At 31.3% G+C, this 72,089-nt stretch overlaps 7 protein-coding genes across 8 annotated transcripts in view; 4 read left to right on the top strand and 3 right to left on the bottom strand.

Moving 5' to 3' along the window:
• Positions 1 to 2,647, bottom strand: part of LOC110651621 (G-type lectin S-receptor-like serine/threonine-protein kinase LECRK3) — a 3,745-nt gene extending 1,098 nt beyond the window's left edge. The window contains exons 1-4 of one of the 2 annotated variants that reach the window (XM_058131141.1): positions 2,126 to 2,647; positions 1,892 to 1,948; positions 890 to 1,345; positions 1 to 781 (exon numbers count right to left, since the gene is read on the bottom strand). The exon at positions 1 to 781 is cut by the window's left edge and continues 1,098 nt beyond it. In XM_058131141.1, coding sequence (XP_057987124.1) covers positions 1 to 781; positions 890 to 1,345; positions 1,892 to 1,948; positions 2,126 to 2,579 — 1,748 coding nt within the window. In that variant the 5' untranslated portion in view covers positions 2,580 to 2,647. Of the gene's footprint in view, positions 1,346 to 1,891; positions 1,949 to 2,125 lie in introns of both variants that reach the window. The other variant, XM_021806998.2, reaches the window with a different exon arrangement.
• A 19,765-nt stretch (positions 2,648 to 22,412) lies between these two features.
• Positions 22,413 to 30,358, top strand: LOC110643893 (PH, RCC1 and FYVE domains-containing protein 1). Its single transcript, XM_058131140.1, has 10 exons — positions 22,413 to 22,669; positions 22,771 to 22,968; positions 24,077 to 24,163; positions 25,064 to 25,153; positions 25,293 to 25,379; positions 25,463 to 25,582; positions 26,076 to 28,178; positions 28,356 to 28,502; positions 29,048 to 29,550; positions 29,922 to 30,358. The coding sequence occupies exons 2-10, from the start codon at positions 22,921 to 22,923 to the stop codon at positions 30,079 to 30,081; spliced, it is 3,345 nt and encodes a 1,114-aa protein (XP_057987123.1). The 5' UTR covers positions 22,413 to 22,669; positions 22,771 to 22,920; the 3' UTR covers positions 30,082 to 30,358.
• Positions 30,359 to 43,310: 12,952 nt separating this feature from the next.
• Positions 43,311 to 44,731, top strand: LOC110643884 (U-box domain-containing protein 28). Its single transcript, XM_021796409.2, has one exon. It carries the CDS (start codon positions 43,380 to 43,382, stop codon positions 44,610 to 44,612), a length of 1,233 nt encoding a protein of 410 aa, XP_021652101.2. The 5' UTR covers positions 43,311 to 43,379; the 3' UTR covers positions 44,613 to 44,731.
• A 4,160-nt stretch (positions 44,732 to 48,891) lies between these two features.
• Positions 48,892 to 50,372, bottom strand: LOC110643898 (protein MITOFERRINLIKE 1, chloroplastic). Its single transcript, XM_021796429.2, has one exon. It carries the CDS (start codon positions 50,268 to 50,270, stop codon positions 49,068 to 49,070), a length of 1,203 nt encoding a protein of 400 aa, XP_021652121.2. The 5' UTR covers positions 50,271 to 50,372; the 3' UTR covers positions 48,892 to 49,067.
• A 140-nt stretch (positions 50,373 to 50,512) lies between these two features.
• On the top strand, positions 50,513 to 53,032 carry LOC110643897 (L-type lectin-domain containing receptor kinase S.6). The gene has a single exon (XM_021796428.2). It carries the CDS (start codon positions 50,749 to 50,751, stop codon positions 52,837 to 52,839), a length of 2,091 nt encoding a protein of 696 aa, XP_021652120.2. The 5' UTR covers positions 50,513 to 50,748; the 3' UTR covers positions 52,840 to 53,032.
• A 1,750-nt stretch (positions 53,033 to 54,782) lies between these two features.
• Positions 54,783 to 61,336, top strand: LOC110643905 (uncharacterized). The gene is made up of 6 exons (XM_021796437.2): positions 54,783 to 55,171; positions 58,918 to 59,003; positions 59,396 to 60,298; positions 60,391 to 60,612; positions 60,706 to 60,830; positions 60,926 to 61,336. The coding sequence occupies exons 1-6, from the start codon at positions 55,169 to 55,171 to the stop codon at positions 61,123 to 61,125; spliced, it is 1,539 nt and encodes a 512-aa protein (XP_021652129.1). The 5' UTR covers positions 54,783 to 55,168; the 3' UTR covers positions 61,126 to 61,336.
• Positions 61,337 to 66,558: 5,222 nt separating this feature from the next.
• Positions 66,559 to 67,784, bottom strand: LOC110643887 (protein MKS1). Its single transcript, XM_021796412.2, has one exon. It carries the CDS (start codon positions 67,733 to 67,735, stop codon positions 66,920 to 66,922), a length of 816 nt encoding a protein of 271 aa, XP_021652104.2. The 5' UTR covers positions 67,736 to 67,784; the 3' UTR covers positions 66,559 to 66,919.
• Between the last annotated feature and the right edge of the window lie 4,305 nt (positions 67,785 to 72,089).

Here is a 72,089-nt window from a genome sequence, read left to right as displayed (position 1 = left end):
AATTCTGTATCTGGTTCATTATGGGTGGCTTTATATTCTGAAGCACGGTGTCTAAAAATAAGAACACCAGATGTTGCAAGGACTAGGAAGGAAAAAGTTAAACAAGCAACACCACCTATTAAGATGCCAGTTGACGGCTGCTTGCTTTCTGTAGGGATGGTTGTTAAGCCTCCATCCCCTACTTTCATCAAGGCTACAGTACTCACGCCGTCTAGATCTCTCTTCCCAAATCTCAGTGGAAGCTTTTGTTTCTTGCACATCTGGTCTTGAAACAGAGCAGCTTCACAGTTGCAGTCCATTAAACAAGCCCGGTTACAGTCTTCTTTTGCTGCCGACGATAAAACAGAATATGCATTATCTTCCCACACAATGTTTTCCAATTCGTAAATGGTATACTTCGTATTTTCATTATTGAAAAGACAATTCTCTACAAGAAAATTTCTGTTGCATCCCATATTTTTCTGCTTCTGATCGATGTAGACAAAACCTTGAGGACAATTGCAAACAGGTTCTTCATCCAAGAGAATACAATATGCATTAATGCCGCAGACGCCTTTCGGATCGCACCTGTCATTTGGCACTGACCATTCGATTGACCAATTACCATTCTGATCCATGTTATGAGAATACAAGCGGACTATCCCATCAGCATCTATTGTCAGGCGGTATGTCTTCCCATCAGCAGGATTTCCACCATTGGTAATGTTCTTCGCGTTGACCCCACTACGATTGAGCATGTACAGGAGTCCATTTTCACTGAGCGTTAATGTGGCATTATCTCCTAGAAAATTAGTAGTTGCACCCCAATAAGAATATTCCTTTGAATTTAGGGTAGCTACTGGGTACAGGACAAGGTTCCCATCATGCTGCATAACAAGCCGATAATTACCTGTTGAGTGATTGCTTTCCGAGATACTAGAGACCAGCTCATTACCAGACCGCAGGAGCTGTCCTGGCAAAAGGGTGTCTGTTTGGTGATCAAAACTTTGCCATATGATTCTCGAATCAGCATCGTAGAGGACGAAGTTGCCAGAATCTAGAATGGAAGCATAGGATGCCCGCATTGATGCATTCCAAATGGATATGGCTTGACCTCTAATGACTTGCAGGACAAGCCTACCATCACTGGTTAAAGCCAAGGTTGCATTGCGGGAGATTGGAGGGCCATCTCTGTTTGCTGTCCATGTAACAGTCTTTTGTGGAATTCCAGCAAACCACGTACCTATACCAAAGCCATTGCCTTGGGAGAAGAATCCGAAGGCAAAACGACCTGAATGTGAGAGCCAGGATGAGTTGCTGCCAGCGGGAGAAAGAGAAGATCCCAGGCTAATATTGGATTGTTGAGCTGTAGCAGTCAGAGGTGCAGAGAAGATAAGAAAGAATAGTTGATGCCATCATTTTGCTACGTTACCACTTACCATTTGCCAAAGAAAATGTATTAATAACATTTTCAGGCTTCCCTTCTAGAAATCAAAAAATTATTTCAAAGATATGACAGAAATTTAATTTCAACATAAAAGTTAAATTGAAAATATTTCATACCAAGTATAAAAGAACAGTTCAAATCAAAGTATAAAGGAAAAAAAAAACATTTTGAAGAATTTTAGCTTGCATTATATTAAATTTTGGAATCGAAGAGATTCTTTTAATCAGATCATATCACTCAGATTTAAATTTGTATGAAAAAGAATCAAACAAATAAAGAAAATTTCATCAATGCAGTTTGAATTTTCATTTCAAAATTACATCCAATGAGTAATTTAATTTTCATTTCAAAAAAAAAATATCAAATTTAAATTAAAGGACTTCAAATCCATACCTATATCATCATAAGCATTAAGAATTTAAGCAAATTAAATTCTTATTATTGCCGTTAAAAAAATTCAATTACCGGCATTGAAGTTATAATTTGAGCAGTTTCCTATATAGCGGCACCCAATGATGTTTCCTGCGTTGTACACAATAGACAATTAAAAGTCATAAGAAAAGACTACATTGATTGTGTCCAGAAAATCCTCAACGCCTTATTATGATTTATGAGCTATCGCATCTCTAAAATTAGGAATGTAAGTAGGAAATTGTCCCCAAATAAGCGAAAGGAGAGTTGGGTGTCCCATTATTTTACCAGGAGGGTCATAGTTGCACACAATGAAGGTTCCTCCACTTTCGCAGGTCACCTTAGCACACCCTAAGCGAACCGAGTCATGCCAAACCACCTGAGTATAGTGCCCACACTGCTGGTCTGGACCACAAGAATTAATACTATAATTATAATAGGCCTTTTCATCAACCCACATCTTTACAGCATCTGTGCCTGAAAGGTTACCACTGCCCCATGCCATGTTCTCGCCGTAAGGCCCGCCAGAGCGCAGAAGAACACAGTCGCTAATACGTTGGTTTGCATAGTTCTGTGCGTAGGCTGCGACCTTGTCATCCCAAATCAAGGGTCCAACACCAACATCTGCCCGAGCCTGGTTGTGAGCATCCAGATAATCTTGTGCTGTGTCTTGCTCGTAAGAGGGAAAGATTAGGGCTGTACCTAGGAGAAAAAAAAGGGCTAATGGGACCTTGCAAAGCATGATTTTGGTTTTCCTTCCTTTGTTTGCTATTGAAACGTTTATGGTGGAAAGAGTGATAGGTTTGATGGGTATTTGTGGTCTTGGTCGTCTCTATCGTCCAACAAAGTGACGTGTGGGAACCAGCTGTATCATAATATTTCTTCGGAGGATTGATCGTGTAATGGCATTGTACCAAATAAATTACTGAAAAAGTGTTGTGTTTCACTTATTTACCAAAAAGGCGTAAACGTGAGTGATGTGGATAGGGAGGACAGCAAAATGCTAGTATAAGTAGCGTTCAGAGGCAAAAATCCCACCTTGATCAGCGTTGACACAAAAACGCTCCTATTAGTGGCGTCCAAAAACTAGGACGCTACTATAAGTAACGTCCCAGGTACACCGCCACCACATCCCATGCTAAGGTGGGTTCGTGAGATCAAGACGCTTATGATATTAGCGTCCTAGGTTGCAAAATCTCTTTTCACTCCCTCCAGCAAAATGAGCCCTGATGGTTTAAATTTTTTAATTTTATTTTTGTGATATATTGTGTTTATACATTATAAAAAAAAATTATAGATAAAAAAAAAGATTAATGGCTTATTAACGTATTGTAAATATATGTATTTGAATTTAAATTTGTGAAAATATGTATTTGAATTTGTTTTTTAATACTTATTTATTTTTTAAGTAATAATATAACATCTCTGAAGTGTAATTATAATTGTGATTATACTTTGTTAAAAAAAAAAAAAATTCTGAAAAAAAAAAAATTAAAAAAAATATTAATGGCTTACTAACATATAAAAATTTTTTTAATATATAAAAAATATGTTTTTTTTTCTGAAAAAAAAAATATAAATATATAAAATTTAAATCAGTGTGTTTTTTATGACGAATATTTTTTATTTTAAAATTTCAATAGTTTAGTATGATAAATGAAAATTTTAATATTTAAATTTTTTACATACACCAAATCAGGTACACTGCACAATATGTTCTGCACGTGACTTTTAATAGCGTTCCCATAAAACGTTTGTATAAGTTGCAAATATTAAATTATAATATTTTCATCATCATATTGTACGAGTAAGAAGCAAATATTGTAGATATAAAAGAAAAATTAAAGATATAAATTAAGAAAAGTATATAAAATAGCAAAACGTTTAAAAGATGTAATATAATAAAACAAAAATAAAAGTAGCAACATATTTAATATATTAAATAAGACAAGTATAAAAATAGGTCATGTGCCACAGCCAGGTCTCCTTATATGTCGCATCGATCGAAGAACTCGATGTTGTCCCCCTTCTTCCTGATCTAGTGGATCACCTTGTGCATCTTGGAGTTGGTTAGGTTCTCCTTGTTCTCGTCTTGATGATTCCCCCCCTGCAGTAGAATGCAAACCACTTTGTTTATAGTTTCCAAATAATCCCACACCAGAAAAGATATGGCCTAAGGAACCAAACTGATATGGTATAAAGTATTGTTCTGAATCATATGCACCAAATGAAGGGGAAATATAATGTGATGGGCCAATACTAGATGGTCTGTCAAAAGGAGCAAATAAGCCGCTAGATGGTGTTTGCAGCTGTTGACTCTCAATGAAGTCAAATGTGGTTTTGTTGTGCATGTGAGATTGGTATGGCATCCATGTAGCTGTTGGGCCAAGGACTGATTGGCTAGACACCCAACCACTGTATTGTGTTGGGATACTTTTTTAATATGGTTGGAAAATGGTGGACGGACTAGGATCAGATGGTGCAGGTGGCGTGGGAACTGGATCAGAAGATCAGGGCAATAAGGGTGGAATGCGACAAGTGGGGGAAAAACATCAGGAGGTGGAGATTGTAGATGAACTGGCTGTTATCGATGTCGAGCAGGACATGATCGACATTGTCTATGTGAGGGCTCAGGCTGCTCAATTGGTTGCTCCTCTTCTAATTCATCTATGAAAGTTGCTGCTTAAGGTGCAGGCTGAGGAGGAGGCATCTGGCAAAGGTGACTTTCCTGCTCTAGAACATTCATCATATTCCTCAATGTACGCCTAACTTCCTCCACATTTTCAGTTGATAGATTCTGTAATTTTAGCAAACAATCCGCAATTCCATCCTCCTGTTAAAAAAAATTATGTAATAAATAAAATTTTATTGCACAAAATTATTTAATGAATTACAGTAACATGTGTTCAAAATTATTATCACAGAACCAATAGTAGCTCAACTGATTGAGATCCAACATCTAGCAACTCGTTGGTACCACTCCATGTATTCAAAATGATGGTGGAGTGGTTATACCATTTGTTGCCCCTGAACAATAAATTGTTGTCGCCTATTCCAGCGATTAATGTAGGTGGCATGGTGGTGCTCCCAATTACTCTCACTCAATCAGAGAGTAAACCGTGCAACTCTTTTGTTTGCATCGGTGGCCGTGGAATAGGTTGAACCAATCTAAACTGGCGAAGCACCCTATCAGGCTGGTGCTATTCAACAATATGAAAGCAAACTAATGGCACCACTGCCTTCCAGATGGGACGACCTTGAACACAATGTCTAGAAGCTCATCCAATAATTCATCAGTATATGGTTCCCATGTAATCTACAAGTTAATGGTCACAACACATTAAGTGAGGATAAATGTAAAGAAAAATATAACAAATAAATGTTTTAACTATAACTATGGAAGTGTAGGTTACATCTTGGAAGCGCATCTGGTCAAAGTTGTACCGAATTTATGGTAGTACATGGGTTGTTACTTCAGTAATTTATTTAGCCCAACTCCACCTGTTAGTTGAAAAGAAAAATTTAGATGTAATGCAATAAAAATGAAATGACACATTTCTTAATTGTTATTAATATAAAAGTATAAGGACATACCTAGCACCTAGTGGTGCATCATCAGGTGCTGATGGATCTCTTAATGATGGAGATATTATTTTAAATCTCTCCCAGGCCCAGATCTGCAATAGGAATAGTGGCCCTGAAATCTCCTTTGTTTCAGTGACTGCAACACGACATAGTTCCGAATAAAGAAAGGCTAAGCATGCTCCCCCCCAACTGTATGTTGCAGCTTCCCTCAAGTCTTCTAAAAGCGAAAGGAGCATCAAGTTCACAGGTGAGTTTGTTTTATCAAGAAAAATGGAACCGATGAGTCGTAATATATAGGCTCATGCATGGCATAACACAGTTAAGTCATCTGCAAACTGTGGAATATCTCCAAACTCATTAGCTAGCCATGATAATTTTAATTTATGCCCTCTAATCATAGCCTGGGGTGGTCTAATGCCCAAAAGCATCTCACAAACTGCTAGCCAGTCAGCCCTTGACCTCCTAGTAATTGGAGAACCATCAACTGGCAAACCAGAAATAATGCCTATATCTTGTTGAGTGATTGTATACTCACCAATTGGTATCATGAATGTATGGGTCTCTGGTCGCCATCGCTCTACAAAGGCACTAATTAGGTGCCAGTCAAGAGCTAAGAATCCTAGTCGAGCAATTTCAATAAATCCAAAATCTGCTAGATGGGGAACTACTCTGTCGTTAATGTTAGTGTGTAAGATGTCCCCTTGCCTCTTGCAGGTAAGCACTTCATGCTCAAGTGTGCCATTCCAAATTGCTTCAGAACGGTGCTGTGACTGGAGTCGAAGAAGTTGTGGATCAATTGGACCTAGCATTATGTAATCTCTCCTTTGTTATTCTCTTGCCATACCTATTTATTGTAACAAATATACATTTAAAAATATAGAATTTCACAACTATAACAATGCATATATTTCTATTGCACAATGTTTCAAACATAATGGTAATAAAAACATTTAATAAAGGAATTTTATAAACTAACAGTTTACTTCATGCGTTAATTATAACTATTCAATACATAGGTAATACAAACATAGATGCAAAATATAGTTTCATACATAAACAAAATATGTACATATTGTTCATGATATTACACTAACTAGGTCAATCTAACTTTTTTCTTCACCGGACATGATTTAATTAGTTCATCATAAAGGTTTTTGCCTAATTTATAATCAATTTTAGGTAATATAGGCTTCACTGGACTATATCTGTTACTATAACGCATCTTTATACTAGTGGACTGACGCATGGTCTTGTTGGCAACCCAAGTAGTATACTCTTTTACAAAGTGTTTAAGTAGTAGTAAATATGATGGGGTACGGTTCGCTTCCAATTTTCATAAATTGATTTTGGAAAAAGAAAGTAAATGCAATTTTTACCATACAAAATCAAACTTAAATTACCATTTAAATTTTAATGTTAGTTGTGATTTTAATGTAATTATAATACTAATTTAAGCTATTTTATATTAATATAAAATAATTAATAACTATTTATTAAGATCTCTACTTTCACCATGAGCTGAATTTCAAATATTAACATTAGCTCTTAAATAATTTCACCTTTATAGTTAAAATAAGAAATTAATTGTAATCAAATTTAATTTTGATCCTTCAAATTTATTAATTTACAAATAAAATAATAAGCAAAATATAAAAAAAAAACATATGCCACATGGTGATTTTTGAAGTATTATTTTTAAAATTTTTAGATTTTAAGTCTCTATTTTTTTCATGAAAAATAACTTGCATATGTAAAATATTTCTATGTTTACATGAAAATATTTTTCTATTGTTATATTAAACTAATTGTATGTATTTATTTTACTTATATATAAATATTTTCACATTTTAATGAGTTTGTTAAAGTTTAAAAAATAGAAAATGACTTCCTCTTTTAAAAATAACTCAATTGTCTATTTGATAAAAAATATTTTTCGTTGACCTATTTTTTTGAATGCTCCAAATGCTAAAAAATATAGAAAATATTTTTTAAAAAAATATTTTATGTGAAATAAATAGAGCCTAAATATAAGAAATATTTTTAATAATAAATTTTTAATTTTATAAATAATTTTTTAGAATAATTATTTAAATTTATATTAATATTTTTTAAAAACATTTTTCACCATTTTCTAACATAATTGAAATTAAAAAAATAATTAATTTTTAGAAATATATAATATAATAAAATAAATAGAGTTTTATAATGTCTGAATTTATAAACTATATAATTTTAAAATTTTTAAAAGATATAGTAAAAATAATTTTAAATAATTATTTTTTAATATAAGATAAAATTTTAGTAATTAAAATTTGAAAAATATTTAAATAAAAGTTAATATTTAATATGGTAAGTCCTTTTTATATAAAAAATATAAAAATAAAGATAAAAAGGTACCATATCACATGGCACTTTTTAAGACGCTCTTCTAATCTAATATTACACGCTCTTGTAAAACTTTTTTTTAAGACTCAGTTTTATTTTTTATATATAAAAAATAAAGTTAAAAAATAGGTTATTCCACGTGGAATGTTTTTTTAAACACCTTTTTATCCCACGTTCTTGTAAAGCCCTTCCTCAGAATATATATATATATATATAATTTTTAATAACACATTTAAAATAATATTTTTCTTAATAATAACTCAAATAACAATGTAACTATGCTATCTAATAATCATAATTATCTTTTCATTATTAAGAATGAAGAGGCTATTAATTCGTATTTTGTAATTTAAGTAAAATTCTAATGAGTCTATCTCACAGTAAAAACATCAACTCGATTATTAACATTTAAATAGTTTGATGGCAAAAAATATAATTGTGATAATAAGGTCGCATCCAACTATCAATAACAAAGATTATTCAACTTATTTTTTTGAAAAAAAAAATATTAAGTGAAGACAAAAAAAAAAAAATCAAATACATAGTAAATTTGATTATTCTTCCGTCAATTTCGGCCTTTCAAATTTGGCTAGCATGTTTAATTTTTCTTTCGATAATTTCTCCCTTTCGATTTCAATTTGATTACATGAAGTTTCACAGGATCATACTTTGATGAGGAATTTGACTAATCAAAGGTTGCAATTAAATATAAAAGAATTTTATTTTATTTTCAAATGAATTTTATAAAAATATGTAATTTATAATCTCCTTATTTTGTAGTCGTTTTCATTAATAGTCTCACTTTATTTTACCTTTAAATCCTTCAACTTCAATTTTTTAATATTTTAAAAATTTTTGAAATTAATAAAAAATTGTCAAAATTTAAATCTTAATTAACCTTTTAGACTACGATATAAATATTGGATTAATAAATTATTGACCTAATGACTCCAAGTGCAAAATTTCTCAAATTATATCAATATTTGCCTCATAAAATAAATTTCTTAATTTTATTTTCCATAACGTCCTAAGGAAAATTAACACATGGTAAACGTTATGCCATTCTAGTCCCATTTTGATTTCTCATTCACTTTCTTTTATAAAATTAAGTTTGATTTGTTTTACACAAAATATTTTTTTATTTTTTTTTAGCATTTTAGAATACTCAGAAAAATTATTTAATGAAAAATATTTTCTTAATCAAAGAGAAAATTATTTTTTTTTAAATAACTTTCTCTTTTCAAAAAAGGAAATCATTTTATATGTTCTAATATTGAAATGTAAAAACATCAATACATATATGATATAAATATAATAATTTAATTTAATATTACAATCAATAATGAAAAATAATTTAATATAAAATATTTTTTTAAAATATTTTTTATGTACAAATTATTTTATATGAAATAAACAGAGCCTTAATTTATAATGTTATTTGTTTAAAATTATATCTTATTACTTGTCTTGACAAAGCGATTATTAAAATTAAGACAATTTATAACTTAGTTTTTAAAATAGGATAAAAATTATAATTTGATCCTTTTAATTTTAGGAAGAAGTAAGTTTTTAAAGTATGTTTCTAGTAAAATAATAGTTTTTCTTTGGTTAAAATTTATTATTACTCAATTATAAATCAAAGCAATCAATTCAAATTTAAAGATTAATTAAATTGTCATAAATATTAAAACTATAAGAATTAAATTTTTGTAAAAAATTTGTTTTTGTTGTAAAGTAAAATGTAATTTACTAAACTAATGGAGAATTTGGACACACATATATACATATATATACTAAAAACATACAATTATTTGATTTAAATGAAAATAATTTTTAAATTTAGTGGGATAATACACATATATATATTGAAAAATGAAAAAAATTATAAGCATTTAATTTAAATGGAGAAATGTTTAAATTTAGTGGCACAATTGCATAGAAATACAAATTATACATGAAAGTTGATATGAATAAAGAGACAATTAAACTAATTGATTAGAGAAATTCTTCAAAAAGAAAACTTTATATATATATATATAACCATATAGATTCAAGAATAAGGCATTTGTGTGAATTAACACAGTGCACGTTATAACATACTAGTTGTACTTTGATATCTCATTCACTTTTCTTTATAAAATTATTTATAATGTTATTTAAAAAAAAATAACTATTATTACTCATTAACCTTAAGGCAATAGACTGATTATAAAAATTAACTTGACAATGACCTTATAATAGATTCAAGAATAAGAATAACACTTAGTGCACGTAATGCCATACTTTGATTTTTCATTCATTTCTCCTTTATATACTTTCAAATAGCAAATATTCTTATTATTACCAATTTCCTATTCTATAATACTAAAAAAGAGTAGAAGAGAAGTGGTCTTTTAAAATTTTATATTAGTTGTGAATAACGTGTGTGTGTCGGTGTATGTGTGAGACAAATATAACACTTAACATATTTAGACAAAATTATCATAATTTTTATAAAAAAAAAATATGTCTTTTTTGTTCCGTGTATATTTACATTCTTAACAAGTTAGAAAAAAAAAAAGAATTGAATTGATAGACAACTGTAGAAGACTACGGATCACAAATACTACATCGTATAGTGTACGTCAAGGCAGATTCAAACATTTAACCTCTTGGGATTTGCATTACAAGTCAATCATTCAACTCTTGTGGTCCATCTCTTGCAAACTTTAATAGAAGAAGAATAATGCAAGGTCTTGCACTAATTTCAATGGAGATGTTACGTAATGGGTGTGAAAAAAGAACCTATACTAATGGTGGAAATTCTTTGTTTAGCATTTGCTCTAGAAATTATAGAAATGGAAGGAACATCCGCGACAACTTATATACAATCTCTCTATTTTAATAATTATAATGATATTGTATCTAAATTTTAATTTATAATATAAGACTCTAAATATTAATTTAATGAATAATAATATAGAGAGGGACCCACATTGATTAAGGGGCATTAGCCCATAAAAAATTAAATTTTTGAAGGATATAATGATAATTTTATGAAAATTAATATTTTCTATTACTCTTATTAAATTTTTATGCATTAATAGATCACGCGAGTATTTTAAAAATCATCAAAGTGAAGTCTAACATAATTTTATCATATTTTTTATCAATTTAAAATTTTAATAACTTTTTTTATTGGTATTATCGGAGTCTCTTCCTTAATGAAAATTTTTCATAATCAAATTAGAAAAAAAAATGCATAATATAGAAATTATAACCATGTCAATTATTTTATCTAATATTAGATTAATTAAATTGTTATAAAAAATTATTTTAAAAAGGAAGATGTGATGACTAAATTAATGGAGAATTTAAAAATATATATATATATATTACAATTATTTGATTTAAATGAAAATATTTTTTAAATTTAGTGGGGGTAATACACATACATATATATTGATATATGAAAAAATTATAATTATTTAATTTAAATGGAGGCATGTTTAAAATTTAGTGGCACAATTTCATAGAAATAAAAATTATACGTGAAATTACATAGTAACTTGACAATAATTAACCATATAGATTCAAGAATATGACATTTGTGTGAATTAAACACTTAGTGCACGTAAAGCCATACTTTGATTTCTCATTCACTTCTTCTTCTTCTAATTATTAATTCCCTATTCTATAATAATAAATAAATAGTAGAAGATAACTAAATTGATAGATAACTATAGAAGACTTCGGATCATAAATACTACAGCGTATAGTGTACGTTAAGGCTGATTTAAACATTTAACTCTTAGGACTCGCATTACTAGTCAAACAAGTAATTGAGGCAAGCACTTTCAACGAGCATTTTTTTCTATTCAAAAAGTTGAACATTCAACTTCACTTTAAAAATAAGAATGTTAAATCACTCATACTAAATATTTATTGGTTTTACTTTATCTTCTTTACTTATTCTACAACACAGTATTCCCATTTTGTTTGTTTGACTTTTGGACACATGAGTTCGTGTATAGGATTCTAAGACTCGAGTTCATTCTTATTAAATATAACTTTAACTGCTTAAACTTATTTTAAATTCAATTATTACTAATCGTATGATATATAAAGTCATTTAATTTTATATATTTTAATTAAAAATTTACATAAAAATATTTTTTTAATAATTTATATTTAAAATTTTATAGAATATTTAAATTTTATTTATTTAAAATATAATATATAAAATTTATAAATATTATTATAAAAATATATATTTTATATTTAATTAATTATTTATATAAATAAATTTAAGTAATAGATACTTAATATATAAAACTCGTACCGTCACAGTTATTATTCAACAAATCTGAATCCGATTATATATTATCCAAGTTCCATACTATTAGGGTTCCATCAGGTCGAATATTAAAAATACTCAATCCATTGTCATTCCTATGTACTCAAAACTTTTAGCAATTTTCCTTTGGTAAAGAGCCTACTCAAACTTAACTTAATCTTTATGTTTTGGCGATAATGCTCATCGATTACAGATCAATTATTCGAGATCTCACATCGATTATGAATAGTATATTTGAATAAGATACAAGGGTTAACACGCCTTAATTAAATTATCATAATTTTACTAAAGAGTGTCTATTTTTTTCCTTCTAAAAATAAATAAATAAATAAAAATACACTTCCTAACTTTATTTTTCTCCCCCTTTCAAATAAAAAAAAAATTACTTTCTACTATATTTTTTACCCTTGCTTTTTTAACATAGTAACAAACTACCAATGGATTCAAAACTCATCAGAAAATACTTTTGAAGCTAACCAAAAGTGAAACTAAAATTAACTAACCCATTTTCTATTTTATTCCAAAAGTGGGAGACAACATCAGAGAGACATTGCCAAGTTACAAGTGTTTTTTTTTTTTTTTTTTAATTGCACAATAATGCATTGCAAGGCAAAAAGGCAACAATTACAGCAAGGACAACAACACTTCCGGGCTGATTGCCAGCCAATCACAAGGCAATCTATCTGAAAGACACAACTTTGCCACGTGATCAGCTAACATATTTACTTTCCTATTAACAAGTGAAAGAAATATGCAAAAACTTAGATAAGAAAGTTCTAATCATGCCAAGTTACAAGTTCAAGAAATCTGTTTCCTGGTACAATCATTCATTCCATTCAATTGGTTATTGATGTACTCGTAGAACAAGCTTGACTTTTTATCCAACCCATCATTCATATTGTTTATTTTGAGGATGCAATCCACAATAGCAATGAGTGATTTGTCATAGCACATAGCCGCAGCCTTGGCCTCATGTTCCTTCGAAGTGTGAAAAAGCTACTGCTTCCGTTAAATCTATTTATGCTATTCCTTTTGAAACCAAATTACACTATTTTTAAAGAAATTTTGGACAAAATTTTTATAGATAAAGTATGAATTTTTAAAGTAATAAATTTATTTGGGAATAAGATTTTTCTTAAGGAAATTATTTTTTATAACTAATATTATACCATAATTTTTCATAAATATAATTAAATATTTTTTTAAAAATTACTTATAATGATAAAAAAATTAACCATCTTATTATTAAAAAAATAACGTATATGAAACATTTTAAAAATTTTAGATATATTCTATTATGATATTTTTTTTTAATTATCAAATATATTGTACTTAGGCTTTTTATATATGATCTGAGGCTTGGAATTCAAATGCAAGCCCAAGAGAAAGTCCAATGACATGGCCTGGAATGCTAAAGACCACTGGAATTTTTTTATTTTTGTGCGAGAACTGTTTCCGCTTTAGTAATCTGAAAGGCCCATAGTGTTGAGAGTTGACATGGGACAAAGGATTCCCAGTGCTCATCCCTGTTTGCATATTGCATCAGTTGCTTCACGGACTCAGTGATTCCCAAACTGTTTCTTCATCTTAATTGGCTTGTAAAATTTATGAATCTCACATGATTCTTTTGCAGGATAAAGTAGGAGATTTCACAAAGAATTTAAAGGGAAATGAAATGAAGAGAATGCATTGGAAATGATATGAAATAAACCCAATTGAAACTCGAATTCGATACATCAAAATATGAATTAAAATTTATTAGTTATTACATTCTAATTTTAAGATATCTGAAATACAATAAAATTATATTTTAATGAGACATATGAAATATAATATAATTAAATAAAACATTTAATTACATTATATATCATTTCATATTATAAATAAAGTAATGAGCTTTATAAGAGACTTTAGACTTAACAAAAATAATTTTCACTGTTAAATATATAAAATTTATTGTTATAAATTTACAATAATTACATATAATTACTATAAAATTATAGTAATAAATATTTTATAATAAAATTATAAAAAATATTTATTTTTTAATAATAATTATTATTATTATATTTTTTATATATTATTATCAGTAATTATTCACATCACTGCAGTATGTTAATTTTTTGGGTTATTATTGCTGCTGCTAATTCTAAGTGGAGTGACTTTGATCATTTATGGAAAACATGGAAATGATCATATGATTATCGGACAACCTCGTAGTATCAGTTACTCTCAGACCAACTTTTTCCATTTGCCTTGTTTGGCTGACCAACTGTTCAAATTGTTCCTTTACATAATTAGCCCGAAAAATGAAGGCTGACAATGCAGAAACAGTTAAATTCGAGATTAAAATTTGAACTTTTTAAGTAAAGGACCATTAAAATGTAAACTCTCAAGTTTTAATCTATTATGAAGCAAAACTTGATCAATGAATTATTAGTCTCATAATAAAATTTTAAAGTTTTTTTTTTTGTTTATTTTTAAAATTAAAATAAAATAAAAAATATTTTAAACATAAAAAATAAAGTTAAATACAAAATTGTTTATTAAAAAAATTTTTTGTTCACCTTTTAATTTTACTTGGATATGCTCTATTTATATCCAGATTATGACAATTCTTTACTCACATAGATATGAGATCCACTTTCATAATTTATTAAAAAATTTACATTTATATGAATATAAGAAACACTACAATTAGTGCTATGAGATTACCTAATAAATTTTCATAGCTTATAACATCCAAGGTGAAGTAACCATTTTCCCATCTCTAAATGCATCTTATTCCAAGTGAAAAGCGAAGAACTCAACCTAGGACCCCACTATCCCTAAAAAGCAAGGAAATAAAAAAGCAAAGGATCCAACCTCACCGTGATCTTATATCATTGTCCTGCTATAACAGGCCAAGACATGATTGACATATGAACCAAATTATTTGAAGAATTTTGTCTCTCAAATATACATCTGCATGGAATACACACATACATATAATTAGCCCACCTGATCTAGAATCCTCTTTTTTTCTAAGAAAATAAAATGTGAGCTATAGCTTTCATGTATCTCTATTGTGGGATAGAACAAGTCACATAGTAAGCATCAAGGAAGATGTTACTGCTAGCTAACACCCATACCATTCTTTAAAGTCCATGAAAATTAAAAGCAACCCTCCATTAGTGAAAGGTACATATCCATGTCTTCACGATGCAGACATGACTTTTTTTTTTTTTTTTGGGTGTGGGGGGAGGACTAAAGTGCATCAACATATGGATGCTACCTTTGTTTTTTTCCTCTTTATATATCTCTCTCAATTATTCTTCTTTCTTTCCTCAATTATCTGGAGAATATTTGTTATTGCTTGGCCTTGATTGAGACATGTTCTTTGCCTACTATGTATGTTTTCTACTTGCGATTAGCAATCACTTTTAGATTAATACTCGAGTGAGTTCAAAGGCTACAATATGAAATGGATGAGATTTTGTAGACAAGTTTAAAATTTTTGGATATAATTGAACTAATGATTCAAAAATGAAAGAGAACTTAAATTTTATATATACATATATATATATATATATATATATATATATATATATATATATATTGGTATGAATTAATTGGTTGTAATGTGAAAGAGTAATCATATAATTTTTTTTGTTTTTGTTTTAATTTGTTTCGTTATAATTTATGCACTTTTGCGATTGAGAAAGTGATTATAGCGATTTCCAGTTTGCTTTTTTAACTTGGTTGATTTTGATAAATTAAGGTCTTCATCAGATTAATAAGTAACGTGCCTTTGCCTTCAGTATAAAGAAGAAGAGAGAAAAGTGAAAGTAAAAGAAAAAAAAAAAAAGGAAAATGGAAGAGTGGGCACCAAAGATATAGCAGAGTATCTTTTTATGTCTTTTTTACGGTATACAGAGTATCAATTATTTGGAGTTTATGATTATTTGTCTTAATAATGAATACTGTTTTTATCTTCTTTTTTTTTTTTTACAGTATATAGAATACTAATTATTCAGAATTTATGACTATCTCTCATTCGGAGTTTATGACTGTCTCTTCTCATAATGAATTCTTTCAAAAATCAAATTTTAAATCTGCTCTTAAAAAACCTAATATTTATTAAAAGACATTCATGGGTTTGATACCTCATCTAACCCAAAATCTTAAAACAATGGGTCTGTTAGTCCTTTCTATTTATATATCTCTCACTCATTCTATTTTTTCTCGATGTGTGAATTCCACACTTGCATATTCCCAACAATATTGATGCTTGCTCCAACATTCATATATTAATAAATCCTTTGAGGAGTAGTTTCAATATTTTAAATTGCATTGGTATGTTAAGCAATTTATCAGAATAATCAATCTAATATTATCTTATTTTTTAACATTTTAAAAATTTTTAAATATATGAAATAAATATTAAATGTTTGTTTTCTTGTCATATAATGGGACATTGGAGACAATGCCAAATACCAGAATACATAGATGAAAAATATATATATATATAAAGCATATTCCAATCTATATAGTTAAATTCCCCTCCTCAAGACGAAAATTACCAAGAAATGTGAGCAAGGAGAAGCAAAGGCAATGGGTGTTGAAATGTATAGATATTAACAAGAATTTACATATAGATATTGTCGATTATGTCAAATTTCTCGAGTAAAACTGAGCTTGACCTCATCATGTGAAGGAGAAGAAGCAAAGGCAATGAATGTTGAAATGTATTTAAGTTGAATTTTTAATGTGTGTTTAATAAATTTATATTGATTTTGTTGATATTTGAATTGAAGTTCTGAAATTTATTAAAACATTTATGAGATTTAATTTGTTAATTTTGTTAAAATGGATATAAAATGAATTACAAAATTTATTCTCAAATTCTGATTTGTAGTTTGCGAGTAAAAGGGAGAAGAGGAAGAGAGAGACAAAGAAGAGAGCGTGCGATCAATTGTCATCGACAAGAAAAGATGAAGATGGTGGGATATAGAGGGGAGAGATGTGGAAGAAAATTGTGTGTATAATAGAAAGAGAGAGAATCAAGTGGAGAAGAAACAGAAAAAGAGAGAGCATCAGGCAAAGAAGAAATAAAAAGACATGGGGCAAAATTATGTTGTTGAGAAAAAAGAAAAGAGTCAGAGGACAGAGGGAGAGGACATGAATAAGATTTTTTAGGGAGGGCAGAGGGAGAGGACATGAATAAGATTTTTTTAGGATAGAAAAATTTTTATTTTTATTTTTATTTTTAAAAATGCCGTATCAGCTTTATAATCGATAAATTGAATATAATATGTTGGAGAAGATTTTATATTTATGAAATAAAAGTTTAAAAAATTATGTGATAAATTAAAATTTAAAAAGAATATTATTCTTTTATGGAAAAAAAATATTTCATCGATTAAAAATAAAATATAAAAAAATTCATATCAATATATTATATTTTTACACAAATAAAATTAATTACTCATATAAAAAATAACATAAAAATTTGTAAGATTCAATAATGTTGACCGAGTATAGATTCATTAATATTCAAGTAGCATGCTTAACTTTTCAACTTTATGGTTTTTTATGAGGCTTATCAGATAATTTCTAAATTTATATTTCTTATTGTATGAGTATTTTTTTTTAAGTAAAATTTATCAAAAAATAAAAATATATAATAACTCTATTAAAGAAAAGAAAACACTATAAAATAAACCTATCAATAATAATAAGATTTAATTATTTATTTACTTAAAATCTATCAATAATAATACATAACAGGAGATATGTTATAAATCTATTCCAAATAAATATAAATTTAAAATTATTAAAAAAAAAAAGAATTGCTAGCAATGAGAACACCCATCAGTTACCCCTTAACGCTCTGTTTGGGAAGAGGTGAGTTAGTAAAAGATATGGATAAATAAGGGTAAGGCTTACTCTCCCTTACTCCTCAAATCCCAATTTTTTTTACACCCCAAATTAGGGTGTACGCAGGGAGAGATGAAAGCTGAAAATTACTTTATTTTTTATTTATATTGTATCCTTGATTTTTTATTAAAAATCCAATTATACCCATTAAAAATAAACCTAGCATACCACTACAAATAAATGTTTTCTCTCTCAAGTGGCCATACATAGTTTCTTTACTTTTAATCATTTGTTTTTAAATAGTTTGCTATAATTATTATACTTTAATTATCATTTTTTTATTTGTTCTTTCAATAGTTTGCTTCAATAATTATGCTTTAATTATCATTTTTTTTCTAAATAATCCATTTTTTATTCAATATTTGTTAGATTTATGCATTATTATTTTGATTTATTAATTTTACGATTTATTTATAGTGGATCATTATTATTTGTAAATTTAAGATTTATCATAATGAGTTTACCATTTAATAAATTATCTAATAAAAAATGTATTTTTATACTTTTAATAATTATTTATCATTATTTCACCTCTTTCCAAACACGGAGAATATACATTATCTTTTCTTATCTTTTAATTAATTCACCTCTTTCTAAATATGAGATTTTTTTTATTGTAACCCTCTTCACCCTTTCCCTTCTTTACCCTCCCTTATCATTCTATTAATTACCCTTCCCTCACTCCATCCAAACAGAGCCTAAAGAGGAGAATAAAAATAAAAAATAAAAAAGAGAGAATAGAAGAGATTTATGGATAGAGGATACTATTAATAATAAATATGATAAAGCTCTAAAATAAAAAAAAATAAATGAAAAAATAAAAAAGCAAACATGGATCCAGCATTAATAGCCGAATGAGGAAAATGGCCCCATATGCAAATAAAGAAGGCGACCAAAGGCTAATTAATTGAGTGAAATCAAGATCCAAGAGGGCCCTCGCTTTACAATTTTGGCTTCTTCTCCACAAAGTTAGCCTTTGGAAGCAGCCTGTTCCTCTTTCTCATCATTTCATTCAACATTTCCACTCTCTCTTCCTTTCTTTCTTTCCCCATCAATAGCCATATGATCACTCCACACCAACATCATGGCGGCTTTCAAGTTTATTATATATTTATAATAATTCTATCATTACTTCATCTTTATTATTTATATTTTTGCCTACAATGGAACTACCTTATAATTCATAACTATACAATAAATAATTTTTAATAATGCATGGAGTCTCTATCTAAAAATAATCTATTTAGTAATATAAAAGGTCATTATTTTTTTGAATTTTTTAATTTTAAATTGAATTTTCCATCTTTAATTGAATAAAAAAATTTATGATAAACTCTTTTAGTAAAAAAAAAAAAGAATATAATTGTATAAAATAGAGCAAGGAATGCTTACATATAAAGCATTAATTAGGTTAAAAGCAATTTAATTTGGAAAATTAGAAGAACATAATTTAAATATGAATCGATCATATGAGTGATACTGAATTTGATTTGGGAAGGAGGGTAGTGGTAATTCATATTTCCTAACCACAATGTAATTAGTGGTTGTAAGGTGCAAAATGTTCATCATATACAATTGATTTTTTACCTCACAACATCAAAATCATAGTGTAAAACAATTTCATATTCCATCTATAGGTCTCATTTCCAAATATATGAAAAGTTAATTACCGTCAAACACAAATTTAAATTCCAATCAAAACTAAGTTAAAATTAAAAATTTTTAATACTGCATGTTAGGTTTTTTCACTTTTTTTTTTAAATTTTTTTCACTATTAATTTATTACATTTTCATATTAAGATATTAGCTTAACTGATATATCATTTTATTTATTTTTTTAATTTATAAATATAAGATTACTACTTAACATTTTTATATCACTAAATTGACTAATATATATATATATATATATATATATATAGATCATAACTCTTAGAAAAAATAAGTAAATTTGTTCAATTTAATATGAAGATAAATAATTGATAATTGGACTATGTGGAAAATAAATACTTAAATCGTGTGAAATTTGGCAATAAATTCTTGATGTGCTGATAAACAATTTAAATTTAAGAGTTTGTTATACATTTCATTTAATTTAATTATTATAAATTGATCTAATTATAATGTTCCAAAATGCTTCTATTTTTTAGGTTTATCATCCCCTTTGTAGAGTAATAATAATGGCAAAAAAAAAAAAAGAAACTCTTTGTGATTCGATCATTGTATTTGAGATTGAATTATTTTTTATATTCATTTAAAAAAGATGTCATGTTGGCCGTTCCAAGTATCCTGTAAATATATATTCTCTTTCAATTGAACATAGTTATCCAAAATTAAAATTTCGATTCTTAGAGAAAAGCAAACCTAAAAGGGCAAAATATATCCATTTGAGAGTTTGAATTCTTGATTTGTTAAAATGTTTAAATTTGATTACGGATTTATTGAATCAATTTCAATTTTAATTTTAATTTTGGGTTAGTTAAATTTGATTATGAATGAATTTTGTGTAAATTAATTCAAATTTTTATTGAATTTAAATTATTTTTTATTTATGATACGTTTTTACTAGAGAGAGAGAGAGTATAAGAGAGATAGAGAGCAAGAGTGACGAAAAAAGATAGTGTTAAGTAAAGAGAGTATTAGTAGAGAAAGAAATGATTATTTCAGGGTATTTAAATTACTTTTTTTGTGATATTTAAATTATTTTATTATATTATTATTGAGAAATCAATTATTATAAATTATATTTTTATGTTTATTAAATTAAAATTGAGAATATTTTATATTATAAATTAAATTTTAAGTCAAATATTTCTAAACTCAAATACATTTAGTGCAATTTACCTTCACGAAAAATACAAAATAACAATAGAATCTCTGAAAATGATGTTCATAGAGACCTCGAATGTCTCCAAAATCACTACATCCTCCGACTCAGGTGCTCCCTTTCTACACCGTATCATCCTCTCTTTTAGAAATTAAAGTACCTGTTCTACCCTTGAACTAACACTACTACGTTAGGAGGGAAGTTTAAAATATAAGATTTTAAAGGAATAAGTTTGTTTGGGAGTTTTTTTTTTTTTTTCTTAAAAAAAAAAAGTAAAATACTTTATGTTGTTGTTGTTGTTATGAGCATTACGTCACCTTCAAGGAGGGGCATTAATGTCATTTAGTATTTCACAGAAAAATCCTAACTGCACAATTATCTTTAACACGGTTGCACACTGGAGTGGGCAACCCTACATGCGTGAGACGTCCCAGCCTTGTCCCTGCCTACAAATGCAACATATATTTATATATTTTTTAATTTGCAATAATAATTTTTCAAATTCATTTTCTCCTTAATTAATACTAAATTAATATTTAATCAAAATAAATTAATAAATTATTATTTATTAATTTTTATAAAAAATAAAATATTGATAATATTATGGATAATAGTTTTTAATTAATTTAATTATATATAAAAGATAAAAAAGAAAAAGAATAAAAAAGTACAAGGGATAATTTTATTCTTTTTAAAATGCAAAGTTTAATATTTTATCAAAATGTTTTATTTTTTTGTTTTTAAATAAAAATCAAAATATTGATAAAATAATATATATTAATAAAATATTATTTTAAAAATTAAATTTTATCATTATTATTATTCTATATTGTTACAAATTATTAATTAATAATAAATAATATATATAATTAATGATTTTATTAATAAAAGTAGTTAAAATAAAATAAATTTACTAATAATAAATATTAATTAATTTAATTATAAATTAAATTAATATTAAGTGATTGAAATAAAATTAATATATAAATTAAGTGACGATAAGTATAATTTAGCATAAAATTATCTATAATTAATAGGATATATTTGCCTAAATTCTATTTCTCCCCCCTCTTACCAACCCATTTCCTCTTTTTAGTTTTTTATTTTAATTAGTTAAATGACAAAATAGTGATAAACTTAAAAGATTTCAATTTATTTTAATCATATTCCAGAATTTGATATGTTTGCTGATTCAATCTAATTTATATCTTTATATATATATATATAATAAAATTCAATAATTAAAAATTTTGAATTTGTTTACAATCCGACAATTTAATGGTTAGACAAATGAAAAGAGTTGTATGAAGAAAGTGGCTAACTATAATATATTTTTCTTATATTCTAATTATATAAATATTTTTTAATAAATTTAAAAATTAGAAAAATACTTTTTCTTTTCTATATCAGTTTCAGTTTTATTTTAATTTGCCTTTTATTTTAAAATAAAAAATAATAAAATCATAGGGAAGTTTTAACTTTAAACAGTGCTTTGGGAATGTGCTCTCATTTGGCAGTCTCTCAGGCGATTTCATGCTCTCTCTCTCTCTCTCTCTCTCTCTACTTTTTCTAAATTTTCTTTTTGTTTTCCATCTTTGACTCTGCGCTTTTTATTTGACAACGAACGCTCCTCCGTTTCTCCCTCCCTCGCTTGATTTTCCTCTTCTCTGTCTCCGACGTCCGGTGCCTCCGGCTCAAGTCCTGTTCGGACCTCTTTCTCTTTCTCGGTTTCGCTCCCGCCCTTCCACAGCTGCTTCCATTCGCCGGGAAACTGCTATTCGTGAGCTTAGTGACACCGTTGATTCTTTTTGCTTTGTTAGTTTACGGTGGCAATCACTAACTTTGACTTGGGAATTTTTTGGGCCCTGGAGAGACTTGTAGATCTGTGAAAGAGCTGGTTTTTGGTTAGAGAACAAGTGGAAGAGGTGGAGGGGTTTTGATGTGAGGAGTTAGTAGATGTTATATGATGAACGGAGCTCCGGTGAGCGATCGGAGAGGGAGGTGGCGTTTTGGTAAATATTTTCACATGGAATGGCAGATCTTGTTAGCTACGGTAATGCCGAACGTGACATCGAGCAGGTTCTCTCTACCTCCTTCTCTGTCACTCCATTGCTTTTCTGTCTACTCTCGCGCGTTACTTTGATTAAAGTTGAGATTTTTTTTGGCTTAATTTGGGTTAAATTTTGTTAATTTTTATTATTCTTTTTTTTAATTTTTTGCATAATAAAATTATGGGAGTGAAATGCCTGACCATTCCGTTGCTAATTTTAGTTTTCTTTTTCTTGTTTATTTGACGCATATTTATAGACAATCAGTGATTTTTTTCCGCTTTGTTTGCTTGGATTTTACAATTTTCATTTTGAAGTGCTATATTTGAGGATGTTTTGTTGGGGATCATGCGCGACCATTTTGAAAGTTTGTTAAATAACGGGCTAATTGCATGGAGTAGGCCTGTTTGGTGCAAGGAAATAAATATTTCTCTTACTGGAAATTACTGACAGTCTACCAATGAACTCTAGTTGACTATTACTGGAGTTGTGTCCAGGGCTGTGAGTCTCGAGTTCAAACTAAAACTGAAAATTACAGTCTTGTTTGGTCATAAATGCCTATTTTCTTTTCCTGATCCTTTTTGGAATTTGTTTTCGAGGGTAACTTTTTGGAAATTTTTAATTGCCTATTTTAAGCAATCTAAATGATGCTTGAAGGTTTATTTGGAGGGAAACATACCATTGAAATGCAAAGAAGTGAATATGTGCCTGCCCAATGCTGAGACTCTATGGATCATCCTTATGCCAAATATAATAGTGATTATCTATTTGGACTTAAAAAGGTTTTACTATGGTGTTAGTGGCATTATCAAATGATAGGTCTCATGGTATACCAGGTTATTGCACAAAGCCTATTGTATTCTTTATCAAAGGTTTAATAAGAAATTCAAAGTTAAAATAGCAATGTTGCACCATTGTATATCGTGCCCATGAGAAATCTCCATTCAAATGATGCTGCTTGGCTGGAAGTTCCAAAGCTTTATGACTTTGTTGTGCTAAAATCTTTGTAACATAGTTAACTGAATACCAAGCCAGCATTTTTATTTTATTTTTTTTTTTGGTGTCTCTGCTATTATGTAATCTCTGTGTTCCAATGGAGTTATCCTTGTCATTATAAATTATCTTTATACCTTTTACAGGCTTTAATTGCTTTGAAGAAGGGTGCTCATCTTCTGAAATATGGTCGCAAGGGAAAGCCTAAGTTTTGTCCATTTAGACTTTCTAATGTAAGTTTGATTCTTCACTCTTGAGCCTAATAGTGCTATGAAGAACACCCTCAGATGTCAATGCCATATTTTTCTGTATGGTTTAGGTGAAATTGTAAAGCCACAATGTGCTCCAATGCGAGGGAATATTCAGAATGCTATGACATATGCTTTCTGTTTCTCTTTTTGACATAACAACCTGCTGTAACACATTTACGATAAACAAAAAATTGATTACAATTCAGAGATTGGTTTTTATTGGTGGGGATAGCTCTTTTATGCTTACTAGGGCATCTATTTAATTTTACTTTATGCTTAGTTTTTGTATTCATAAAAATCTTAAACGGATGCTTCTGTTAAATTAACCACAATTCCTGTGAAGGCTTCATCATTGATAGTTAGTTGTCTCATTTTTTGAATGATTAGGTTTGGGCTTCATCACTATATTTTTTGAATATATAATTGGTCTTGTGTATGTGTGCATGGATGATTGTAGAAGCTGGAAAATGCAAACAGCAAGCTTGTCAGTTGTGAAGGAGCTTTAGGGTTACGGGATGTCATATAAGTATATTTTATACCCAAATCTATCTGTCTGTCTCCTGCAGTCTCTTGTGAAGTTAGGCCAACGTGTTCTTGGCATTTCTGTTTTAAATATCTTGTTTATGGTCAGATGCTTGTTGATTGCCTAAATTGCTCCCTTCTAAAGAGATTCCATGAGTTGGTTTTAGTATCTAAAAATTCCTGCTATATATTCCATGAAATGGTTTGTTTATATTTTTGTTCCTTTCTAATGTGTTTATTCCTTTCATCGGTTTTCATATTCTTCACAAGTTGGCTTGTGATACTGCAATGCTATGCTTCTCCTCCCATGTGTTTTTCACACTATCATATTGTCATTGCTCTGTCGTATAAAAATGACAGGATGAAACAACTTTGATCTGGATTTCAAGTAGTGGTGAAAAAAGTTTGAAGTTAGCTTCTGTCTCTAAAATTATACCTGGACAAAGAACTGTAAGATTTCTATATCAATTATGTGTCAGTTTCATGTTTTTATCTCAATAATTAATTTATCCTGCACATATTAATTTTAATGATTAATCCCTTATATTGCAAATAATATTCTAATAATTTCTCCTTAATGTGCTACCAGGCTGTTTTCCAACGTTATCTTCGTCCTGAAAAGGACTATTTATCTTTCTCTCTTATATACAATAACGGAAAGCGGTCCCTTGATCTGGTTAGTGATGTTGTGGTATGATTACTTTTTAGTTCCTTCGTCTGCTGCTTAAACTTTGAATCTTATATGTTGTTGCCTTCTAGATCTGCAAGAACAAAGTTGAGGCAGAGGTTTGGATTGCAGGCCTGAAAGCATTAATATCTTCTGGTCAAGGTGGACGCTCCAAAATTGATGGATGGAGTGATGGAGGACTCTACCTTGATGTAATTCAACCTATTTTGATTTGATGGTTTATTTTCACTTGATGTTTCCTCCATTTCCATTCCCCACATGCAATCTTTATTTCAGTTTTGTTTCCTCCTATATTACATATATACCCAAACAATATGATGGCTAATCATATCCAGTGGCTTGCTTGCTTAGTAAATTTTTATTTCTCTTGGGACTGTGGGCGGTGGGAACCAGGGTGTTAGACATGTGAAGAGGAGTTTGGTTGTTCTCATGAATTTACAATATTTAGTCAATTAGGCATATACTTCTTGGTGTTGTCTACTGCTCTAGGCATGTTTAATAAATTATAAATAAAACTTGCATCTATGGGTGTGTTTTTGGCTGATATAGGTCCATTTATTCAGTGTATGTGCTTTCATAAATTTTTTAGTACAGTGATAATGTTTTAGAAGTCCAAAATACGATGGTTATGGTTTTTTCATACTGCTGTAGATTGTCTGATATTATATGGTGAATTGATTTCAGGACAGCAGAGACTTGACATCAAATAGTGCAAGTGACAGTTCCATTAGTGTTACAAGAGATATTAGTTCTCCAGACGTTTCTGTCAGTTTCAATCCAAGTTCGTCTCCAACGAGTTTTCAACCTGAGAATTCTCCAAATTCTGACTGGTCACATGTAGCATCAGACAACGCAAATATGCTAGTTAAAGGATCTGGTTCAGATGCTTTTCGGGTTAGTGTTTCTAGTGCCCCAAGCACTTCCAGTCATGGTTCTGCACCAGATGATTGTGATGCTTTAGGTGATGTATACATATGGGGTGAGGTCATATGTGATAATACCGTAAAGGTGGGGGCTGATAAGAATGCTAATTATTTGAGCACTAGAGCAGATGTTCTTCTTCCTAGGCCATTAGAGTCTAATGTAGTTTTAGATGTGCATCATATAGCCTGTGGGGTAAGGCATGCAGCGTTGGTCACAAGGCAAGGTGAAGTTTTTACATGGGGTGAAGAATCTGGTGGACGGCTTGGCCATGGTGTAGGCAAGGATGTTATCCAACCTCGTCTGATTGAATCTTTGGCAGTTTCCACTGTTGACTTTGTAGCATGTGGAGAATTTCATACTTGTGCTGTTACAATGACTGGAGAACTCTATACATGGGGAGATGGCATGCATAACGCTGGGCTTCTTGGTCATGGGACTGATGTCAGTCACTGGATGCCTAAGAGAATCTCAGGTCCACTGGAGGGACTTCAGGTTGCTTCGGTAGCCTGTGGGCCATGGCATACAGCCTTGGTAACATCAACAGGGAAGCTTTTTACATTTGGTGATGGAACATTTGGTGTCTTGGGCCATGGTGACAGAGAAAATGTTGCATATCCTAGAGAAGTAGAATCTCTTTCAGGGTTGAGGACTATTGCTGTTGCATGTGGGGTGTGGCATACTGCTGCTGTTGTGGAGGTTATTGTCACACAGTCTAGTGCCAGTGTTTCATCTGGGAAATTGTTTACTTGGGGTGATGGAGACAAAAATCGGCTTGGACATGGAGACAAGGAACCTCGGCTTAAGCCCACGTGCGTGCCAGCATTAATTGATTATAATTCTCACAAAATTGCCTGTGGGCATAGTTTAACTGTTGGCTTGACCACATCAGGACAAGTCTTTACAATGGGGAGTACTGTTTACGGTCAACTTGGGAATCCTTGTGCTGATGGGAAGCTACCTTGCTTGGTAGAGGATAAGCTTTCTGGAGAATCTGTTGAAGAAATTGCTTGTGGTGCATATCATGTAGCAGTTTTAACATCCAGGAATGAAGTTTACACATGGGGGAAGGGTGCCAACGGGAGGTTGGGCCATGGAGATGTTGAAGATCGTAAAACACCCACTCTAGTTGAAGCTTTGAAGGACAGACATGTGAAGTATATTGCTTGTGGTGGAAATTACACTGCAGCTATATGTCTTCATAAATGGGTATCTGGTGCTGAGCAGTCACAGTGTTCATCATGTAGACAGGCATTTGGGTTCACCAGAAAGAGGCATAACTGCTATAATTGTGGACTTGTGCACTGCCATTCATGCAGTTCCAGAAAAGCAACAAAAGCAGCCTTGGCTCCTAATCCTGGCAAACCATACCGTGTCTGTGATTCTTGTTTTGTGAAACTAAACAAGGTATCAGAGGGTAATAATCATAATAGGAAAAATTCTGTCCCTCGTCTTTCAGGTGAAAACAAAGATAGGCTGGACAAGAGTGAGATAAGGCTGTCAAAATCTGCGTTGTCTTTGAATATGGATTTGATTAAGCAGTTAGATAGCAAAGCGGCCAGACAAGGAAAGAAAGCTGATACATTCTCCCTTATTCGCTCCACTCAAGCACCCTCTTTGTTACAGCTGAAAGATGTTGTATTGTCCAGTGCAGTTGATCTGCGAGCAAAAGTTCCAAAACCTGTTCTTACGCCATCTGGAGTAAGTTCCAGGTCTGTGTCACCTTTCTCAAGGAGACCTAGCCCTCCGCGTTCTGCTACGCCTGTTCCAACAACATCAGGACTTTCATTTTCAAAAAGTATAACTGATAGTTTGAAAAAGACAAATGAGCTTTTGAATCAAGAAGTGCTTAAGTTGCGTGCACAGGTATATTGGCCATGCCTTGGGTCAGGTTCTTTTGTTAATTCAGTTTTTTACATGTTTGCTTTTCTCTTTATTTTTTCTTCTGGAGTTTTGGTGGGTGCACAGGGTGGTGTTAATATTGGATGTACCTATGTTCAAAGGATGCTTTAACTTTTTTCTACTGTTATGGATATGGCTTAGGTTGAGAGCTTGAGACAGAAATGTGACTTCCAAGAATTAGAGCTTCGGAAATCGGCAAAGAAGGTGCAAGAAGCTAAGGCATTAGCTGCAGAAGAATCTTCCAAAACCAAAGCTGCAAAAGATGTTATAAAGTCGCTTACTGCACAGGTATTTCCACTTTTTGCATTGCACTGCAGTTTGGTAAATAGTCCCAATGAATATGTGAGTTCCCGTATTTCCACGGGAAAACAGCATTTTTTTTAGCTCATTTAACTCTCCTAATTGTATTTAGTAGAAAGACTTAAACATCCTTGTTTTTAGTCTCTCAATCCCCAAAAAAGTTCAGCTTTCTTTTTTCACAGAAAATAAAAAAGTTAATATTATACAAACTCAAATTTTTCATTCCATTCTTCCTTTTATACCCCACATTATTTTCTAAAATAGTTAGCATCTTTGTCTTATTTAGAGTTGTTTGTCTTGAAAATATGCAGTCACAATTAATCTCGCATTTTTCTATGAAATTAAATGAGGGTTAGAATAGGAAAATCGCTCTTTTTTTTTTTTTTTTAAACTTTGTGAAAGTGGGTATATATTTTGGGACAGTCTAAAGGAGAATGGTGGGCAACCGTTGTGGGACGGAATAAATATTCATATATGACTGTACAAACTGTTGAATATTTTTTGATAATTCATTTTTTACATTATTATCCCAGCTGAAGGAAATGGCTGAGAGGCTGCCATCTGGGGTCTATGATGCTGAGAGTATGAGGCCATACCTAACAAATGGTTTGGAGCCAAATGGTGTTCATTATGCTGATGCAAATGGAGAGAGGCATTCAAGATCTGATTCCGTCAGTGGAACTTCCTTGGCCTCCCCCATGGGAATTGACTCTACATTGTCAAATGGAGCTCAGGGTCCAGCTCATTCATTCAGGGATCCAACTCCAAACAATGGATGGGTTGGCCATCCAGATACAAGACTGCCCAATGGTGGTGGAGGGATTCAGTCAATTAGTACTGTGACAGATTCTGTTGACGGGAGGGAATCTAGATCTCTTCATGATGGTGAGACTGGTGTGAGATCAAGGGGTACATCATTGGTTGCTAGCAGCAATCAAGTAGAGGCCGAGTGGATTGAACAGTATGAACCTGGTGTATATATAACACTGATGGCCCTGCATGATGGAACTAGAGATCTTAAACGAGTGCGCTTCAGGTAATTTTTTACTATTTATATATCATATTTTTAGACATTAATTACTTGTCTTAATTCTTAAAGGCTTGAAACTATAAGGAAACCAAAAAGCTTATTCATTTAATGTTGGAGATACTGAAATATATTCAAGTTTTTAGGATGATTTCAGATTGTTCATTATAGTAATGCTGATTATGATCAAATGTGTTTCCCTTTGGGGTTCTAGATTCATTTTGTTCTTTCCTTGAGTAGAGAAACATAAAATACCAAATAAAAGATCCACATTACCATTGAATATGGTGGCGAACAATCTGTGCTTTGCATTTAGCAAGTAAAATGTTCTAATATGGTAATCATTTTGATGCAACCTGATTCTATAAATGAATTTGCAGCCGGAGAAGATTTGGTGAGCACCAAGCAGAAACTTGGTGGTCGGAGAATCGTGGAAAGGTGTATGAAAAGTACAATGTTCGTGGATCAGACAAATCCTCAGTTTCAGGCCAGGCTGCTCGCAGATCGGAGGGAGCCGTGTCTTCCTGTTCCCAACCTTAGCAAAAACGGGAAGGAGGGAAGTTGTTTCTCAAACACATTTTGTACCTTCAACAACGAGGGTTTTAAGGTAAGGCAAAGATGAAGCTATACCTACATCTGTTTTTTTGTCCTCTTCTTTTTGATGTTCTTACCCCTTCCCTCTATAATTTGTTTTCTTTCCTCCATTTTTAATTTCTTGGGTATCTGCCCTTTAGAAATCTATTGTATTTTAGTGTATATAAAAGCATTGATTGTGATATAATTCGGGCAAGAAAGTTTTTTGTTCTTTGCTTTCCCACCCCATGCTTCCCAAAATTTTCCATTTTCCCCCGCATATATATATATATATATATATACATTCTCCTACAATGCAATTTCCCTTTTGGGATTGGTGCATCTAAGGATAGACTTCTTTCCCTCACACTTTGGCTGAGAAAAGCATTGATGGTGATTTTTTTATTCTAATTAATGATTAGAGTGAATTCTTTGTAAATATAACAGTTGTACTAAATAAATTCTCCTAGTGTCGTGGAGGATGACAATCCTTATTCGGTTTACCATGCCTAATTATTCATTTTTTCATTTAGTTATTCCCACACATATTGGAGTAGACCTGGCGGGCCAGAGCCACGGTCTCACCGTCAGGAGCAATCGCAGTTTGAAATGGTTCCGATTTGATATAGATTTGGTTTGGTTTTGGTTCAATTAGGTATTATCAAATTCGAAAAAAAAAAGTATTATCAAATTATAATAAACTCTTTTTTACATCGTTTATTTAATTTTTAATGTAAAAAAAATAAAGAGGCTCATATAAATTTAATATTCTTTTTTATAAAAAAAAAAAAAAAAAATTTTTTTGAATCAGGCGAGTTCTGGTCAAGTTCATGAGGGGATCGCAATCGGCCTTCCTATACTTCGGTTCTTGGGGGTTCTTTTTTTCAGTTAGTGTTGCCAATGATCAAATTTAATGATGATTAGTGGTAGAATTTTATTATGATTAGAGTGAATAATTAATTATGAATGGTTTATCATGAAATTTTATTTTAAAAAGCAATATATATGGTACAATTAGAGCGGTTGAAGAAATATGATTACTCAGGGTGTTCATTAGACAAACTTCTTTTTAATAATGTTTTTATTTTTTATTTTAAATTGAATTTAGATAAAAAAAAATGTTAATTTTTGGAGATAATTTTAGATAAAGGTTCAAATTAATCCCTAAAGTATATCATAATAGTCAATTCAGCCCTTACAAAAAGTTTAGACTCAATTAAGCCCTCCACATATCAATTTTGGCCAATTAAAACCTAAAAGAGTCAGTCACATGATCCACGTGACCATCAACTTTGTTAAATGTCCATCCTTTAAAATAATAAAATATTATTTTACTAATTTTAGAATTAATAATTTCAAAAATTCTCTTCTTCACCGATAAAGCTCCACCACTTGGTTCAAGATCATCGCTGCCGTTCACTTCTTTACCGAGCAAAGAACAAATCCTGAGACAAAAGAACGTTCATGGCTGCCAGGAGTTCAAAAGATATAACCCAAAATTTGCTAAAAAACCAGATCACCGAGATTTTTGGAGGAAGAAAACTTGATGCTTCACATATCTCAATACATATTTTTCATGATGAAAACAACCATCAACCAATGCCAGTATCATCCATCTACGCAATGATTTAACAAACAGGAAAATTCATAGCTTTATTAGCAAGAAACAACACATAAGAAAGCTCACAATTATAGAAAAATGTTATTGAGAGGAAATATGAATATACAAGAAATGTGTTCATGACTTCACAAAAATCATATGAAAGTTGATCAATTAATTAAGAATGAAAACGTAAGGTTCCATTATATCCAAACAAAATCACCACAAACAAAACTTAATGCCATGGTTGAATTCAAGCAATTCGTGATCATAAATATCAGAGCTTCATGAAACAAAAAAAAAAAAAAGGGACATTTGAATCAAATATCAAGCATTTGAAGTGTATGCTTCTGCAGAGCATCCTTCAATTCACTAGTGGACGATTTCGCCTCCTACAAGCTTCGTGCAAGCCCGAACACGACTCTTGGCATCATGTCTCTAGAATCCAGAGACCGCTCGTCCTCACCGCCAGCAAACTTCCAATCGTGCAACTCTCAAGCCGGCCAATGAACTCCGATGATTTCCATGCCATCTGCAATCCCAGTTCAAGAGATCTCTATTGCAAAGATTACAAACCTATCACCATCTTCTCATTCGACCCTCCCCACAAGCAGAGAAGATTCTCAAACAGTAACTCAACCCACACTCACCGCCACCACTCCGACCACACTTCTTCATTAAAACTAGATCTGACTTATTTCCCCTATCTCTCAGCTCTCTCACTTCACCTGTACCATCTTTCTTTGGCTCAGCACTCCCTCATCGACACCCCAATTACAGACCCATTTGACATCACACTATTGTCGTCTTGGTTGTTCATACGACGAAGACGATATAAATAGGGATGCTTACTCCCACTGTTATTCCATTGAATATTGACCAAAATAGACAGATTTTGAACATCTTTTATGAGGGAGAGTAGAACAGAGGTTTTGATTCTCATCTACGGTGGAGAACTTGGAATCAAATTCTGGTTTTTTTTTTTTTAATACCATTAAATCACACGTTAAAATAGAGTTTAATTAATCAAAATTAATATATTAAAGGCTTAATTGAGCTTAAACTTTCTTCAAGAGCTCAATTGACTATTTAGATATATTTAAGGTTAATTTGAGTTTTTAGTCTATAATTTTTAAAATTTAAAATTAATTTTTATTTAATTATTTAATATTAAATAATTAAATATATATATATATTTAAAGAAAGTGATATTTCTATATCCTGTAGGTGAGTTGGTAACCTGTTACCAACAGAAACTGTGTCGTTAAGGATAAAAAGTTAACAGCAAGTTCCAAAATTGGGGGTTTGTTGAATTTCTCATAAAACTGACAGAACGTGTAGGTTACTTTCTACCAAAAAATAAATAATTGGCATCCAAAAAAATAATGAAAAATATATTGTTATTATTATTATTATTAGTGAAAATGTCATTAATTAATTAAATGTCTCATGTTTGTCTGGTAATAGTCAGTCATTAGAGTGATTAAATAAGGATTAATCAATAAGTGTGTGAGACAGAGAGATGTTGGGAATACAAATCTCACATAAAAATAAAATTAAAATGATAAATATAAATAATTAAATTACAATGCATTAATTAGTTAATCATTTTGATATATAAGCGGTTCAATCATTTATATAAGTTTGTATTAAAATAAATTAAAAAATATAATTTATTCAAACTCTCTCTAAAATTTAACAAATATTTCTACTATAATCTTTGTATTTGTTTCAATTAAAAGATGGGTCAAGTTTAATTGCAATTTAATTAAGAAGATCAATGTCAATTAGTGGATTACAAAGTATATATCCATGACTAAGTGTGGAATCTTTCTTTTACATTTTTTGGTGAATTACTTGTATGTAATTGCAAAATGTATTATTTTAATTTCTAGATTAAATTTTTTTAAGAATTAATTTTATTTAAATAGAGAAGACAGAAAAAAAAAAAAAAAAGTAAGTCCAATCTATCCCAAGTCAACTAAGAGACTTATAATGCATCTACCAAGGAAAGTTTTAAAGGTTTAGGAGAAATATTGTATGGGTCCTTTTTTTAACCAAACACACTTGAAATTTCCCTATGAAAAATACAAAGTTTAATGTTTTATTTAACCACTATTGACTTTAGGATTACAGTCATTGAGGATGACCATTTGTGACTTGTCTCACATAGCCTTCAATTCTCTCATATTTGAATTTCAATGCTATCATATGTCCACTTTTTCAACTCATTTTTATTGAGCTTTTTTTAAATAGAATTTAAAATAATTTTTTTTTTCAAAAAAATTAATTTTTTATCTTCATTTTTAGATATTTCAAATGTATCTCCATTTTAATGAATTAAGACTAATTTATTAACGTCAGGTTAACTCATTAAAGGGTAAAACACTCTCAATGAGTATCTTTTTTATCCACGAGAATAAACATTCAAGCTCGCTTAATCATTCATACCAAATACTCATTAGTATCGAATTTTGTTATCTTCTAATTACAATACCAAATGTAATAAAATAATATATGTAATTTAAGTTCAGATTAATAAAAGACTTAAAAGATTAATGAAGAAATTTCTCCATATGAAAAATTCTTGTAACACTATTTGCAAATTAAAGCAAATATATATATATATATATATATATATATATATATATATATATATATATATATATATGATGTGCACAAATTGCAACATAATGCTAATAATTAAGGGGCCTAACATAAGTAGAACAAGATATTTATATTAAGTTTAACAAATCTCTCTCTCACTCCTTCTATATATATTTTTCTTTTGGACATGTTACGTAAATAAGTTTTAACTCAAATTATTTTTAAGATTATAAAATGTTCAAATTGGAATTCTAAATCAAAGTGAATATTATATAAGAAAAGGTAAATAAATATATTTTATTCAAGAAATTTTATTATTTTATATTATATTTTAATTTAGTTTCTGATAGCAAAAAGAGTGGTTAAAAAGTAGAAGCGGTAAGGTATATAATCTCTCCTTGAATTTTCAGATCATCATCATAATGCACATCTAAATTCATCAGAAGTAGCACTCCACTTTAAGTTTCTAGTTTTCAAGACCTAGATGAGTGTAGTATAGGATAGGGAGGAGGCAGAAGTAGTGCAGAACTGTTAAAAGGAAAAGAAAGAAATTGAAGAAAAAGAAAAAGATATAGTTCATTAATTATTATATCAGATCAAATCAAAACAAAGATTATATATATATATCACGTCACCTTCACATAATTATGGGGGTATGGTCACTTCTTTCACCTGTTCATTGTCTTGCACGACTTCACATTTCAGACAAAGTACCTACTTCTCATTTTCTTCTTCTTCTTCTTCTTCTTCTTCTTCTACTATCAGTCTATGACCATGAGAATGCGTTCACTTCATCAATGGCTCCACCATTAATTAATATATATCTTTGTTCATTTGAATCAAAAGAAAATGATTCTACCTCAATTCTACTTAAATATATATATATATATATATATATATATATATATATATATCAACTAAGAGAAGGAAAGGTTCATCGTTTGATCTTGCATTTCCATGATATTATAAGTTAGAAAACGTAAGGGCTAAAATCTTGATATAATTATAAGGTGTAATAAACAAAACCAGAAAGCTTGCATGTTCCATACAAATGTTCTTTTTATTTGTATACAAAAAATTATTTTTTCTTCTCTCAATCTTGAAGCTTCTTTTGCTACTTACTCAACTCATAAAGATGATAATGCTAAAAACAGCTTGCTATAGTTAGGTTGCTATAGTACTCCTTGGAGCAAAAGGAGAATTAAAACCCACATGAACTCATGGACAATTTACGCAATCTTTCCCTTTTTTATTTCTTGAGAGAGTCAACAAAAAAGAGAATATATAACTCAGAAAAGTTTTAAAGAAACCATTCCAGCCCCATATACATACCCATCAAGCTTTTAATTAGCATGAGTAGCGGAAAAAAGACGACTCATAACCTATATTTGTATTCTTGGGCAGCTGCTTCTGTGATAATATATATCATTCTTCATGGGGATGCATTTGTGCTTTGTAGGCCGATGTCATTGTGCGTCTTTGAAGGACCAGATGGTGGAATTGGCATTGCTTTTGGCAAGAAACCAAAGAAGGTGCGTGGTGAATTCTTAGACATGGGTTTGATCTTGAAAATTTGAGCATTCTGCCTCGACCCATGAGACTGAGCAACAAAAGATACAAGTAAGAGCAGCCACAACACTAGAACTAGATGACTCTTGCCCATTTCACCAATCCCAAAACCTAGAGTGCAAGAAGAGAGAAAAATAAACAGGAGATTCAAGAAAACCTCTAGACAGACAAGAAAGGTAGATTTGGTCAGCTAAAAGGTTTAAAGAGGAGATATGTGATGTCCAACCACAGGCTCCAAAAGATTATGCATATTATAATGAGGAATTTGGTATGTTGGTGAAATTTATAAATGATAGGGGCATTAGAAAAAGAGGAAAAAAACAAAGCGGAATTGTGGAAACATGGGAGAGTAAATGCTGGGTCTTGCTCATGGTCATGTGCAATAAGATCCATCGGTGTGTTTCACCTTTGTTTGGGCAAAGAAAATGAACAAGAAACTATAGTCCTCGAATTAAATTTTTAGCTAGACAAAAGCTTTTGAAAGGTCCTAGCAAGAACGGGTCTTTAGGAGGTGTGTCTGAGAGGAAAACACATATGACAGGACGGAAATTTTTTGTCTAGCTTCTGTTTTTGTACACTTTTTTTTTTTTATCAGAATTTAGAATTTGTATCCCAATTGTTAGCTAAACTGACTAACCACCCCTGAACCCCAGCGATATCTGAAAATCAAAAAAGCTAAATAGTAAGCTATAAGGTCTTAGGTTAAATGATATACTTACAATCCCTAGATTCAAATCTGAGATCTCTTTCAAACTCATCTCATCATTAATCAATAGGTTAATGAATCATTGATTGTTTTTATACACTCAAATATATTTCATGTGAGATTTATAAATTTTGTATGAAATTTTCTTTTTTTTTTTTTTTGTAATGGAAGAAAAAGGGCAAAAAAAAAAAGTGTGCGGAGGAAATTGAAGGGGGCTTGTGCATGATAGTTAGGTGTTTTAGTGGGTCCGTATGGTAGTTAATGGCCGACTAGGGAACTTCAACTATAGGCGTCGTGGTAGCCTAGTTACTTAAAATGTCTATTTGATCCCGGTCCATCTTTATTGTTTACTTTTCGTTACGTGTAATTTGAATTCCATTGCTTGGGTTAGATTCATTCTACTGATCATGGATTGGTTCGACTTTTGAATCAAATTAAGACCGTTTTGAATTAAACTTGAAATAAATTTTATCAACTGTTTAAAGGTTTAAATCAAAACCGACAGTTCAACTCTATGATCTAATTTATGCAATTATCAATCTAATTTCTATTCCAAATTTTTTTTAAAGAAAATTTGAATGGCATAGAAAACACTATTTCAAATCAAATTTGAAAATGAAATTGCTATTAAACCAGCCTTGAATTATCTTGATCTATAATTAACTAGAACAACTTAAGACAAAGTCTAATTTCAGTTCATGTCCTTTTCAATCCTTACTTGCTAGTTTTAGTATGAACTAGCTCGGTTCATATTGATAGTCGTCAACTTATAAAAGTATATGACTTATAAATACCAAAAGAAAAAATTAAAATTTCAACTTATCAATATTTATTTTTTTTAGCTTATAAATTTAATTTATAAATTAAAAAATTATTATAAATAAATAAATTAACTCTTATAAATTGATTTAATCAACTTATAAATTAAGATAAATATCTTCTTAATTCTATGAATTAGATTAAAAATCAATAATTACTATAATTTTGCAAGAAAGAATTCATATATCTCAATAATATTTAGTAATAATTATATCTTATTGGGTTATTTAATTGAAGATGTAACCACTTCAAATTGAATAAAATAATGACTCACACATTTAATAGTTGAATTAAAAAAAAAAAAAAACTTTGAACTTTTGTGTTAAAGAGCCTCAACAATAGAACATGGGATTTTGTCCTTTGCCAAAATGAATAGGCATTTCGTAGAGCTTTTCTAGTACATGTCGTCTACCTTTTAACAAACTTATCCTCATTTCCCAAAATTTGAAGAAGCGTCCTACCAATTCTCAGAACCCACCAAGTGTTTGACAAAAATACAACATGAAAGATAGGGTATACGGACTATTATCTATCACTCTTGTTTTGTGCCACTACCCATCATCCTCTTCTCCTTTCAGCAACTGTCATGGTATTATTATTTTATCCCATTTCCAGTTTCCTTCATCGGAGAGTATACGGACGATGATAGGGTGGGGCTCTTGTGGTTGCATAGGGCTAATAAATAATGGGGGCCGATTCAGGAAAGGGTTGATGGGTTTCTGTAATAAAATATGAAATCGCTGAACCAAGAAGGACCCACTTGCCGTTTGAGGAGTTGGCAGAGAAGATCTGAGGACGAAGTAATCTTTTCCAGGGACAAGTTGACGGAAAGTGATTTTTAGGTAATGTGGTGAGGCTCCTAAGCTAAGCTTTCATGTGAAGGAAAGCTACAAACTTTTGAAATTTTAAATTTTGAAATAGAATCATTGTATGAATACGATTTTATTATAACAGTGAATCTCATATAAATCTTATCCTAATTAAGAGTAAAAGCCTTTTCAAATCAATCATTACAGAATTACAGTGCAGTAGAAGATTATGCGATTACTCATGCTATTGGGGAGCTCATTGGGCCTGATGGCAGGTCTCTAAATTGAATACAGCACAGATATTCCTATTGGGCTTGTAACATAGTATTTTATCCATCCTAACACAGCCTTGGAGTGGATTTTTCAAAGGAAATGTCAATAATAGCAGCCATCTGTTGAAGATTTGAATTTCCAATAGCACTTATACTGTGAAAGCACCCTGAATAGTTGATCAGAAAAAATCCCTATCTTAGTTTCAGTCCAAAGCAGCTGATCAGGAGGAAAGGAAGGAGAGATATGAGAGGAAGATACAAATCTTTTTAGCTTCAACAGGCCAAAATAATTGATTAATTAGCTCCACATTCCACTGGTTGGTATCATGGTTTATCTAATTTCATAAGAGTTATCAATTATAATTAATATATTCAATTAAAGAAAATATTTTATTTGAAAAATCTCACGACTTAAATGCTGATTGCGATGGGGTTTGACCCATTGGATCACAGCTCAGAAAAAGGTCGCCAATGGCCGGCTCATGCGACTGACCATATCAGGTAACGGGTCCAACAAACTGGGTGTGTGAGAATCCCTATTAAAACCTTGAAAATAACTACACCATTTTAATAAATAAGGAACAACAACTATACCGGCACAAAGGGACTTATTATAAAATTATTTTAATTGATTTCTTTTAATAAAATTAAATTAAATTTTAGTTCAAAAATCATTTTCAATTAAATGAAATGAAAAAATTTTTAAAAAAAAAATAGAAAAGACATAAAAGAGTTCCCATCAACTCTTAATTTTTGACATTATTAGACAAAGACTACATGCTAAATCATTCTATCAATATAAGAAAAACAAGTATATTATTATTATTATTATTATTATTATTATTATTATTATTATTATTATTTATGGTGTTATAATAATTAAATAGCCGTATTCATACGCTGTGTCATAAAAATTATATAAATAACTTATTAGATAAATGTTTTAATAAAAAGTAATTATAAATGGGTAGTTTATAAAAGTATACTTTTAATTTTATTTATCTTATTTTGTAATAAAAGTATAATTTGTTTTATTTTTCTTTGATTTGGTGCTATTTTTTGTTAAAAAAATACATTATTATGAATCTCATAAATTTACCAAAAAAATATAAAATGCTAAGAAATAATAATAAAAAATTAAAAAACTGAAAGTATCGTTAAATATTATTTTCTAACAATTGAAATAATATCAATAAAAATAACTTTTACAATAGTCATCTATTAATTATTTTTAAATTCATTAAGTCCTCATCCTTTATTATTGTTTTATAAAAATAATTTTGATAAAAAATAACTTTTTTAAATACTTTTAATTAATAGTTTTTCAGTAAATATTTCAATTAATTTAATCTTCCTCTTTTATTATTATTTCGTAATTAATTGTTTATGCTAAAAAAAATACAATATTATGACATACAATTATTTCAAAATTCATTGAATATTTTTCATTTGTTATTATTTCATAAAAATTGCTAATTAAATATAAAAAAACTCATATTGTTTTAATAATAAATGTAAACTCAAACATTAATATTAAAAATAATGTTTCATCTATTTTAATTAATAATTCATTTATTAATATATTTAAAAATTCATTGATTCGATTTTTTAATTAATAATTCATAAAAATATCTAATCTGATATTTAATAATAATTTATTAATTATTTTAAGATTCATTGTATTCATAATAATACCAAATAACATATAAAATACATATATTTTATTTTTTTTATAATTTTATAGTATGTGTGTTGCAGTGCATTAAATAATTCATAGCCTATGATCATTTTATTATTTATATATGAAAATAAAATATAAAATTTAATTATTTAAAATAAAATACTAATTTTAATATTATAAATAAAAAATTTCTAATTTATAAGTTATTATATGTTTGATTAGATTATATTTTAAGAAAGATTGTATATTATAATTATTTTAATTGTTAAATTCCTGAAATAAAATCCAAAAGACTATATAATAATAGCTCTTTCATGGATGAAATCTACACTTGTAATTATTATTTTATTAAAATTAAATTTTTAGCATCATTTTATTATATAATTAACATATAACTACCCATAAATTATAACCTAAAATACAATAAATATTCCTATTTGTAGAATTAACTAAATAAATACTAAAACTGGCATTTTAAATTAAATAATTGTATTTAATACTTACTTATTGACCTAATTACACAAAAATTTTAACTTTAATTTGAGTTTTAAAATAAATCTTTTAATTTTGACAATATAATTGTGCCCAAAGCTTTCAAACTATAAACGACCTCATTAAATTTGATTGAGTTTTTTAGTAAATTGAAATGGGTGGCCTATGATATACCGATGTCATTTTCTATTGAATCATGACCGAGTTGTGAAAATCGCAATGACCTAACACTCTGTTTGGATAAATTATTAAAGAGAAAGGAAAAAAAAAAGGGAAAAATTTTCTTATTTTTCAGCGCTTATTTTTCCTCTTTATGTTTGAATAAGTAAACAAAAAATAAAAAATAAAAAATGAAAAAGGATAAGCTACTTTGATTATTTGATTTCTTATTTTCTCTCTAGGAAGAAAATAACTAAAAGAAAATATGACAATTTTTCCTCTTTCTCCTTATTTTGCTTCTTCTTTCCAAATAAGAAAAAATATCTCGTCAACTTTATTTTTCTCTTATTATTTTCCTTCCCTATCTCTTTTCCACCTATCTAAACAAGGTGTAAGTATTTTTTGAACTTTTAGAAGTAATCGGTCACGTGATAAATGGTAACTAAAGAAAGAGGAATGAGATAGAGAAGGAGAAAAAAAAAAAAAGAAAGAAATGAAAAAGAAAATTTAATAAAACATTTCAGCATAACAAGAAAATCACTCCGTAAGTTCTATGGCCACAATGAAACAAAAATGATTTGATATAGAAAATAAGCACCGAATTAATGCCTTAGAACAGTCATACAAAATGGCCGTGTTGGTTTAGACTCACAGTGATAGGAGTAAAAGCATTGATATGTATCCAAAAGGAGAAGAGTCAAACGTGGAGAAGAAGACCCTAAGTTTAGCCGTGTATGCATTCTCTTGATCACATTAATTCTATTCAAACTTTCACACGCACGCACCGTGCCTTTGATTTCTGTATTTTTCTCTTTAGTTCAAACTTTTGTTCCCATAAACACATTCATATATGGAATCAACTTTACTCATTTGCTTGTAAGAATAATGCAAATTAATAATATAAAAATGGGATTAATATTTTATTGTGCATTGTTTCAATAAATGATGAAGAAAATTTTAATATTTTAATAGATTTGATATTACATTTAATAAAAAAATTTATGTCAAGAAATTTATAGGTCATTCATATATTTATATATTTTTTTTCAATGTGAAAATTCTAATTTATTCACTTGTGAAAAAATTTAATATCATGGAATCATTTTAGATTTTATATATCCGTATTATAAATTAATGTTCGAGTACCTTTTTGTTTGGATTACTCAATCAAAGTGAAAAAAAAAAAATTCACTCGAAATATGTCTTATCATTTGATGTGATATTATTATTTATTATGTAAATAATTACAAATTTATTGTAAATTAAGGATTTATTTTCAGTGAATGATAGTTAATAAGTGCTAATCATTTCTGTTAATTGATGATTAATAACTTATTTATATGAAGTGTTTAGAAAAATTTTATCTAACTATTATTATTAATGAATAAAAATGTATATATATAATTTATTTTATTATTAAAATAAATATATAATTATTATTTTATTAATATATAAAAAAATATATATAATTTATTTTATTATTAAAATAAATATATAATTATTATTTTATTAATCCATAAATATATAATTATTAATTTATTATATCATATTATTTATTTTATTAATCAAATAACGTAGTTTATTATTTTTATTATTTTGAAGCGGCAATAATTAATTAAAAATAACTTTAATTCACAATTTTTTGAAATATAACAGTTTAAGAAGTATATCAACTAAATAATATTATTTGATATCTTTATCAAATGAGTTTGAATATGAAACCTCTATTGGTTATCTTAAATCTCTAATCCAAATACTATCTAAATAGTTTTCAATAATCAACTGTTAATGAACTAATATCACAATATCAAATAAGGTTTCCATTTGAGCAGAAAAAAGAAATAAAATTAAGAAAACCTTGATCATGGACTGCTGCAAGCTTGAGAAACAAGGAAAACTAATAAATTGTAGAAATTAGGTATAACTAATGTCTAGACAATTATGAATTTGAATTGATTCATTTTGAAGTAATTTCAGGCAATGATCATGATATGGATGGGACATCCATTACAGGTGGTGTTAGATAATTATTTTTATTTAGTTAATAATTCAGTAATTTAATATTTAACTTGTAATATTTTTCTTTAAAATTTTTACTTTTAATAAGAGATAGCCTCTCTTCTATTTCGTTTATTTAATTTTAATAAATTTAAATTTATATATTTTAATTAATATATTCTTTTATTTTTATTTTATATTTTTAATGGGTAAAATTATTATTATTATTATTTTTTTTTAGTGTTTTAATAAACTCAATATGGCAGGGGTTGAATCTTTCCATAAATTACGAATGGAACAAGACATGAGTCCCTCCTGCTCCACCATGTTCCACATTCCACTACACTCACCTCTCTCTTTTTTTTTTTTTTTTTTTTTTTTAATTTAATTTCTGAAACCCGTGTTTGACCAACGACTTAAACAACCATTTGCCCGTTCAAAACGACGTCACCCCCTTTGACTCCTTCGCTACAAAAACCCACCTTCTCCACTCCCTCTCTGTGCTCCTCCAAACACATCTATCTCCTCTGTGAGAACGAAGGAAACGAAAAAGATGGGGAGAAACGAACTGTGCATAACCGTACCCAATCTCTTCCGCTGCCCGATATCTCTCGACGTAATGAAGTCTCCCGTTAGTCTCTGCACCGGCGTCACATACGATCGTTCTAGTATTCAGCACTGGCTCGAGTCCGGACACGACACTTGTCCCGCCACGATGCAGGTCCTTGCCACCAAGGACTTCATACCCAACCTCACTCTCCATCGTCTCATCAACCTCTGGACACAATCCTCCACTCGCCGCCCTGACTCCGGCAACTCTACGCCTAAGGCGACCACCGTCTCGGAGCAGCAAGTTGGAATTTGGATTGAGGAGATTAAGAGACTAAGACTTGAATCGCTGGGGAAGATGGTGGAGTTCTTGAGATATTCTGACGAGAATAGAACATTTTTTGTTCGCTTTGATGGTCTTATAGAGGCGATTGTCGTTGTTTTGAGGAGAGATGGAGTAGAGATTCATATTTTGGAGTTGATTTTTCGGGTTTTGGATTTGATTTTGCTTCAAAATGGAATCAGGGAAAAACTGCACAGATTAGTCTTCAAAAGCAATCAAAATTGCTTATCTTCGTTTCTTTCCGTTATCCAAAATGGAAGATCCAAATCGAAAATCCAAGCCGTTAGAGTTCTGGAGTCAATTTCGATCAATAACGAAACCAAACGCTTCGTCGCAGAAACGCATAATCTCATGCCAGTTCTTTTTCATCTCCTCAAAACAGAGAACGATCCGGCCTTACACGACTCAGTTTTATCTCTCTTGATCTCAATCGCCGTAACTCGCTCAATCAAGATTCAAATCGTCCAGCTCGGACTCATTGAAGTCCTATCTGAAACTCTCTGCAACAAAAACGTAACCGTTTCACTCGTGGAGAAATCCTTAAAGCTGTTATCAATTGTTTCGACGTGCACGGAAGGTCGAAATGCAATAAGCGAGGACCCGAAATGCGCGGAGTGTATGGTAGAGAGATTAATGAAGGTGTCGAAAGCGGCAACGGAGGATGTTGTAGTGGTGCTATGGAGTTTGTGCTGTTCGTTCAGGGACGGGAAGATGCAGGAGAAGGTGATGAGGTGCAATGGGTTGACCAAGTTGTTGCTGGTAATGCAGAGTGAAGGGGAAGGGAATGTAAGGAGGATGTGTGCAGATTTGGTGAAGGTTTTGAGAGTTGGGTGCAAGGATGGTGGGGTGCTGATGAGCTATGAGACGAAAACGACACATATCATGCCTTTTTAGATTTGTAATTCCGAACAGTGCCATATTTGATTTTTTATGATTTTAGGGAGGATGTGAATTGGTGTTTTTGTTGACATTAACATACATTCAACAAAGAAAAAAAAAAATTCTTTTCCAATTTTCCCCTTTATTTTGGTGTTAGAATTATTTTTTTAAAAAAAAGTTAAAAGACAAATTCCATTCAAATCTAATAAAGAGAATATAGGATTAGAAATTTAACTTAAATATATTTAAAAATAAATTGATTTATATTTCAAAATAAATTGATTTTTAATGCTGTTAATATATTTAATGTTTACATAACTTAAAGAAAAAGAAATTAAATTTGTGATTAATGAGTTATCTAACAATAAGTGCAAGAACCACAATCAAGTGGTGCATAAGTTTTGTTAATTCTTAGATGAGCTATCGTTGTATATATAATGATTTAATTATAATTATTGATAATGATGAAATTTATATGGGACTCACTACAATCAACTATTACAATAAAATTGTTATATATATATTGGTTTCATTACATAATTTTTATATGAAGAGACTAAAGAGAAACTTACAAAAAAATCCTACTTGACATGTAAAGGATCAAATGAAAGAAGGAAAGATAAGAAATTAAAGAAAGAGGAAAAAGGAAGGGAAGAGTTTTTAGAGAGAGAGAACCAAGCAAAAGCTTGTTGGAATTGATTTGTGTAACTTTAACGAAATTTACACAATGATTTGACTCCACGCAAAGCCATTAATTCGAATTTTTTTTTTTTAACTTTTTTAAATAAAAATCAAAGCTTTTCAAGGTTATGTTATAAAAAGTTGATAGGACATTACAAGAAAGGAATGGCCAACTCTTCGCTATGCTTTTAAGAAAGGGGAGATCATCGTTGGGAAAGAAGGACAAAAGTAATGCAAGAGATACGCTAAAATGGCTTAGTTCATAGAAAGGCTTAGAGAAAGAGCGTATATCCTTTTACAATAATGGGGATCCTAAAGAGACACCTTTTAGAGGGGTGTTGGGGGTGGGGGGGGGGGGGGTGTGTGTTTAGGTAGGGAATTATAGGGCAGAATAGCACTAAGCAATTTGCGTAGAATTTTCCCCTTTGATTTTGGACGGAGTGTCCATTTCCTAAAGTCCAAACTACAGGAATAATTGCATTCACAGACAATAGAATATATATTTTATGGAAATCTTTTCCATACTAGGCTAACCCCTAAGTTTTCTAAAATCTCAGGCTGTTATTTTTTAGGAAATTATTAAAAAAATAAAACTTTACTCTCATTTTTTTATACTTATATCACATATTAATTAAATTATCAATTAAATCATATTTTTTTCAACTTCTCCTAATAATATCTTATTGTCACCAAGTTCCTTAATTACCTAATAAATCTATCACATTAGATGTCATGTCACAAAAATGGACCTAATAATAATAAATATAATTAAAAAAAGTTAGTTTAATAGTGATTTAATTAGTGTAAGGTATAATTATTGAAAAAAAATTAAAAGTACAAATTTTTTATGGTAATTTCTTTTTTTTTATTATAATTTTTTTAAACATATTATAAATTCTTTCGAACGAGAGAAGATAGACCATTTGTTTTGAGGAAAATATTTTTTAAATAAAATATTTTTTACATTTTTTTTAATGTTTAGAGTATTAAAAAATAAATTAAATATTTTCCTAATTAAAAGAAAAACTAAGCTATTTTGAGGAAAAATGATAATCGATGAACAAGTTAATTTTCATTTAACTTGACAAGCCGTAAAAAGAATGAAATATTATGCTATTATTTACTTAAATTCAAGAATGCATATAGATATTTATTTAATTTGCTAGGGATTTAAATTATCACAGATTTAAAGAGATCTCTTGGAAACCGCCTTCCTCCACCAAGATAAGAACAGAAACAGGTATATTAATAATAATAATCACATGATGCTCTACCACCAGAATCACAAGTCATTCTTCAAATAGGATTGTTAGAACAAACCCTTCTTGGCATGTCTCCCTACAAAAAAAATATGTGCACATAGTGCAAGAATTCTGAAATGTGTTGAAATACAACCACAGCAGCATGAAATATCCATTGACTAGTAATTCACATTCATCCTGGAAACAATTGCAGGTAAATGTCAAATCAACTCTCAAGAGCCAGATACTTTGAAGGTAGCCTTTTGTAATTTGTACCATAATGCTTGCTCCTTAAATTTTTCATTCCTGCCTCATTATTGATTGCCAAGTTGAGCTTCTCACTTTTAACTCCTACAAACCTCCATGCACACTCTAATTCAATTTATCTTCCATTAACTAGAAGCACACATTTTATATGTCAATGCTCATTACTTCCAAAAATGCCTCTATGATGAAGGGAAGAACCAATTTCAAGAAGTTTTCAGAGCACCAGGGAATTCTTTGCCAGTAAAGCATTTCTTGCATAGATGAAATATTGTGTCTATTTGGCATTGCTGTTAAAACTATTATTAAAAAAATTATTTTTTTAAATATACTAGTTTGAAAGTGTTAAAAAGTAATTAAAAATTAAATTTGATTAGTTTTAATCATAAGAATACTAGAATAACAAAATAATTTTTTTCAAATTAATTTTCTCAACAGTATCTAAAATGAAAACAGTTTCAGGTGTCAAACGGAGCTATTGTTTAATATGCCCTTACCTCCAAGGCAGTAAACCCCAGCCCCCAGGAACCTAAAGTTTGATACGCTGGAAATCTGTCAGCATTGTAATTATTACGTGGGATTCACCACATTACAGTTTTGGTGCACTACAGTTGCTCTGATACAAAACAATAGTAAGTAGAACTTCTAGCCTTTATCAGCTATATTTTATATAAATTAAAAAACTAATAATAGATTAAATTTCTTCCATGTTCATGGAGGCCTTCCTTGGGAAAAAAAAAAAGGGGGCCTTTGGCACAGTGATAAGATTGTTCCATTATGATATAGGGGTCACAAGTTCAAACCACATAAACGGCGTCCCAGGTCCAGCAATGTAGGAGTCCTTTTGTACTGGGACCATGTCCCTAAAAGAAAAGCACTACAATCGAATGCATGGGTGACTTGTGACTCGCAGCTTATATTTAAACTCTCAGTTATCACAAGTATAATAAGACTTTAGGTGTAGTTGCTCTCAGACCTAGCCAAGGGCCGGTTCTGAACAGCAACCTTGGCCGTTCGGCCCAGAACATGCCCGGATTTTCCGGATTAAAAATGGTTCCGGTTCGGTTTTGGTTCGAAACTTGGTATTATTAAACTATAATAAATTTTTAAATACATTTACTTGGTTTCCAATGTAAGAAATTGAAAGGAACCAACTATAAACTCAATATAATTAAAAAGAAAAAAGAAATGAAAACAAGTTTTGAATCGGGCAGTTTCTGGTTTGGAACGGCTGGTTTGAGCAGGCTGGCTCCGATTCAGGTTCAGTGGGGCAGTCCCGGGTTTGACCCGGGCCAGTTCTGATTTGCTTCACAGGCCAAACCGGCCCATGGCCAGGTATAGTTGCTCTCATTTAAAAAAGGGTGCAGGCAAAATAAAAAGATTAAGGGAAAAAAAAAAAAGAGAAAAAAAAAAATCCTGCGATATCATACAGACAACTTGTCTAATGGGATGAGTTCCTTTATAATTTTGATCAACAAGATTCAAAGAAAAAAGGCAATAAAGAAAGAAAGGAAAGGTAAAAAGATAATGTCCAAATTAACTGATCTTGTGCTTTGAACTTTTAGGGAACTGTGTCAAATACGAACACAACTTGCCACTGCAATCAAATTCAGTTGATATATAAAAAGATCGTGCAGCTCATGCTCAACAAAATAATTTAAATACACAAAAAACTAGCCTAAAGCAGTTAATCAAGCAAAATGTTAGACTTCTTTTCCTGAATAGCTTATTTTGCCTTTTGCTAGTGTAACTTGCTTTCTGCTATTGGTTGACCAAATGAAGCTTAGTTAATTGCAGAATTACCATATAAGAAGTAGGCCGCTTTGCAAAGCAGGGTAAGGTCGCGTATATCTACCTTCCCTGGAGTCCATAAGTGTTTGGATGCTTCATGCATTACGGAAGTAGCTGATATAAGCAGTTGTTATCTTAACTGTATTATCAAAATGCCAACATATATAAACTTGTCAACTAAAAACAATTGGGATTAAAAAGCTTAGACGTTCTATAAGTTTATCAAACCATGTGCATGTAATAAGTTAAGACAATATGTCAACATATATTGGGAGTAAAATCACAGAAAGCGAAGCAAAAAATTCTAGTCTGTCATGTTTGTGCAACAAGACATTCTTCCATACCATTTTTAACAGAATAACTCGAAGTTTATATAGCCAAATTGTGATCATATAGAGAAGCAATTACCAGTTATATCTATAAGGAAAAAAAAAAATAGAGGATAAAAGTTTTCGCCAACAATAGCACCTGACATTCCATTCATAGCCATCAATCAAACAGGAGCAACATCCATTTCACGCAACTCTTTATGCTTCAAATACTGATGCAAAATAGCAAGCCTAGCTGTCTCAAATGCAAAGTACCCCAACGCTGAAAAACAAGCACTATGAACCACTCTAGGACCGATTCCCCTGGTAAATCCGACCCATCCTTCCTCCTTCAGAATCTGGTTCACAGTAGCAGAAACCCCACTATACATTGCAGCTGCGACCTTATCCACCACTTCCTTGTTCACCTGTGTCATCAACCTTGTCTTAACCACGTCAAGCGGTGTGGTTATAGATGCAGAGATTGCCCCAGCCAATGCTCCACAGCACACACTTTCAATAGGCTCCAAATGGCTCTTTTTAGTTCTACTCAATACTGCAGCCTTTAAATACTCAAATGAAGAATAACTTAACACACCAGCAGGTAAATTTCTTAACAAAGTTGCAGAATACCCAGCATACAGACCCAGAATACCATCTTTCTCCAATATTTTCAACAATACCTCAAATGATCTTCCCTTAGCACCAGCTTGCATTCGCTGTGTGATCAATTCTTTCGGTACCATAATCGCTGATGACACGATATTTCCCATGGCACCGGCAGTAGGAGGGATAAGCACAGATGGAAACTTCTCCAATTTGGACAAAATCGATTTCCCAAATTCACAAGTCCCAAAATACACAGCTGAAGAGGTTGTAGAACCCACAATAACCGCAGATACGCCGCTATAGAACCCCAAAATGCCCTTCTCTTGAAATGTCTTGACTATAGCATCGAGGGTGCTGCTATAAATCTGAGATGCACCCTTCGTTTGCAACTTTGTTTTGATGGTATCAAGCGGGTGCAGGCCTACGTAAGTAAATGCACCAGCTATGCCACCACCTCCAGCTCCAATGAGGGCTCGCTCAAGGACTGAGAGGTTCTTCATGAGGGATTGGACTTTGGGGCTGTTTCTTGAAGTGGGTTCGAGCCATTTCGAGAAGTTGGGCGTGCTTTTGGTGTTAGAAGAGAGAGAATTGGAAGCAAATGGAAGGGATTTGGTGATGGGTTTGTTGTGTTTTTTGACGGGGTTGTGCGGCGTTTGGGTGGATAAGGGAGAGGAGAAGTGAGTGAAGAGATTGGTGAAGTTAGTGTCGATTAGTGGGTGGTATTGATTACGGGGATCTGGGGATGGGAGGCCTAGGGATGCACAGAGATTGGCCTCCATTGCTATAGTACAGAGAAAGCTTATTTTGCTTCCTCCGCCGTTCACCTGTTCATCCGAGGCTGTGGATGCCGACGGATACTCGAGAAACCTTAAGAGTGATGCGCTGCACGTGAGTGAAGAATGTCGTTCAAACGACGCCGTTTCATTGATGCAGGGCTCAACTACAAAGGCTTTTTGGTCCAGACCCAGTGGCTGCTACGAGGTCCAATGTCTCCATTCTCTTCATCAACAAACACTACAGACTCCTTTCCCTCCAAATTCTCTCCCTCTCTCACAACTCTCATGAAGTCACCAAGAGAAGCGAAATCCTGAACCAAATATTCTGGATCAAAACATCAAGTAAACAAGAAAATCCAATTTGGGTTTCTTCTTTCAAGAAATATCTGCTAACCTCTGTTTCGCTCAAGAACTACCCATCTACTGCAATCAAGATTCCCCTTTTTCCTGCAATCAAGATTCCCCTTTTTCCTTGATTGCAATGCGTTTTTATACCTCTCTTATCTTCTGGGTCCATTTCTTTCTCTTCTTTAACTTCAATTTCTTCTCACTTTCCATCCTTTTCTTGCCTACAAACAATGTCACTCTCTATGGCGATGCACACCTTAGAAACAATGGCATTAGTCTCACTCAAGGACACGGTTGCTCCCACCCACCTTCCTTCCCTTTCTTCTCCTCTGCTCCTTCTTCTTCTTCTTATTCTGGTGTTGGAAGAGCTCTCTATCTATACCCAATTCGGTTTTTTGATCCCACAACCAATATGACTGCATCTTTCTTTTGCCGTTTCTCCTTCTCCATCATCCCATCTCCACTGTGTCCTTTTGGTGAAGGTATGGCGTTCTTCATCACCTCTAATGCCGAATCTTTCAGTCTTTCTAATGGCTACATGGGCCTTCCAGGGCCGTCCTTAAACCCCCAAGATTCATTCGTCGCTGTGGAATTTGATACAAGTTCTGATCTTTCTCTTTCTGATATCAGCAGTAATCACATTGGAATTGATGTCAATACAGTTGTATCTTTTGCTTCAGTTGATGCTGTCGAAGAAGGGATTGATCTGAAAAGTGGAAGGCAGATAACTGCTTGGGTTGAATACACAGATGCCACTAAGTTGGTTCAGGTGTGGGTTAGTTACTCCCAAATTAGGCCTTCAAATCCTGTTCTCCAGGCACGGATTGATCTCTCTGAGTATGTCAAGGAATATATGCATGTTGGTTTCTCGGCTTCCAATGGGCAAGGCTCAGCCTTTCATATTGTTGATCATTGGCGATTCAAAACTTACGGTTCTCCCTCTTCTGTGAGTCCTATGGATACAACTGAAGGAGGGGACTGTTTAATGTGCTATTCTGAGGATTCAGGTGTCAATGGCAACAGCACCCCTAGTGATCTTAATGAGAAAAGAACCAATATGCGAGAGATTGCTTTGGGGTTGGGAGGTTTAGCTGCTTTCGTCCTCTCCATGGCGACAGTAATTTTCTTTGTTATGAGGAAAAAGAGGGGTATTGGCAGAAGAAAGAGAAAGGTCCAAATCCGTATAGGCCAAAGAGGACCAACAAGATTTTCAATTGCTGAGATAAAGTCAGCTACTATGGGGTTTCACAGAAACAGAGTTGTTGGTGAAGGAGCTTCAGCTACAATTTATAAAGGGTCTCTTCCATCTACAGGAGCAGTGGCTATTAAGAGATTCAACAAGGGGGAGATCGACTGTTTTCGCAATCCATTCATCACTGAGTTTGCAACAATGGTGGGTTGCTTGAGACACAATAACTTGGTTCAACTTCAAGGATGGTGCTGTGAGGGAGAAGAATTAGTCCTAGTTTATGAATACTTGCCCAATGGAAGCCTTGACAGAATCCTTCACAACACTACTGGTTCTACAATTTGCCTTTCCTGGAAGCAAAGGTTAAATGTAGTTCTTGGAGTTGCTTATGCTCTTTCATATCTACATGATGAATGTGAGAGACAGATAATTCATAGAGATGTAAAGTCATGCAATATAATGCTTGATGAAGAATTCAATGCGAAACTGGGAGATTTTGGCTTAGCAGAAGTATACGAACATAGTACTAAGACAAGAGAAGCTACTATACCAGCAGGGACAATGGGGTATCTTGCTCCTGAGTATGTTTATTCTGGTGTTCCATCAGTGAAAACTGATGTTTACAGCTTTGGTGTGGTAGTGCTAGAGTTGGCCACTGGAAGAAGGCCTGTAGAAGATGATGGTACAGTGCTTGTTGAGTCGGTGTGGAGTTTCTGGGAGAAAGGGAAACTGATTCAGGCTGCCGATGCAAAGTTGGAAGGGAAGTTTAATGAAGTGGAGATGGAGAGGATGCTGATGGTGGGACTTTGTTGTGTGCACTCAAATCATGAGCATAGGCCAACAGTTAAGAGGGCTGCTAAGATTCTTAAAGGCGAGGCTCCACTTCCTCTTCTGCCACCAAGAAAACCAAAAGTGGAGTTCCATTATGTTTGGCCTGAGGATTTTGAAGGAAGAACTATTCTTGGAGGAGATCACAGTCCTGCCACTGATGACATGTCATGGATGACACCTAGGAGCCATTTTGGCTGGGATTAACAGAGAAATGTTGACGTAGAACAAAGAGGAACAACAACAAATCCTTAGGAAAAATAGAACTAATTCTATTTTAGTGCACACTTCACGAAAAGACAAAAGAAACTAAGAGTTTTAATTAGTATAGGTTTGTTTGTTGTCACCAAAAATTTCAGTATATGTATCAGTATATCCAAGCTGTTGTTGTATTCATTAATCCATTGCTCTATCGATTATTCTCTGCTCTTCCGATTTTTCTTCTGTCACTTTAAAAGAAACGATACTGGCTTGTTTGGATTTACTAGAGGATCGCTTCCCATGGATAGATGGGATCAACTTAATAAACTCTTCAACCAAACAGGGATTAAACTAACTTTTGGGTTGAGTGCTCTGATTGGGAAGCACAAGTGCAACGACTCAGACCTATGGTTAGGCAATTGGAGTCCCAAAAATGCTCGTGATCTTATAAACTACACTATGTTTCAGGAACACAAGATTGATTCCAATGAATTAGGAGATGAATTGTGCTTATCAGGAGTATTTGCAGTACAGTCAAAATATTATCTCATTGAAAAAAAAAATTAGTGAATGAATTGCCTCCAGATCCTGAAACAAGAACAGCTGTTTTGGGCCCTAAAGGTTTTATGATGAGCAATAGTTTAATACCTTTTTCTCAGGCTACTGGACCAAATGTTGTTCAAGGAGTTACCCACCATATCTACAACCTTGGCGCAGGTGTGGAAAAAACCCTGACTGATAAGGTTCAGGATTCGTACTTCTTAAACCAAATAGCACAAACCTATAGAGACCTTTCAGTTAGCATCAAGGAATTTTTTCCACGGGCAGGATTCGTCTCATATACCTTTGCTAATGGATTTTCGTATTTAGACCAACTTGGTATGATTTCAACGTTCAACCATAAAATTTTCTTTCCTCCTTTGTTTTCCTGGCAATCAAAATGATTGGTGGAAATTAAGGCCTCCTTAATGCCACATCATTCATACCAAATCTTGATAGCTATGGTGCACTTCTATGGCATCGTTTGATGGGGAAGGAAGTATATTTATTCGATTTTTATGTTATTTTCTCATTATCCGTTGACAGGATTGAAACTATTCTATATTGATAGTTAAATAATTTTTCTAAATAAAAAAACTGTAATTTGACAATGAAAACAATTCTTTAAATTATATGAGAATCCTCATCCTCTAATACTGCATTAAATCACTTTATTTTACACTTATATGAGACCGAAAAAAGTAAAAAATAGTGTTAAATTTTTTTTCCTTTTATACTATTTTCTCCTCATATATACTTTCACAAATTCATTTTTAATTTTATAAACTATTTTATTTTAATTTTTAAATATACATAATTAAATGTTTATTGAAATATATATAACAAAACATAAATTTAACGTGAGAATAAATTATTATTCTATTAGTATAATTTTATTATAAATAAAATAAAATTATATTATAAATAACTATATTGAATAAAAATTTATCCAAATGCAAAATTATATCATATTATTCAATACAACAATTTTTAACATATTTTTATCATTTAATATCCAAATAATAGTGAAAATATAATAATTTTTTCTTTTTATTTTTCGTTCTATTAAAATATAAAAATATATAAATCATTTCATTTCATTGCTTTTCTTTTATATTTTTATATTTTAATATAATTTTTCATAAAAAAAATATTTTCTTATATTTGAGAGTACACTCAATTAATATATAAATAATATATAAAATTATAATAAAACTTATTTAAAATTATAATTTATTCACTTTGATTATATAGTTCAAGAATATATTTAAGTTCTAACTCAACCATCAATTATATATTTTTCTTTTATATATATATATATATTCCAGGAAAAATTCACCAATTTGTCTTCTCATTGACCACGCTCTCACGCGCCTATGTTTCCACATATAACTCCACCGCCTACAAACAAATCCCATTTTCCCCAGAGAATTTATTTAGAAAAGAAAATCAACAGACGTAAAATCCCCCAAAAAGTTGTAATTCAAAAACCCTAAATTGGAAAAAAAAATTCTCTCCCATTGGGTTTACAGATTTCTTGCCATAAAAAAAAGGGGAGGTTCAGAGATTCTCATCCAAAAGAACTCTGATTTCTCTGACTTTTTTTTTTTTTAATATTTCTGTGAACTGATCACATTGGGACGCCATAATTGAGTGCGAGGTGCTGATGAGGTTTTCTTCGCTAACATTGATGAATTGAAACTCTTAAATAAGTTCAATTGGTGTCGTTTTGCTTTCTGGGTTCTCTCGAGAACATTCGTTGGATTTATGCTGGGCCCTTTTCTTTCTTTTCACCATGGTGAGTTCCCCTTTTCCTTTTTCTTGCAGGTTGAAGTCCGGTATTTTTTTTATCAATGTGTTTTGGGTGTCTTAGCGTCATGGGTTAGTAAAATTTTGTTGATAAGCAATGTATTTCGCTTAATTTAATTTCGTCTTTGAGTAGATTACTTTCCCCTCAATGCGTAAGTTCGAGCAAAGTATTGATCATATTGTAGATTATAATGTGATTAAAGTCTAAATGGGAGTTTATGGCTAGTATTAGAGTATGAATTCTGGGAATTCGCTCCTCTGAATTTTGTTTGATTTTTTCATGTCAAAAAATTTGGTGCAAACTTGCCATTAAAGGTGCAATCTTTTAGGTGTATGCGTGTGAGTTGAGCTGAGCGCTGATCCTAGGCGGGTGGGGGTGGGGGTGGGGGTGGGGTGTTGGTGGGAGTTAATTAAAAGGCGTTAAAACCACCATGGTTACTTAGTGACCTTTGTGCAAGTGCATTCTTATTTATCTTTTAATTTGATCATTCCCTTGGAAAATCTAGAGTGAAAATTAAAACCAATCTGTGGTTAATTTCACCGTCATGGAAGTGTATTTTTATTCACCATTTGATATTTCCCTTGGAAAATCTAGAGTGCAAACACAAAACTGGAAAACTTTAGGGCGTTGGTTTCAGAATGGTTTGGAATTGACTACAACCTTAAGAATGCATGCCCAGTTAAATATTTTTTTTTACCTGACTTGCAGTTATGTTTTTGTATATTGGCAGTGTGCTTTTTAGGAGTTCTTGAGAAGGTTTGAGGTTCCTAGAGGAATTTCTTTGATAAAATGAGTCTGGATTTAGCCTGATTATCATGTTTTTATCTTAGTCACATGCCCCATTCTCAGACAATCTATTATATTGTCTTCACTGGCAGTTTCTTCCTGAATACTAGTGCAGATAAATGATTACATACTCCTTGTGATGTTTTGCTTGATGTTGGTTGGCATTTGTACCTCCCAGTTGTTCAGTGTTTGTTGTTTGATTGAGTTGCTTTTATTGTTAATCTTCTTCATTCTTCATATATTACTTTTTCTTTTTTCTTTTTTTAAAAAAAAGTTATAAAATTCATACTCCTTGTGATGTTTTTGCTTGATGTTGGTTTGCATTTCTACCTCACAGTTGTTCAGCATTTGTTGTTTGATTTATTTGCTTTTATTGTGAATTCTGTTCATTCTTTGTATATTACTTTCTTTCTTTTTTTCAAAAAAAAAAAAAAAAAGATTTTATTTTTCAAGTCCCTGATCGAAAAAAAAGTTGGAAGCACAACCTTGGAAAATCTAGAGTGAAAATTAAAACCAATCTGTGGTTAATTTCACCGTCATGGAAGTGTATTTTTATTCACCATTTGATATTTCCCTTGGAAAATCTAGAGTGCAAACACAAAACTGGAAAACTTTAGGGCGTTGGTTTCAGAATGGTTTGGAATTGACTACAACCTTAAGAATGCATGCCCAGTTAAATATTTTTTTTTACCTGACTTGCAGTTATGTTTTTGTATATTGGCAGTGTGCTTTTTAGGAGTTCTTGAGAAGGTTTGAGGTTCCTAGAGGAATTTCTTTGATAAAATGAGTCTGGATTTAGCCTGATTATCATGTTTTTATCTTAGTCACATGCCCCATTCTCAGACAATCTATTATATTGTCTTCACTGGCAGTTTCTTCCTGAATACTAGTGCAGATAAATGATTACATACTCCTTGTGATGTTTTGCTTGATGTTGGTTGGCATTTGTACCTCCCAGTTGTTCAGTGTTTGTTGTTTGATTGAGTTGCTTTTGTTGTTAATCTTCTTCATTCTTCATATATTACTTTTTCTTTTTTCTTTTTTTAAAAAAAAGTTATAAAATTCATACTCCTTGTGATGTTTTTGCTTGATGTTGGTTTGCATTTCTACCTCACAGTTGTTCAGCATTTGTTGTTTGATTTATTTGCTTTTATTGTGAATTCTGTTCATTCTTTGTATATTACTTTATTTCTTTTTCAAAAAAAAAAAAGATTTTATTTTTCAAGTCCTGATCGAAAAAAAGTTGGAAGCACAACCTTGGAAAATCTAGAGTGAAAATTAAAACCAATCTGTGGTTAATTTCACCGTCATGGAAGTGTATTTTTATTCACCATTTGATATTTCCCTTGGAAAATCTAGAGTGCAAACACAAAACTGGAAAACTTTAGGGCGTTGGTTTCAGAATGGTTTGGAATTGACTACAACCTTAAGAATGCATGCCCAGTTAAATATTTTTTTTTACCTGACTTGCAGTTATGTTTTTGTATATTGGCAGTGTGCTTTTTAGGAGTTCTTGAGAAGGTTTGAGGTTCCTAGAGGAATTTCTTTGATAAAATGAGTCTGGATTTAGCCTGATTATCATGTTTTTATCTTAGTCACATGCCCCATTCTCAGACAATCTATTATATTGTCTTCACTGGCAGTTTCTTCCTGAATACTAGTGCAGATAAATGATTACATACTCCTTGTGATGTTTTGCTTGATGTTGGTTGGCATTTGTACCTCCCAGTTGTTCAGTGTTTGTTGTTTGATTGAGTTGCTTTTGTTGTTAATCTTCTTCATTCTTCATATATTACTTTTTCTTTTTTCTTTTTTTAAAAAAAAGTTATAAAATTCATACTCATTGTGATGTTTTGCTTGATGTTGGTTTGCATTTCTACCTCACAGTTTTTCAGCATTTGTTGTTTGATTTATTTGCTTTTATTGTGAATTCTGTTCATTCTTTGTATATTACTTTCTTTCTTTTTTTCAAAAAAAAAAAAAAAAAGATTTTATTTTTCAAGTCCCTGATCGAAAAAAAAGTTGGAAGCACAACCTTGGAAAATCTAGAGTGAAAATTAAAACCAATCTGTGGTTAATTTCACCGTCATGGAAGTGTATTTTTATTCACCATTTGATATTTCCTTGGAAAATCTAGAGTGCAAACACAAAACTGGAAAACTTTAGGGCGTTGGTTTCAGAATGGTTTGGAATTGACTACAACCTTAAGAATGCATGCCCAGTTAAATATTTTTTTTTACCTGACTTGCAGTTATGTTTTTGTATATTGGCAGTGTGCTTTTTAGGAGTTCTTGAGAAGGTTTGAGGTTCCTAGAGGAATTTCTTTGATAAAATGAGTCTGGATTTAGCCTGATTATCATGTTTTTATCTTAGTCACATGCCCCATTCTCAGACAATCTATTATATTGTCTTCACTGGCAGTTTCTTCCTGAATACTAGTGCAGATAAATGATTACATACTCCTTGTGATGTTTTGCTTGATGTTGGTTGGCATTTGTACCTCCCAGTTGTTCAGTGTTTGTTGTTTGATTGAGTTGCTTTTATTGTTAATCTTCTTCATTCTTCATATATTACTTTTTCTTTTTTCTTTTTTTAAAAAAAAGTTATAAAATTCATACTCCTTGTGATGTTTTTGCTTGATGTTGGTTTGCATTTCTACCTCACAGTTGTTCAGCATTTGTTGTTTGATTTATTTGCTTTTATTGTGAATTCTGTTCATTCTTTGTATATTACTTTCTTTCTTTTTTTCAAAAAAAAAAAAAAAAGATTTTATTTTTCAAGTCCCTGATCGAAAAAAAAGTTGGAAGCACAAAAATTTGCTAAAACATTTTTCTCTCCTGTTGAGAGCAAAAAATACTTCATTTACTAGCAATATCTCTGCCCATTTACTTTTTTATTTTTGTTAAAAAAAAAATACTGCAGCAACTCTTATATATTTGTTCTTGCAGGTGACTATTTGTCAGAAATGTGGTGACAGAGGCTGGACTGAGCTTTTGATTTTTTGTCGTGCATGCCAGGCTTATGCTGTGCATCGGTAAGTGGCACTGTTGTACGTTTGATCTGTTTGTGATATTAGTAGAACTGTGATGCTCACCACAAGGGTTTCACATTGGCATGAAATATTAGCCTTGGAAAATTTAACGATCAAAGCATAACAATATATGAAACTTAAACAGTGCAGACGTATCAATACTTGGTCTCCTGTATTCTTTTCTATGCATATGCTTGATAGACTCAATCTCAATGTTGCAACAAACGTTGACAATTAAGTTTGAGTATGGATCCTGCCCTCAATTCTCCAAGGGAAAAAGTGGGGGGAAGTGATAATCTTCAGTAATTAGTCTTTCAATGTTAGTTAAACATTTGGTTTTGATTACTATGGTAAATTGGTGTCTGACCCTATTATTTGTACTTTATTTTCTTCAGTTATTGCTTAGATGTATTACCAGCAACTTTTGATGAATATGCGGAATGGTTATGTGAGGATTGTGAACCAAAGGTTGCAACATCATCCTTTCTTGACAAACTTAGCCCTTTCCAGGTCAGCGAAAACGACACTGAAAGTTTTGAAAGTGTAAAAGTGAAGAAAAGGAATCATGTCAATAAATTGAAAAAGAAATCTAAGAGAAAAGTTAAATCTTGCTCTAAGTCAAGGGTTTTGGAACGTAGGAAAACCTCCTTTCTTCATCTTAATGAGGTGCTTTGCTCAAAGAATAGTGAGAAAGATCAGGAGTTTGCGAGACAAAATGGAATGGATGAGTGTGGCTTGGATGAAGCAGTTGAATCTCTTAAAAGGAAAAACTGTCGACCGAATGTTGTTGACCTTCAATTGCTTGAGATGAATTGCTGTAAGGATGGAAAGAAAGATGAGAAGCATGGAAGGAAACATGATTTCAATGAGAGCAGCTTCCATGAAGAAGCTGAATGTCTTAAAATCAATAACTCTTCAGTGACTATACCGTTGGAAGTGAATTATCCTGAGCCTGGGGAGATAGAACAAAAAATTGAAAGATGGAATGGTCTTGGGGAGGACTGCTTCAGTGGAGAGGCTGAAAGACCGAATGGTTTAGGTAAGAGCAGCTTCAATGGAGAGGGTGATTCTCCAAAAACCAAGAACACTCAACTGGCTAGGTGTGATAGTCATCCTCTTGAGATGGATTGCTTCAAGGATGGAGAGAAAGATCTGAAGCTTAGGAGACTGAACAATTTGGATGAAGGCAGCTCCTGTGAAGTGGCTGAACCTTGCAGGACTAACAACTCTCAGCTGGTTGTTTCTTACATCCCAAACATTGTAGTCCATGCGCAGCCGATAAAAGATCCTATTTGGAGGTAAGATCTATTTTCTGCCCCCGTCTCTGTTTTCTGAAGTATTTTGATAAATTACAATTTGATATATGAGGGTTGTTTTCTTTGGTTAACAGGGGAAGCTTGAGCCTTCTGGAAAAAAAATTTGGTACAGTGGTGGGACTTGTTGCTCATGTATCTAGCATAGCATGCCCTAAAGCTAGTGAGGAAGCAAAGTCATTGCCAACATTGCTTTCACCTGAATTACTTCCTAGGGCTGCTGTCTGGCCTAAGGGTTTCGAGAAGTCGGGGCCAAATGATGACAGTATTGCTCTTTATTTTTTTCCAGACAGTGAAAGGTGGTGGTTTTGACAAATATGGATTAGATTTCTCTTCCATTATCATGTTTTCTCAGTTGATTCCTTATAAAGATTTTTCTTCTGTTATATTAGGAATGAAAAGGTTTTTGATAGTCTAGTGAATGAGATGATCAGCCAAGAACTGGCCATGAGAGTGGATGTTCAAAATGCAGAACTACTGATTTTCACTTCTAGAATACTGCCAATGGAGTTTTGGAGTAACGCCAATTATTTTTTTGTTGAAGAGCTATTTTACCTCTATAGCTTTAAAGGACCTCGATTTAATTGTCCCCTTCTTTAAATTGGTTTGCAGGATTCCAGGCAAAATTTTATTTGTGGGGAGTATTCAAGGGAAAGCGAACTTCAAAGGCAGCGGTGGATGATAACCCTGGAGAGGGGAAAGGCCTCACGAAGGACTTAACATGGGATAGGCGGAGTCCTGTTAGTCCTTTAAGCAATGGTAGTTATGGTTGTGGCTCAATGTATTCCACACTTGATCCATCAATGCAATGATCTGTGTTCTATAAATTGCGTATAGTTAATCTTTTATTTTTGCAATGTCTATTTCAGCTTTCCACTAGTGGCAGTGCCTCATATCCACATCACAATGTTGGTCGTGTGGAGCAGTGTGGGGCAACCACTTTTCGTGGAAAGCTGGTTTCTATAGTCTATTTTTAGCTTTTAAATGCCGAAATATGGGAAAATTAAATATTTGATTTTTTTTATTGCCTTTTTTTTAATTTATTTTTTTGGTCTTATTTAATTAATGGATATTATATTTTCATTTTACCTACTGCATCTTTTGTTGCCTTGTTCTTCAGTTTTTGATCTTATTTAAAAACGACTCTGTTATCACTGAACGAAAATTCATTGATGTAGAATTCAAATTTTGATTCATAAGGTTGGGGCAGACATTTGAAATCTAGCCTTTAGGAATGTGTAGTTCTAGATTTGTCATCATAACACTCCCACAACTCTCCCAATGTTGGGCAAAATTCTAAGGTTAATTTGATTTGTCACGACCCAGCCTATGGGTCGAACTGGCATTGGGACCTGGGTCAGTCTAAAGCCCCCGAGGCTTATAGTAAGCCTAATTATTTCTTAACCCAACTCTAAGGCTCATTTTGGCTCAATTTCAAGAATTTAACTGGATAGAGTCAGGCCATAAAGTAGACCTTTCAACGGGGAGTTTTTGACTAAATCGACCTGTAAACACAATATATAATCAATTGGGGAGCTCAGCTCACCCTCCACATACTCAAATGTCATGAAAATAAATGAAAGTTCAACTCCCTCATACAGTCCAACAAACATTCATATAATAATAAGTTTACAGGCTCAACATGACAATTATATTACAGTCCCCAAAACAAATAAATATTTCTAACACATGCGGAAATTTTAGGAGTTAATAGAATTACACAAACATTAATAAACAACCTGCGAAGGAGAAAAGCAGGTTAACCACAATAAAATCTTCCTGTTGCCTGAAAAATAATGAACAGGAGTGAGCGTTCGACTCAGAGAGTAAAATATCAATTTTAACCATAATCTCTATAACTATCTAAAGCTAATGCACCCTGTAGAGTAAAATGCAACATCAACAATATTTTCACATTATAACAGCTAAAAAGGTAATTTGGAGCACTCACACACCCAGTAATGTCAAATCATAAATATATGGGAGCTGATCTCCTATACAGCTCTCTTTAATCCAACCTGTGCCAGCGAAGAACTCAAGCCGGACTTTCGCTTAATAAACCAAATCGGGGTCCCAGCGAAGAACTCAAGCCGTGTCTACCCCAAAGGACCGGGTCCCAGCGAAGATCTCAAGCCGTGTCTACCCGTCCTATCCATAGCCAACACCACATCACACGCACGCCAATGCACGCACACTGCTCCAAATTACCACAACATCCATGACACTTTAACCGTTGTGAATGCAACATAAAATGTGCCTAGAGTTTAACCACATAGATATATACATATAAGTGATGCATGGGCATATTTGAACATATAATAACATCGAAATTATAATTAAAATTAATGTTTTACTCACAGACTTAACAGCAGTCATTGTGGCGACTGGACAGAGAAAAAAGGCTGTTCCGGCTCACCTGACAATTTTATTACAATCATTTAATAAATTTGACTCAATACAAACTAAGAAAAAGACCAAAGACGTCCTAAGTCGTGCCGAAAATCCCGCAGAGTCTCCCCTATATCTAGGACCTACCCAACCTGCAAATGGGTTTAAAACACACTTCTATATCTACCAACCATACATCCATAACTCAATCATATCACACAGCCCCTCCTGGGCCCATCCAAACAATCATCAATCACAATATGTAAAATTATAGTTTAGTCCTTATAATTGACCCTTTTTGCAAAAACTACCCAAATAAACTCTAAAAATTCTAAAACTGTGCCCTGCGGTCCTTAGCAATATTACTAGGCTAATGCAAAAAGAATCATAATTTTCTGAACTATCAAGAATATTTTATGAATTTTTAATCCCATTTAAGCACCAGAAAATTATGAAAAAGCAAGGTTCCGGTTTACCTATTTCGATTCCGATCTCGGGAACGCGCTCGGAGCGTCTAACAACGGTGGGGTAGCCAAAATCTCGATCCAATTCTAAGAACTTTTTCGGTAGTCGGTCTGTCTGGCCGAAAATTCATAGACCGGGACAACTATCGAATTTTCGCGAATTGAAGGTACCTACACGATGCCCACAACACGGGGGTTAGTATAAAATTTTTATTGAATTTTCCAAGCTCATTTAATGCTCGGAAAAATACTGCGAAGTTTCGTGGGACCCATCGAAAAACAGTGTTGGAAAATTTCGAAATTTATATTGTCGCGAAGCTCTCGACGAGTGGAGCGCTCAGGTACTCTCGGTTTCCTCGTGGGGTTCACGGTTTACGAGAAATCTAGCCCAAAAATTGAAATGGGCTAAAACTTCCCGAACAAAAATTGGACAAACCGCTCGATGGATTTTAGTGTTCTTAGTGTCAATGGAAAGCTCTCGAGGTGTAGATAATGTTTGACACAAGACCCGGCCCAATTGGTGGCCGGATCAGCCGGATTTCGGTCGGGAAGCTGAAGCATCCCGTGCGCGCAGGGGAGGAGTTCGCGCGGGTTTTCTGGCCACCTGGGATGACAGCCAGCCGTGGGGAGGCACTGGGGCGGCGCGGCGGCGAGGTGGAGAGGCTGGGGAGGCGGCGGCACGGCTTGGGGGTGAGGGAGGAGAGAGAAAACGAGAGAGAGAGGAGAAGAGGAAACGCACGCGGAAAGAAAAAGAAGAAGAAGAAAGAGCTGGCCCGATTCGGCCGGTCCGATCTGGTTCGGTTCGATTCAGTCCGATTCGATTAGCCGATTAGATTCAGGATATCCGAAATTGAATTTTTACTTTGCCTTGGGACAAAAAACGAGGTCCAAAAATTTTGAAAAAATTTCAAAAAACTCAGAAAAATCTATAGAATCTAAATATATTTTTTATTTTGTCACGTGATCTTTAAGTTAATTTTTTAAAAATCATCAAAGTTTTATATTTTCGAAAAATCAAACCCAATTTCTAAAATCTAAAAAATTTCAAATAATTTCTTAAAATTTAAATAAAATTAAAATATTAATATTACTCACAAAATAATAAATTTAAAAATTTGGAATGTTACATGATTAGCGGCTAATACACATGCTCATTTGCTTCCCTGGTGATTACTTGTAAAGGCCTACACTCTATGGTGGGTAGGTGGGTGGGAGGGAGGTAGAAATGTGGAAATAGAAATGAACTATTGCAATCACAAAGTTCTATTGATTTATTGAAATTATGACATGCCATGGATGAAGGTCTATCTAATAATTTTTTACCAAAAGTTGGGCCATTATTGCATTTATGAAAAATTTTGAGAAAATGGGTCAGGCAATTTGTTTATTTTACTTATAATTTTGTATTTCGTATAAAGAAAAGTCTGCAATTGGATAAGACTGAGTATGAGATGACAACAGATTTTATTAGATGACTTCATCATATATAATTGATTGTGTCTGTCTTAATTGGAATCAAAAGATCAGCTAGTGAAAAACCTTCAATTAATTGCACTTCAATAACCAAGTCTACTTGACACATTCCACCACATGATACACACAGCCCTTGGACGTATTCTGTTAAAACATATTTACTTGAATGTTTCTTTGCTTGTCAGGCTGACATAATGATGATTGATGGATTTAATCAAATGTTAATCTAAAAGAAATCTAACTTTAGTTTTCTATACTTTTCACTAATTGATTAGTATAATATTAATAATGACAATTTGATCTTTCATGGGCAGGTTTTTCTTCCTCAGCCTGTTCTTATTTAACCACTCCCATATGGCCTTTTCCAATAATTTATTTAATGGATTAAAATATTAATTAGAGCTTTCCTTTTTTTTTTTTCTTTTTTTTACTTTATGGGGTCCCAAAGAAATGAATTTCTCAAAACTCCACGTTTAAAGCACTAATCCTTTGTCGTTTTAGAGGGTATAGTCCGGCAAATCAAGGTTTTGTCCTAGTCAACTTGGAAGTTTTTGTGTCACATTCATATAATAAAATAATTTGGGGCTAAATTAAATATTGATGCATGTATCAATAGTCTTTCTTCTCTGCAAATCTAATGAATATCTATAGCTTCTTATTTACAGATTTCTTTTTTTCTTTTTAATTGAAAGTCAAGGTCAATGATTAGAAGGAAGCCAAGCCAGCCACTCTCCAAAGGTGGGTTTTGTTGAATCTCTTCATCTAAGCTTTGTAATTAATTAGTCCTAATCAATTATTCATCTGATTGTTAACTATTGTACTTAATCACTCATGCCTTTTAATTATTATCAAGTGCAAAAATTCTTTTTTTTGCTTTCCACTTAATTTGTTCTTGTTTTTTCTCAACTTTATTTTTTTTTAATATAATTGGCTCCAATTGAACTCAAACCCAAACCTTGAAGATGACTCTAATATTATTAAGCTAAAGCACATTGGCCTCACCTTCTTTAATTAATCTTATTTTGTAATCAATATTAAATTGCTAAAAGAAAACTAAAGAAATTAAAATGTCATATTTTGTCCATGTAAAAGGAAAAGAAAGTTTAACCTGCCACCCATCTATTGGAACCGAGAGGTTGGGAGAGATGTCCAACTCCACATTTTTTTGTTAATTTATGTTGATTTTCCTGTGTGAACGACGAATATAATTTGTAATTATAATTGCTGACCCATATATATAAGAGTAAGGTTTGCAAATGGTAAAATTAAATTTATTATACACAGATTTCGGATTTCTTTATTTATGCATGTGAAGCAGCATATATAAATCAAATTTATCTTGAAAAATTAAGAAAAACAAAACCTTAAAACAAATATTTCTCCCTTTTTCCATTTTAATGTTATTCTTTATATTTGCTTACGGCCTGCATATGTTTTCTCATGAACATTTAATATTTTATTACGGGAGGGAAATTAATGTGGTATCTACTCTTAATGTGCTTTATAATCATATTTCTTAGATGAATGGCACAATTTTCTAATCTCCATTAATATTTACAATCATGGATTCAATGCAAAAGCTTGGCCCTAATGAGACTTATATTTGATGCTATAATGAAAAACTCTTTAATATTTTTTCTTAATTAATGTGAAAATATTGATTATGAAAAATTAATTAAAGAATAATATTATAAAAATATTTAATTTTTTATATAATTATTTTCATTAATTCAGACTAAATGTGAATTAACTTGATCCCAAAGCATATCTGTATATAATTCAATTAACTAGTGAAACTATCAATAGCAACCTAACAGACAAAGATAATGAGGGTAGCTTCCAAATTGCATAGATATTGCCAGATTTCTACTCACAAAATGTAGCATTTTAAGCATAGAATGATTCAGATTGGAAGAGAGCTTGAACAAACTGAGGAACAAAAATGTTATTACTGATTCAAATTACATGCCATAAGGTACATGACAAAAGAATGGTATTAAAAATATAGGTCCACAACATAAATATAGAGCCAAAACTGCCCTATCAAATGACCCACAAAAATTAAAAACAAAGAAATTCATACTTGGTGCCAATTAACAAGTCTCTGCAACTTGCTAACCTACCAAAAAGTGATTGTAGATGTTCCTTTCTTCTTCTCCTATTATCCTCAACATGAAGAGGATACACAAAAAGCAAAACCAGAGAATTTATAAAAATAAAAAAAATAAAAATCCTAATTAATTATCTCCCTATGTCTCCCTACAGAAAAAATAAAATAAAATCAGAAGTCAAAGATGTTGTTGAAATTGAAATTGTTGAAGAGGTCTACGGATGGAGTTGGAGAAGCCAGGCGAGGAGAAACAAAGAATGAAGGACTGGGCATGAAACTTCCCTCTATAAAATTCTTGTTACCATGAACCACAGGGCTCAAATCATGGAAGAAGCTAACCATGTTTGGATCGGACTGTGGAGAGAAGAAATTTGGTGTTATTGGAGGAAGTGAAGCAGGCCCTGGTGAAAGAATCCCAGGAAACAAATTACCTGATGATCTCTCCATTAGTTGATCTATTCCTATCTCTTCCAAGAAACCCATATCCTCACTTGCTGGCATAATCTTGTCCTTGGGTGTCTTCGCCTTCTCTATAGTTGCATACCTTGCCGCCGGCGATATTGCACCACCATCATTATTAAAAGGATTAGAAGTTGAAGAACTAGTAGCGGAGGTTGAATAAGTGGAAGAAGAAGTAGAGCCCGTGAGGCGTTGGACAAGATTCATGAAGTCACTAGGGTTTGTGTGGATAACTTTTGGTGAAACTGTGTAGATTATGACCGGCAGCCGTGGCTGAGTTGGTTGCTGGTGGTGTTGTTGCTGTGATGGCTGTGGAGCTACTGGGGGTTTCCTGATCTTGTGCGAATCTTTACGGACTTTTAGGGCAGGTGGTCTAGGACCCTGAAGTTCTCTTCTAGGAGATCTACTAAGAGGAAAGTCAGAAGGATCCATGCTCAATTTTGAATACCAACAAAGAGCAGCAGCAGCAGAAGAAGAAGAAGAAGAAGAATTAGAAGATGCAGATGGCCACGAGGACTTGAAAAGCATATTATTGTTGAATATCTAAAAATAAGGGCAGTTTATAAAGGAGATGGAGATGAATAAAAATATTTAAGAGAGAACAAGTCAAAAGGAAGAAAGAAAAAAAAAAAAAAAGCGGCCACTGTAGTAAAGTGATTTTTTTACTTTTCTGTAGAAAGACGTGGCCCATTTCGTATGGTCTAATGAATGTTTGAACATGTCCCAGCCCAGTCCCAAGCTTTCTTGAAGCTATGTGGAAAGGGTCTATGCCACATCAGACAATGGATGATGTTGGATGTCCATGTAAGCATATCTGTGAGGTGACAAGTGCATACAAGTCATTCAATTTACAATTCAGACATCATTTAAAATCACAAACGATCCTGTTTAAAAACATAATAGGTGTTAAAAAAATGTTAATTTCTTATTAATTGAATATATAAATCAAGTTATACATTTGAGTATAATTAAAAAATTTCTCAATAATAATGGAGTTTTTTTTTTTAAATTTTATATTTTAATTAATTTTAAAAATAAATAATTTAATCCCTAATATTTAATAAAGTTTACACCTTAATCATTTTATTCATATTTTTAAATTTTCACTGTGAAAATACTTATTATCCTTATTTACACCCCACCGAACTCCTCCCTTCAAACCACCCTCCCTAGCAGCCTAGCTCCCCCCTTCCCTCACTTCCCATGACTATATCTATCTCTTCAACTCTAATGTCAGTAGGTGTTGAAAGCTACTAGTGCTTTCTAACCCATTAATCCTATCTACTTCAACCCCAGAATTCTCCTCCTCTTCTTCTTCTTCTACTTATTCTTCTTCTTCTTGTATTTTGTATTCTCCGTATTTACATGTATTAATCTGGATTCTTTATATAGTATTATTCACTTTGACCTAATTAACCTTAAATATTTGTCCCTTAACTCTTTTTTAGGTCAAAAAACATGTTATCTAGAGTAACGGATTCTTCCTCGTATAAGCACCTTTCACTTTTTCTCCATTTTTAATGTAAAAATTTGGTTCATTCTTAGCTCCACTTTCTGTCTTGGAGCAAAGGATCGCTCTTCTCGCTAATTGAGGATACATTACCCTTCACATGTCCTTCACTTTTCCTCCCACAATATCTCCTTTTCTTTTAACCAAATTACCATGGATGCTTCTTTTACAAAGTTGCTATGGGTTTGTTCATCATGATAACATCATGAACTTGGTTGCTGAATTGATCCTCAACTCCTCTTTGACATTAGAAAAGAAATCAACGAATGCATACTAAATCAAGCTTTTTTTAATGGGAGTCTAGTTTAGGTTCCTATGTTGTGGTTGATGCATGTCGAGTCAAGCTCATTCTTTCACCGTCTGGCTTTAATTTGTTTATCATTACCATATTTGATTTGCAGACACGCACCTCCTCAACTCCACTAAGCTTATGTTTTATTCTTGGTTTCTTCCTTGTAGAATCATCGTTCAATAGCATCCTGATTGCATTCTGCAATCTGTTAATTGAAATTATGTAATTAAATTTTGTAATTGGTTAATTGAAATTAATTGATCGTTGGAATTGGAGCTGTAGAGTAGAACAAAATAGGGAGAAATAGAAGAGGAGAGAGAAAAAAAAAAGGAGAAAAAAAGAGAGGGAGAGATGGCAGTAAAATACAAAATTATTATATATTCTCTTATTAAACTAATTTTTTAAGGTCATGACTAATGACTTAAATTGTCCATAAATTAAAAAAAATATTAAATAGTGTATATTTTTTAAAATAAAGGAATTGAATAATTAATTTTATTTAAATATAAGAATTAAATAATAATTTTTAAAAAAAAATTACAAATAATATATTTATAGAATTAAAAGTAATAAAATTTTTTAAAAATAAAAAAATTACTATTTAGTAATTATATTTTAATAAAATTAATTACTTAATCTTTATATTTTAAAAAATATATTATTCTGTCTCTATATTTTATTTTCATTAAACTGTTTAATCTATTCTCCAATTTTTTTATTAATTAATAGATTTTGATGTCAGTCAAATTATTATTTAGTCTCTCTATTTTAGTGAAACTAATTAGTTAGTCCCTATATTTTAAAAGCACATAATTTGGTTTCATTAATTCTTTAGTACCTTTCTTTTTTTTTTTTTATACTCAAATTGTCCTAACTTTCTCCACTTATTTCTTTCTTACCTTCTCTTATTTCTCTCTCTCCATATTTCTTTCCTTCTACGCCCACGCTCTTCTTTTCTCATTCACTCTATGTTTTTCATATTTTGATAGAAAATAATACAAGCTATCTACGCAAAAAAACTAATTCTCATAGATCCTCATGTAATCAAGATAATTATTTTTGGAAAATTATTTTCCAATAGAGAAAACACAAAAATGATACTAAAGAAATTGAATGAAAATACTTGATTATTTAAAAGAAAATTGTAAATTCAAATTTAATTTCTACACAGTAAAATTTCCATTTTCATTAAAAAATATGTTTTTTTAAATATTGTGTTTTTTAAAATATAGGGACCAATTAACAATTTTCACCAAAATAGAGAGACTAAATAGTAATATTTTTCAAAATATAAGGACTAATTAAATAATTTTACTAAAATAAATGGTCTAAATAATAGTTTGACTGATATTAAAATTTTTTAACTAATGAAAAAATTGATGAAGGGAATAAATAGTTTAATGGAAACAAAATATAAAAATTAAATAATATATTTTTTAAAACACATGATCAAATAGTTAAATTTATTAAAATACAGTGAGTCCACAATAATATTTCCTTAAAAATATTATTATTACATTAAATTTTACAAACTCAATAATTTAGCTCATTTATAAACATAATATTTGGCTTGTAAATTAGTATGTATATCTATTTTATTATAATTTAATATTTAATAAACTGATTTATGTATTAATTATATTATTTTTTTATGATTTTATGAATTAGTATTTTAATAATTGTTAATAAAAATTATTTTTATGATTTATTTAATGAATTAGTGTATAAAAATTACATAATTCATTTATTTAATTATTTTAAAACTTTTAATTTTTCTTTTTATTATATATTTTTTCTCAAATTTTAATTTTAGATTCAAATATCCACGTTTGACATTTTTTTATTAAATTTTAACAAAAAAATACAATAATAATAATTAAATTTAATTTTAGTATACAAATAGTAATAATAATAAGATTTAAGATGAATATAAATAATAAAAATAAATTTTAATTAAATTTAAAATAAATTTAAGCACTTTCAATTTTAGGAGACCTGCCTATTGCCATAGTGTGTCTGCATTGACTCGCAAATGTTATAAGCCTTTAATAGCTGAGCCTTCTCAAAGTTGTGGGGTGGTGCAGTTGTGTGAGGTCGGCTGCATTTAGGAAGAGACTTTTGGGTGGTTGGGTGTGAGTCATGGATTGGTACAAGTCGATGTGGAGGCCCATCACACTTTGGGGAATGTGGCACCAAAGTTAGTCGACAAATGAATTGGGCTAAAATGTGGAATGACAAAATACAAATTGTTGGATTTTAATTAGATTCATACAAAAGTCTATAAGAAATGGAGTTTTAGGGTGGAATTTACTTTCAATATATATGTTTATATTAAAGTAAATTACATTATAAGTTGTTCAATACTCTCAGAATTTTATATAATATCAAAGCTTCTATTAAATATATTGAAAATATAAATAATAAAAAATAAAATATAAATTATTGAATTATAATTTTAAATTAATTAATCTTTTAAAGTATATATTCATATTAAAATAAATTATATTATAATTTATTTAACAGGCTCTCCGAATTTTATAAAAACCTCATCAACGTTTGCTATTTCAAGATTCATGAGATGTCACAAAAATTCACCAAATACTTCACTATCATTATTATTATTAGAGAACATATTTATAATTTTAAAATATTTTTTTTAATAATTTCATAATAAGAATTTTACTATATTAATAAATAAATAAATTCAAATTTAAAATCTCTTATTTTTCATTCAAATTCAAAGTGGGGCGGAACAAATAAAAGAGAACATGATCCAAGTTTATAATATCTCAAGAGCATGAATTTATGGTGGTGGTGACTGTGACAGCGGTGACATATACAATTTCCAAGTTTTATCTAATTCATATTAATACTTTCAATTATTACATCACGCACACGCTTTTTTTATTTTTTTTTTCTTAATTTTTAAGTTTTTTTTATGATTAGAGTTATTTTTTTATTATTAATTAAAATTTAATAAAAATTTAATTTTATTAATTAAAATATATTTTATTATAATGTGATTATTTTGCATAATTGACAACTGAAAAAAAAATTTTACAGTGAGATTATTTTGCTAT

Source organism: Hevea brasiliensis, chromosome 12, assembly GCF_030052815.1.
Source record: "Hevea brasiliensis isolate MT/VB/25A 57/8 chromosome 12, ASM3005281v1, whole genome shotgun sequence".
NCBI lineage: Eukaryota > Viridiplantae > Streptophyta > Magnoliopsida > Malpighiales > Euphorbiaceae > Hevea > Hevea brasiliensis.
Note: the sequence above shows the minus strand (reverse complement) of the source record. Positions and strands in the feature narration are given on the sequence as shown.

What these genes read in the sequence shown, in the direction of transcription:
- LOC110643893 (XM_058131140.1), top strand. Translation starts at nt 22,921, where the DNA reads ATGGCAGATCTTGTTAGCTACGGTAATGCCGAACGTGACATCGAGCAG. An exon ending in TTATACCTGGACAAAGAACT is followed by an intron (nt 25,154 to 25,292) that starts GTAAGATTTCTA and finishes ATGTGCTACCAG; the next exon opens with GCTGTTTTCCAACGTTATCT. An exon ending in CTTAAACGAGTGCGCTTCAG is followed by an intron (nt 29,551 to 29,921) that starts GTAATTTTTTAC and finishes ATGAATTTGCAG; the next exon opens with CCGGAGAAGATTTGGTGAGC.
- LOC110643884 (XM_021796409.2), top strand. Translation starts at nt 43,380, where the DNA reads ATGGGGAGAAACGAACTGTGCATAACCGTACCCAATCTCTTCCGCTGC.
- LOC110643898 (XM_021796429.2), bottom strand. Translation starts at nt 50,270, where the DNA reads ATGGAGGCCAATCTCTGTGCATCCCTAGGCCTCCCATCCCCAGATCCC.
- LOC110643897 (XM_021796428.2), top strand. Translation starts at nt 50,749, where the DNA reads ATGCGTTTTTATACCTCTCTTATCTTCTGGGTCCATTTCTTTCTCTTC.
- LOC110643905 (XM_021796437.2), top strand. An exon ending in TTTTTTCCAGACAGTGAAAG is followed by an intron (nt 60,613 to 60,705) that starts GTGGTGGTTTTG and finishes CTGTTATATTAG; the next exon opens with GAATGAAAAGGTTTTTGATA. An exon ending in ACTGCCAATGGAGTTTTGGA is followed by an intron (nt 60,831 to 60,925) that starts GTAACGCCAATT and finishes ATTGGTTTGCAG; the next exon opens with GATTCCAGGCAAAATTTTAT.
- LOC110643887 (XM_021796412.2), bottom strand. Translation starts at nt 67,735, where the DNA reads ATGCTTTTCAAGTCCTCGTGGCCATCTGCATCTTCTAATTCTTCTTCT.